This window comes from Ceratotherium simum, chromosome 8 (genome assembly GCF_057802395.1).
Source record: "Ceratotherium simum simum isolate JZ-2026a chromosome 8, ASM5780239v1, whole genome shotgun sequence".
NCBI classification, from domain to species: domain Eukaryota; kingdom Metazoa; phylum Chordata; class Mammalia; order Perissodactyla; family Rhinocerotidae; genus Ceratotherium; species Ceratotherium simum.
In genome coordinates, this window is record NC_141907.1 from 68,066,393 (window position 1) to 68,128,205 (window position 61,813).

The following is a 61,813-nucleotide window of genomic DNA, read 5'->3' on the forward strand; positions in this document are numbered from 1 at the left end:
GAGTAATGTATTGTGACACATGAAAATAATAAGAAATTCAAATTTCAGTGTCCATAAATAAAGTTTTATTGAAATAGAGCCATATCCATTTGTCTACATATTGTGTATGGCTGCTTTCATGCTCCAACAGAGTGGAGTAGTTGCAACAAAGATGGTATGGCCCACAAAGCCTAAAATATTAACTATCTGGTCCTTTACAGAAAAATTTTGCTGACCCAATTTATAGCACACTTCACTGTGCAATGAAAAGATCTGTCAAAACTGTAATGACTCATCTTGGTTAGAGTGACAGAAATGGACCTTTTATCCCTGATTTGGTTCCTGTAGTTTCAACTAGAAAACATATTTATGTTCTTATATTTATTTTAGGATATTGTGATTATCCTAGTTAGAATTTGCATGTTTCCAACGTGCCACTACTCTAAGAGCTATATAGGCGTCACATCACTGAATCCTCATAACAACCCTCACAACTTCTTGCCATTTCTAAGTTTTAGGAAACTGAGACAGAGAGGCGAAGTAACTTTCCAAGGTCACAGATGCTAGGCAGCACAGTCACTCCAGTCCCATTGACCACACTACTAACCACAAGATTACACTGCCCCTTCAGCACAGTGCAAAGTAACTAGCTAAATTTGAAAGCTGAAACTAAACAAACACTCCATCAAAAGACTAAAAATGATGTCACATGGTGATCAAAACATATTCTATGTGGTTTTTATGAAATCACAATGCTCACAGCTTACAAAACCAAATCAATAATACCTGTGCATTGAGATTATTTCAATGTTTGTGGATCTAATGTTTATCACATGACTGGTAGATTATATACAACATCAACAAAACACGCTTAACTGGTACATCCTAATGGCAACTCACATATCATTTAACGTATTAGCAATTTACTTACCATCTAAGGTATTAAGCACAACCCTGAGCCATAAATATATCCTTAATAATATACAGCCTTTGAGAAACCGTGAGGGAAGCATTATAATTTGGCCAAGCTTTTTAACTCATCCTTTAAAAGAGATGCACATAACATTTTAAAATTCACATTAGCAAAACCACCTCAACAGCTATAAAACATTCATTTAAGTGCTTTGTTGTATGTCACTATAGAATCTGGACTCTTCTAACCAGAGAAAAATGGCCTGGGGGAGATGTAAAATATCTACTTAGTTCCCTTTTATCTGAGGAGAAAAAAAATCACTTAAGGGGGAACTAAAATAGTCAAATTTTGTTAATTAAAAAAGTGGAAAAAGTTGGTTTGAATATATTCTTTTTAATTATACTTTTTCTTTTGAGATAACTGTGCATTTACATGCAATTTAAAAAAAAATCTCTGTATTTTAAGAAATATAGAGATCCCATGTACCCTTTATCCAGTTTCCCCCAGGGATAACATCTTGTAAAACCTTATAGTACAACATCAACAGTACAATATCACAACCAGGATTTTGACATTAGCTGCTCTACATATGTTCAAGAATTATTTTGAAGTGATACATGCCAGAAGCCTCATTCATATGGTCATGCAGAATGAAAACGTGACCAGGATGTGTGAACCCCCAGATCAAGACAGTGTGCATCTCCTGGCATGGATCAAAGCATCCCAATGCGTGAGCAGTGCAGAGATGACTTTACCATGCAGTTCTTGACACTCTGCCACTGCCCTATCCTCCAGCCACACATAAACCCCACAGTCACAACTGTCAAGCATAATATACTTTATCTCACAGCCATGCCTCTGAATCTGTTCCCTCTGCCTAGACTGACCTTCACCCTCCAGCCCACCCTTTTTTGCCACCTCATTCTGACACACAGTTCAAAAGTCACCCTCTCAAAAGTTCACTCATGCAATCTTAGAACCTGTTAACTATGTCTCACACACAGCAAGTATTCAATAAATGTTTTCTGAATTAAAAAATATATTAACTACAAAGCACTATAGGTATGCCCTGCTTAAAGAGAATTCAGGCTGGCCCTGTGGCTTGGTGGTTAAGTGCGCACGCTCCGATGCTGGTGGCCTGGGTTCGGATCCCGGGCGCGCACCGAGGCACCACTTCTCCGTCCATCCTGGGGCCGACTCCCACATACAGCAACTAGAAGGATGTGCAGCTATGACATACAACTATCTACTGGGGCTTTGGGGGGAAAAAATAAATAAAATCTTTAAAAAAAAAAAAAGAGAATTCAGATTTATATGAAAGGCAAACTAGGGATGATTATTCACTTCATATAAGTGCATGTAAGATTATTCACTTCACAAAATTCACCATGGATTTCTTTTAAATTGTAAGTTTACTTGATTATTTACTCAAGCATTTAATCGTCTTGTACTTGTTAGGCACAGCTGCTAGGATAAAAGGCAAATAAGATGGACCCTTCCCTTGAGAAAATAACAGTTTGTTGAGGAACAAAAAAATAGTTACACACTGCATTAGAATATGTACAGAAAATAATCCAAAGGAATATGATGTAGCAAACTGTTAACTCAAGTTTTCTCTGGGGTTTGGGGAGGAGATAAGGAAGACTTGCACACTGTACCCTTTCTATTTCTCTACTGTCTGAATTTTTCAGAATAAACATATTATTTTTCTAAGGAGAAAAAAATAAAATTATGTTTTTTAAAGAAATAACTATAGAAATGCTAATAGGGGCTGCCTCAGTTCATTTAAACTAAGATTTGATTTACATAAGAATAGTTAGGGCTCCAATATACATCTCAAAGGAAAAGGATGACAGTTCTGTTGGACACCTAAAGGTTCAGGATGGATTTTTCACCTTCGCTCCTAACATCCTTACCCCTGGCCTTTTAAATTCGAATTCATTTTGTACAAATGGAGTATATACTGTGCCCCCACAGCCGCTCTTGTGTTGCAAAACAAAGTACACAGAGCTTTGCAATACCAGCTATTCACCTGATACTGCACTTCTTATGCTGGATTTCAGTGAGGACACTAAATGATCACGTTGCTTTATGTGGCATTCAAATATGATGCCACCGTGTTACTCTGCAGAACTGAGAGAAGCCACTCTGTTCTTTCCATGATGAAACTACCTTTTTATCGTAGTCCCGGTCCCACATGTCATTAATAGTACAGCCTGCTCCACGCATCAGAACAGCTCCAGTGCCAAAGAGGGATAACATGTACCAATCCGGAAAACAACCTGGCTCAGCTGCCAAACCAATGCTCCAGGTACATGGCAGATACAGCAGCCAGGTTCCTGAGCAAAAATAAAAGATGAAAAAGGTACAAATTCAAGTTAGTTAACTGTCTTCATTTGTTTTAACACCACATCCCCAAGAAGTAACAAAAAGTCAAAAACACATGACAAAACTCGAAAAATAAATTTCAATTCATATCACAAAGGACTATTCTCCCTAACATGCAGGGTTGCTAGAAACTGAAAAGAGATCAACAGTCCAATTGAAAAATGGACAAAAAACATAATAGAAGTTCACAGAAAAAGAAATACAAATGGCTCTTATACACATCAAAAGATACCCAACTTTGAGAAATAGGCATTAAAATTACATTGAGATAACATTTTTCACCTATCAGATTGGCAAAACCCAAAGTCTGACAACACAACCCAGGGAGTCAGAAGTCTAGTGTATTTCTGATGACGTTATAGAACAGTCCAACCCTAACGGAGGACAACCTGAAAATTTTAACCATATTTATATGTTTGGGTGTGTATATATTTATACATATATATAAAACAAATACACACATCTGAATGCTGGCATGTTCACTGACCATGCCAGGAAGGATACACTGGAAACTGGTAATAGTTGCCTCTGGGGAAGGGAACTGGGCGGGTGGGAGATTTAGTTTTCACTCTACACCTTTGCACTCTCTGAATTTTGTATCATATGTATGTATTACTTACTCAAAAAAGCTAATACAACTTTTTTTTACTGTTGTTAATGGTCTTGGGAGAGGGAGGTTATTGACCTATATTAATATGTTGCAGCTACATGCACAAACGGGATTAGTTTTTGGTACTTAGCCCATAAACTAGATGAAATTAAGCTAAAATTAAATGGATTGTACGAATAGGAGACTTCATACATGAACTTTAATAGATGTTCCACTTTCAAAAGAAAGTCTTTCAACAAATGTTTGGATATGGAGTCTATTAGGTAAATTCTTAGCTTTCCTTCCCTATTTAGTGACATAAAAGTAAGAGAGAAAGGATATGGCTAAAGAGAGATCAGATCCAGTATAAAAACAGTCAAATGACAAAGTCCTTATAATCATGTTTAAGGTTTATTAAGTTTAAACCTTATTAATTTACAAATATTTATAGAGCACGTACTTTGTCCTAGGGCTGTGCTAGGAACTGGGAACACAACGGTGACTAAGCAAGGCTGGTTTCTGCCTTCAGACAGCTTAAAAGTGAACAGGAAGAAACACAGTTAAACAAATAACAATAAAATAGATCAATTCAACAACAGGGCAAGTACAGGGTCCTACAAAGGCATAAAGCAGTGCCACCCAGCTTAACTGGAAGGGGAGTGGGAAGGACTCATGGAAGCTTTTCCAAAAGGGGCTTAACCCACACAGCAGAAAAGGCAAGGAGAGGCTGAAAACGAGAAATGGGCAGCCCAGCCCTGAATACAGGTTGTCCTGGACAGACTCATATTCACCGTGTCCCATCTAAAAACAGTAATGACAATGGCTAATATTTACTGAATGCTCATGACATGTCAGGCAGTGTTCCAAATGCTTCTTATGTATAAACTTATTTAATCCTCAACAACGCACTATTATTATTCCTATTCTACACATGAGGAAACAGATGCACGGAGAGGCTAAGTAAAACATGATGGGTTTACTACTTCATTTTCCCTGAACTTACAAGCATAGCTCAGAGGGACAGAGAAGTAGCTGGTCCCGCCCTGAAAGTAAACACCACTTCACAGGCATTATTTTCCTGGTGCAATTAGAACTGAAGACTCCATTTAAAAAAGAATTCTAGAGAGAAAGACGTCGTTAACAGAATTTCCTTGGCCATAAGTCTATATTATAGGTACCGCACTCACTTACAGATAGGAATCTGTAGGGCGCCTCTACAGATGGAGAGGGTTCCTGTAGTGAAGGGGAAAGTCAGACTTCCGGTTTGATGTCTGCCACTCGTGGAGTGGTGCTAGACACTAAAGAATATTAAACTTTAACACCCAGTCTTCTTCATCTCTAAATGGAGAGACATCTACCTCTCAGAGTTGTTATGATTAAAGATGACGGTGATAATGAAAACAATAACAATAATAACGAATACACAGTGCTTGCTAAGTGTTTTTGATTCTCACAACAAATCTACGAGATAGGCACTATTTTTAGTATACCCATTTAGCAAATACAGAAAGTGAAGCACAGAGAAGTAATTTGCCCAAGGCCACATAGGCAAAAAGCCGCAGAGCTGCAATTCAAACCCAGGCAGTCTGGTGCAGTCCTGTCCTAAGGCTTACGCTATCACTCGGCATACCTAAATCTCTACAGACGCTTAAGTTCTGATGGTTCTTTCGCCCTCCCGATTCTCAGCAACTTTTTTTCTCCATCTTCCCTATGACACTTTCATTATGTTATCTTCTGTGAAGAAAGACACAGAGGTGGTAAGAACGCAAATCGGTTTCAGAAAGAAATGTTGGGGGCCGGCCCGTGGCTTAGCGGTTAAGTGCATGTGCTCCGCTACTGGCTGCCAGGTTCGGATGTGGGCGCGCACCCACGCACCTCTTCTCCGTCCATGCTGAGGCCGTGTCCCACATACAGCAACTGGAAGGATGTGCAACTATGACATACAACTATCTACTGGGGCTTTGGGGGGGTAAAAAAAAAAGGAGGAGGATTGGGAATAGATGTTAGCTCAGAGCCAGTCTTCCTCTGCAAAAAGAGGAGGATTAGCATGCATGTTAGCTCAGGGCTGATCTTTCTCACAAAGAAAGAAAGAAAGAAAGAAAGAAATGTTTATTGTAGAACAAGGAAGAACTTTCTGGGAGATGAAATAAAATGAGCAAGTTCTGAGAGGTGATGGGCAGACCAAAGAGACTGTGTAAACTGAGTCTAAGAGTCACTCACTAATTACACGCTATTTTTAAGACAACAGAATCACCCGTCAATGCAGTAAAACAAAAATTACACCACCGGGCCGACCGGGTGGCGCAGCGGTTACGTGCTTGCGATCCGCTTCCGTGGCCCGGGCTTCCCAGGTTCGGATCCCGGTCACACCCACGAACTGCTTGTCAAGCCATGCTGTGGCGGTGTCCCATATAAAGTGGAGGAAGATGGGCACAGATGTTAGTCCAGGGCCAATCTTCCTAAGCAAAAAGATGAGGATTGGCATTGGATGTTAGCTCAGGACTCGTCTTCCTCACACACACACACACAAAAAATTATACCACCAATTTAGTGGAAAGAGTGCCACCTGCTGAAACTTCCTGAAATAATGCAGTAGTTTGACAATGACCTGGTTGAAGGAACTTGTAATCCATTCTGAAAAACAACGAAACCCATGTTGGTTTATGAAGGTAACTAGATCAAATTTCAACAAAATAAAACTATGAACATAAAACTACCCCACAAAAGAAGAATTTAAATAAACAAATCTCAAACCTGGAATTCTACTACTGTCAATTTATTGTTCCTGGCATACAGTAGGGGCTCAAAAAAATGTTTGTTGAGGGGCCGGCCCCGTGGCGTAGTGGTTGGGTGCGCGCGCTGTGCTGCTGGCGGCCTGGGTTCGGATCCCGGGCGCACACTGATGCACTGCTTGTCAGGCCATGCTGTGGCGGTGTCCCGTATAAAGTGGAGGAAGATGGGCACAGATGTTGGCCCAGGGCCAGTCTTTCTCAGCAAAAAGAGGATTGGCATGGATGTTAGCTCAGGTGATCTTCCTCACACACACAAAAAAAATGTTTGTTGTTGAATGAACTATAACACAGTGCTATTTATAAGTTGTCTGAAAAATCCTGCAATCATCACCTATTCAGAACCAAAGCTTTCGGGCTGGTATCTTCTTAACATACATAACTATTAACCCCATCTTCTCCAATTCCCACTTCTGAAGTAATAATAGCTAACATTCTTGAGCACTTACTATGTCAGGCACTGTTCTAAGGACTTGACATATATTAATGAATTCTCATGACAACCTTCTAAAGTCAGTATTATTAGTATCTTCATTTTATAGATGAGAAATGAAGGCCCAGAGAAGTCAAGTAACTTAGCCAAGGTCCCTCAAATGGGCAGAGTAAGTATTCAACTCAAGAGGTCTGGCCCCAGAGCTTTACTCATAACCCCTTAGTAGCCTCTTAGTAAGTAGTGGGGTGGTCTAGCCACTAAGGTAGAAGCCAGAGGTTTATGGAAACGGGAATAACAGCAGCTACTGATCTGTCTTAGATGCCTGTAAGCCTACGCTGCAGCTCCATGACACAGACCCCAAGAACAGAATTACAGTTAGCCTTCAGCCTAGAACTGGGCTTGGAAACTTATGCCTATCAACTTGTATCCGGCCCCAAAATGCAAGGGGTCATGATGGCAGGACTGTGCCTATCATTTAATTTGCTTTTATACCTTAATTGCTGTTTGTTATATCTCTTAGTGCTCTGATCCCGAATAGGTAGTGCATAAACCTAGAATACCAAAAACAAGGCCTAATTTGGGGTCTCGCTGGGCAAAGACGGAGGGAACGTATCTCGGCATTTGAATGTACCGCCATGCACTGCCATGGCAAATGTCATTACCTGGAGTTCAGTCTCCACTCCTCCCTCCCCATTGTCTGCTCTTCTTCAGTCCAGCTCTTATCCAGCCTTGACTATTTTCTACACCCACCTAGAGTTCCAGACCAGCTTATATCCTTAATGTTCCAACACTCCACCCTTTGGTCTTTGCAAAACTATTTCCCCGGGGCCAGCCCGGTGGCGCAAGGGGTTAAGTGTGCGTGCTCTGCTGTGGCGGCCCAGGGTTCGCAGGTTCAGATGCTGGGTGCACACTGACGCACCGCTTGGCAAGCCATGCTGTGGCGGCGTCCCATATAAAGTGGAGGAAGATGGGCACGGATGTTAGCCCAGGGCCAGTCTTCCTCAGCAAAAAAAGAGGAGGACTGGCAGATGTTAGCACAGGGCTGATCTCTTCACACACACACACACAAAAACTATTTCCCCCACCAATCAAGATCTCTTCCCTCCTCTCCAAAATCTACTTGTCCTCTGAGGTCCAACTTGTTCTTGAAATTTTCTAGCAATGTAGATCCACAGCAATTACTCTTTTTCCTGCAGCACTTGCCATCTGAAGCACTTATATTTGGCCCCATACTTTCCCAGCTTACCCAATAGTCTGTCTTTTTCAACTAGACAGGGAGTACCTTGAAAGCAGGGAGTTTCCATAGTTCTGTCTATCCCTAAGGCTAGGCGATGTTATAGGAATTAATGAATTCATTCACTACTACTGCTAGGCTCTGTTATAGGCACTAGATAGAAAGTCCCATATATGTGGCGCTTGTATTGGAGAAGTAGTCAGTCAACCAATAAACGCATAAGGTCAGTTAGTGGGGAGTGCAATGGAAAAAAATTGAACATAAAGAGACAGTGAAGTGATTGGTATTATTTTAAACGAGGAAGGTCAGGGAACTCGCCCTCAGGAGGCGATCGTGAGCAGAGAGGCAGTCCATACGTGCTGCATCATACATTCAACCGAATTAAATCTTCGTGGTAGGGGTGGTGCAGGGCAAAGAGCTAGAACTCACCATCAAAACGCTAGGTTCATCTGGTCTGGCTCCGCCGAGGAACCTTAGTGTCCTCGGCGTCTTTATTTATGGTCTTAATTACTTGCTTTGGGAGCTTTGCAGAATTATGGGAAGGATCAAACATAATGAATGTGGAAGTGCTTCAATACTGTAAATCTGTGCCAGCGCAGGGACAGGAGCACGGAATTTCCGCTCGATTCACTATCTAAACCGGGACTGTGGAATGAGGGAATGTGGGGCCCGCCGCGGGCGCTCAGGATTCAGAGGGGTATGAAAAACGCAGGGTCACTTCGGAGATGCCCCGTCCAGCGTCTCGAGGGTCCCGGGGCCTCGCAGCCGAGCCCTGGCTTTCGTCTCCAGCCCGCCCGCAGCCCCGGACCGCCCGCGCCGCGCGCCCCGCACTCACCAATGGGCTTGTCCAGCCGCATGAGGCGCAGGTAGGGCTGCACAGGGCGGGGCGCCGAGTTCACGATGGCCGCGGCCGACAGGCTGAGCGCACGCCCGCGCGGCCCAGGCACCACCGAGGGCCGCCAGTCCCCAGCGCGGGGCGGCCCCGCTGCGCGCGCCAGGGCCAGGGAGTGGCCGCGCCAGCCCCGCAGCCACGCCTGCGACGCGGCCCGCACGCCCCGCGCGAGCCCCGCACCACCCGCGCCCAGCATGGCGCCCGCAGGGCGTGTCCCCGCGCGGGCCTGACGTCATTCCCCGGGCGTCGGTCCTGGGGGCGTGTGCAGTGACGTCAGCAGGATGGCTGTTCCCGCCCACCAGGTCCGGCGGAGGTGTGGTCAAAGCCTTTCAGGAGCTTGAAGTAGGGGTTGTCGTGGTCGCTTTACCCTGTAACGGCGTCCTCGAGATACTTAGCGTGAAGTGAATTCCTGTTATCAGCTTTCTCCATAAATGCAGTTGTACAAAGAAAAAAGTGAAAAACCTGCTCAACCCCAGAATATTGATTTGCAGGCAGCTGTTTGCTTTTTAAAGCTAAAAGGGCACCAAGCAGCCAAATCCAAGAATGTAAATTAAAACCGTACTTAGAGTTAAGGGACGTTCATTACCCAAGTGAAAACCTTAAATTTGACAGACAGTTAAAGGAGTTCGAATAATTGAGAGGCGGCGAGCGTGTGGGATGCTGAGAGCCTGCAGCTAGGACAGGTGGTCGGCGCTCTATCATAGCCAACTCTTGGGTAGCACTGTGTGCCAGGCACTTTACATGTACTATCCCATTTAACCACTTACTGAGTGACCAGGAGCAAGTCACTCATCTGGTTTGTAGTATTCTGGGGGAATTGGGTTAGTCTTTATGCTCCTTTCCTTTACAAAATCGCTTAGAACAGTGATGCTGTGATATATTGAGTCTCCAGTGTTGGTGGTGAGGGGGCGGTCCTTCATAATTCTACAAGACTAGCTCATAACTTGTTCACCAATTATAGACAGAGAGATCAAGGCACTAGGAATTTTATGTGTTTATAAAGGAAAGAACACAGTTCCTCCTGTATGCATTTTCTCTACTCTCAATACTCTACTACAGCCCTACTTCACTTCTGACACCAGATGTGAGGGTTTTCCACACATCAAGCAATTCTGCAACACCACCTGGGTGTCCTATAATTGAACTCAATTCTGGCAGCATTTATCTGGAGGCAGTGTCAGATCCCACTGGTTAAATGCTCAGTCCCACAAGACTGCCCCTCCCTCACTTCAAAAACCTATTGCTAAATCCAGGTTGTTACATGAGCTTCTGACTGAAACTGAGGATGAAGGAGTTAAATTTCCCTGTATTAGGGTGAAACTGGGTCTTGTACTCACAAGGTTAATGTGGGAAACAAAATAACCAAAGTTTCTGAGCTTGCCTTGCAGGACAGCAGGAGGACGGCTGAGAAACTTCCTGACAGCCCCTGCCTGACTAAGCATCTTGCAGGAAGATTGAGAAACTAAAATGACTGACTGTAAACTTTAGACTTCGAAGATTAAAAATCCACCATGTGCAACACATAAAACAGTCACACCTGTGCAGAGGACTCAGAACTTCAGCCCGAAGGCCACATGATCCCCCTCCCCTACCTAAAACCCCAAATAAAAACCCTTGCTTGTAGCTTTTCCGGGAGTTCGGGATTACAGCGTGAGCTGCCAGTTCTTGCTCAGCGATGTGCGATAAAATCCCTACTTTCTTCCACTACCCCCCCCCACCCGGTGTCAGAGATTTGCTTGCTGCATGAGTGAGCGAACTCACTTCAGGTTTAATATCATGACCTGCCAGCTAGAGATCAGCTATAGATGGGAGGTTCCCAAGACCCCTTCCTTGGTTCGATTAATTTGCTAGAGCAGCTCACAGAATTTAGGAAAACATTTTACTTACTAGATTACTGGTTTATTATAAAAGGACATAACTGAAGAACAGCCCAGTGGAAGAGACAAATTGGTGGGAAGGTGTGTGGGAAGGGGCCTGGAGCTTCCATGCCCTCTCTAGGCATGCACCACTCTCCCTGCACCTCCAAATGTTCACCAACCCTGAAGCTTGCTGAACCCTGTCCTTCTGGGTTTTCATGGAGGCTTCATTACAGAGGCACGATTGATTAACTCATGGGCCATTGGTGATTGAACTCAATCTCCAGCCTCCTCTCCGCTCCCCTGAGGTCTCCGGGTGGGGGGAGGGGAGCTGAAAGTGCCAACCCTCTAATCACATGATTGATACCTCTGGCAACCAATCCCCATCCTTCAAGACTTTCCAAAAGTTCCCTCATTAACATAAACTCAGGTGTGCTTGAAAGGGGCTCCTTATGAATGACAAAAGACACTCTTATCAATCAGGAAATTCCAAGGCTTTTAGGAACTTTGTGCCAGGAGCTGGAGTCGAAGACCAAATGTATTTCTTGTACCACAATATTATATCAATATATGAATACTCAATATATTCTATATATATAAATATTATATTTCATATACATATATCTTCAATATATATATCGAAGTCAGAAAAGGACTTAAAGGTATAGCAATTCTAGTCCTAACAGAAACTTTACCTGCAAAAACTCTCTTCTTCCTTCCTTAAAGTACCAGACAGACTAAAAGGCAAAAACATTTGCAATCAAGTCACTAGAATTGAAAGAAAAGACATGCTCCAGGGATGTGGCATCTTGAAGTTTACTTGTTCTAGCTGGCTTTGCTACTTACTCTTTCAGAAGTTGGAAACAGATGAGCTCACTTGTAAGGACGGATAACTGGAGGGCATTAATAAGCAGTAACCCAGAGACTGCCACTCTTCTGCAACCAAAATAAATAGACTGATGTCTATGTAGATAGATAGAGCACTTCGATTAATGACATGTAGGCCTGCCTTTGGGGATGAGGAAGTTATAAAATGACAGCTTTTGCTGACTCAGCCATCTGGCCTGGACTTATCCTACCTATCCTCCCCCAGTTATAAAAGTTCCAGTATTTTGCTGGATGGGATTTGCTATGGAGGAACAGGAGTTCTCACAACCCTGTTTTATTGAAGGAAAATGGAGAGCTTCTGAGGCTGCACTGGCCCTGGGATAAGGGTACTCTTGGAGGTCTGGGTCTTCATAAGGTGTCTTGTGTGGATGGGGTGAAACTGGCAAACAGTTAGCCATTGATGATTAAGCAGCTAGTAGCTATGGGGGATCGGAATTGGCCACCTCAAAATATTTCTCTGCCTGAAAGACACTTTGGCCCCCACCCCCACTAACTAACCAAAGGAGTTTGGGAGGGGAGGCCCACCCCCAGAACAGGCTATTATCATAGACATCTCTGGGTATCTGGGAGGGTCCTTGCTAAACCCATTTTCAGTTCTGGTTACCCTTTATAAGAGACATTTACATTTGTAAAGGAAATCTCCATTTGTAAAGGTATCTTATTCCCTGTATCAGGAAGAAGGGGGGGATAGCCTTACCTAGAAACTTATCAGGACAGAAGGCGAGGACTAAATCTGTATGATAAATTTGCCCATTGTTAATTGTGCTGTTTAGGCAATATGCTATCTGATTGCTACTAGGTTCCTATAGATAACATCTCCCTGGAACCTGGGTCCCCATGGTAATGGATGTTGGAGCCATTTTTTTTTCAGGAATTGAACCCCTTGTCCGCTTCAGGCTGGATTGAGACCACAAACCCATCAACTGGGCTCACGCAGACACGTGTCCGATAAGTGACCTTTGGACGTCAAGAGGTTGGAACTCTCTTAGTTAGCATTAGCACCTTCAGGGCATGCTAATGCCATTCTGTGAACATGCGTCCTATGAAGAGGCACGAAGCCTGACTATGCTTGCGCAGATCATCAATTACCTCATCCCTCCTCACCTCTAATCATTTCAGATCACCTTGCCCCCTACCCCATAAATATCCCTGAGTCCCTATTTTCAGGGAAGCAGATTTGAGATTCATTCTCCCGTTTCCCCACTTGGCTGCCTTGCGATTAATAACCACTCTCTCTCTCTGCAATCTCGTCATCTCGGTGTTTGGCTTTCTGGGCGATGGGCAAAAACGGACCTGGTACCGTAATAGCGTAACAGGTAAGATGTTTAGGCCAAGGGCCAGCATTCCTGGAGGGGGCCTCTTGGCCATCCAGCCATCCTCATCCGTGTTTTGTTAAGTTAATTAAACAAACAGGCCATTAGACTGGTGTGGCTGTTATGCTGTGGTGGCCTACATAAGTAAGCAAACCAAAATCTAAGCCAGTAAATGCCTTGAGGTTACAAAATCAAAATGCTAATGACCACCAATCACAAACAGCCAACTAGGCTTTAAGCTATAGCCAATCAAATGATTTCCTTTCTTTGCTTCTGCACTTTATATAAATCTTTCTCCCAGCTCCTGTCAGTGGAGTGCTCCTAACCACTTCCATTTTGGTGCCGCTCAATTCAATCTGATAAATGCTCAAATAACCTCTTAAAAGTTTTAATATGCCTCAGTTCATTTTTTAACAGTTTCAATATCTTTTTCTTCTGGATTCTCAAACTCAACAAAGACATTGCCTTGGCCTATGGAAACATAAATAGGCATATCAAGCGCTTAGAATGTCCCCAAAGTAGAAAATATCTATGTGATGTAATTCTTAGTTCTACTTCTTAGAAGCCTCTCAGTGTGTAGGTTTGAGGGAAAGACTTCACCTTTGATGGAAAGATCCCATCTTTTTCTTTCCTTTTCATCATTTTTAGGAGATTTAAATTTGGAGTGAGAATGATACTGCTCAACATAAGATTGACATAAGGGAAGCCATATTGTAGAAAAGAAACTGTATTGTAACTTTGAGTGACCTCTGATGAACTAACCCAGGAACCCTCTAGGAAATATACACGCTCTGTAGATTTTATGGCCTCTGCGTGTGTAAATACCTCCTAGCTGCAATAGGTCGATAACATTGTACTTCTGAATTCCTTAGGAATGTGATGACCCCAGACAGAGAGTCTTTGCTGATAACCATCATCAATGACAACTGAAAGATCTGGTGTGGCGACTTCTAGTCTATAACATCAGAGAACCAACATTCTTAACCCCTTGCTCTATAACCCACTAGCCTATATAACTGCTTCAAGATTCTGTGCCCCTCTTAAGATGGTTCTTTAGGATACTAGTCCTCCCATCTTCCAATTTGCTAGCTTATCGGTTAATAAATGCCTTATCTCTGTCACTGTCTTGCCTCTTGATGTTTGGCTTTTGTCTTGCAGCAAGCAGACTGTGCCCTTTGCGCAGTAATAAGAATGCTGTATGTTGTGCTCTCTCTCATAAAAAGAATTCAGGGGAGATACAGAGAAAATTGGAACTTCTAGAGTGGCCAGACCTTTCCTTGGAGCTTGATACAAGAGTGCTAGCTCCAAACCTGCTCCTGCAATTTTCACCATTGATAGGAGTTCCTTATCTGGAGATAGGTCTCCTCTAGCTTCCTTGGTGGGCTCATTACTTTAGAGCGATCATTAGATTTGTCATCAGAGCAATGTCTGTGTTTGGTAGGAGAAAGAGCCTTAGAGCTGGATTTTTGGGGGGCTGAAGGTGAAAGCTGTGTTCCTGAATTTGCTATTTTATTTGACCACACTCTCCACCACTGAAACTTAAATGAGAGAGTAGCTCTTCCTATCACTACTGCCATGGCATTTGAAATTGTGGACATAGTCCTTCAACTGTATAAGATTTTTCTTCTCCTTAAACACAAATAGAACTTTGCTTTATCTCTTTTATGAAGTTTAAGTAATTTTCCTTTGTGTTACAAAAATTTGTATGTTTTTCTCATTTGATTGTAAACTCTTTGAAGTCAGAGAGTGAAAATAATTTAACACAGTATTTATTGAATTCTTATTTTATGAAAGCACTGTGCTTAGCACAGGGTATATCAAGGAGAAAAAAGTCTTGTTCCCAAGGACCACACAGACTAGAAAGGAAAACAGACAGTATTTGATGCCAGGTGACAGTGCTGTGCCCTAGGCCCAGTGTACTGTGGGAGCACTCAGGAGGAGCATCTTGGCGAGCATGGAGTGGGGGTGCAGAAAGCCTTCAAAAGTGATATGCAGTCTGAGATCTGAAGTGAAGGTCCGAATTAACCAAGCCAAGGTGGGATAGGAGGAGGACAGGGGATGGAGGCAGGAAGTGCTAGTTTAAGAACACATCCAAAGTTCTGAGGTGCAGGGAAATAAATCTTCCCAGATTTCTCAATGCTTCTATAAAAAGCCCTGGCCTCCTGGGATACAGAGATATATATGGTACAAAGATAGAGAATGTTTGCTTCACTTCTCCTAGAAATATTTTACTTTTCACATACCATGAGGGTCAGATCTGTAGCCATTTGTCAATGAATTGCTCTGACCCAAAAGGATAATAAAATTTCTCTTATCTCCCTGAGAGAGACAGATGGTTACAGCCCAAACTAGGCTCCTAGGTTAAACTCTGTGTTGTTTTTCCAACAGCAATTCCCAATTTTCCGATTCTCTGATACCAGCTGGGTATCCTACAATTCAATTCAATTCTGACACTAACTGGCCAGAGTTAGTGCAGACCTCATAAGTTAAGGACTCAGTTCCACAAGACTGCCCCTACTTCAGACGCTAGCCACAAATGAAGTCTTCAGGTTAACTGCACGTCTGCCTGACTGATTACAAAATTAGGGGTTCCCATGACCCTCCTTTAGGTTTGATAATTCTCTAGAATGATTCACAGAACTCAAGAAAGCACTACAATTATGATCACAGTTTATTATAAAAGATACAAATGAACAACCAGGTGAAGAGCTACATAGGGCAAGGTTCAGAAGGGTCCCAAGCACAGGAACTTCTGTCCCCATGGAGTCACAGTGTACCCCATCCTGGCACATCAACATGTTCCACAGCCAGGAAGCTCTCTCAATCTTGTTGTTCAAGTGTTTTTATTGAGGCTTCATTATACAGGCATGATTGATTAAATCATTGGCCGTTGGTGATTGAACTCAATCTCCAGCATCCCTCCTCTCTCCTGAGATTAGGAGGTGGGACTAAAAGTTCTCATGGGTGGCCAGCCCCTTCCTTGAAACTATCTGAGGGCCCACCTTGAGTCATCTCATTAGGGTAAACTCAGGTATGGTAGAAAGGGCCTCCTCGTGAATAACAAAAGACACTCATCACTCAGGAAATTCCAAGGGCTTCTGAGGCTTCATGCCAGGAACCAGGGGCAAAGACCAAATATATATTTTTTAATTATACCACAGGTTCCCAAGGTGCCAGAAAGACTGGAACATTGTCTTTCTGGGTGTTGACATTTCAAAGAAAAATGAGACCTGGAAGCTCGGAGATACCTCTAGATCATAAAAGCTGCAGAAACATGAGGGCTATCTGGCCCTGGCAAGATTTTATTTACATTCCAAAAAGTTAGCCTGAGAGCCCAGAATCTTTTCCATTCTATCCCCAATGAGCAAAAACTTTTCTTCCGCTTTTCATGAGCAGTGGGGGAGGCAGCTGCTTCTTTCTCCTGTATTTAAGCAGAGAAAATCCATTTTCCCCTATTCCTCACTTGTGATACAGACTGAGGTTTGTATGCTCAGGACGTTTGACCTGGCTTTGATTGTGTCACTCTGGGAGTAAGAACTGGGGTGTGGGGAACCACAAAATCAGCATTTTCTTTTTAAATGAATAATGATAATTTGTCTCTGATCTAAACACCATGGGTTCACACTCAGGATAAAATTAATAAGGATGAATATTAAAAATTCAACAAAGAGCAAAAGAGACCGTGACCCATTCCTGTAACTGTGGTATGATTGTACTTGATTTCACCCAGGAAGAATGTGTTGAGAAACAAGACAAGAGGGTGTTACCAAACCCAAACACAGGTTCATTTACCCGCCGCATAGTAGGGCCAATAAGGAAAAAACTGAAACACCAGGTTTGTGGTAAGGAAAGAGGTTTACTATTATCAAAAGACAGCCAGTCGAGGAGATACGAGTTAGACCTCAGATCCACCACCTCAAAGGGAAAAAGGTAGGGGTTTTTAAATGGGGTTTTAGGTAAGGGATGGGAAGCATGTGGCTGTGCTGGTTGGCGTTTTCCCACCAGCCTGTGTTTGGCCTTGAAGACAATGTCTTTTCCCTTGACTGTCTGGACTTTTCTAGTTAGTTTGCATCTTCAGCCTGTGTTTGGCCTTGTGAGGCTGAATCTTGATGTCTGGACCTTGACTTCCAGGGAAAGACAGCTCACTCATATCCTGAGGAGGTACAGAAAGACCTGGTTAGTTTTAAGCAACAGTTGATTATGCTGAATATGCAGAGCTGCAGTTAGCAAAGCTTATGTCCAAGTTTTTGCTCTCTTCTTCCAGCTCAGGGAAGACTTTTTTAACCTCTTCATCCTCAGTTTCAACCCCCACTGTCTTAGATCATTCCTCAATCCTGGGGAATGGGCCTGAAGACCGCTCTAGCTACTTCTTGCTGTGAAAGGGTGAAGATTAGGATCAGAGGAATGAAACTGTTTTACCTTTATTTTAAAATATTTTTGTGTACCTGGTGGGGAGAGCAAGATATGCTTTGCATGAATAATATTTTAGTACTCTGATCAATGGCTTTGGAACAACACTTAAATTCACATTTTATAATTACGTAGATGACCACACATATTAGCAAAGTAGACAGCCCAAATTTTAGTATCCCCTCCATAATGGACCTAAATCCTTGGGGAATCCGGGAAAAGAGGCCTGTAAACCAATCAAGATTAGTGCCTAGAACCCCAAGTGAAATCTGGTGTTGCCAAGTAGTCTGCCATCTAATAGTTCAACAAGTAAGATAAGAGCCTGGGAGTTATTTATTATTTATCTTTAGGAGACTGTTTTCTGAATAGCAACTTGCAGTCTGTCAGGGGTTCACTTAACCATTCAGAGAAGTCATTGTCTAGAATATGAAGCCATCCAAGGTTTGGGTGATCCCAGTTGTGATGTACTTTTATGGCATGGTTCCCGTGCCCTGTGGTGTTTCACGTATGGTCCCACCCAGCAGGGATGAAGCCCAGGATTTCAATAGGACCCAGTCTCTACAACAAAGATGGTGCATGCAAGGAAACATCTGGCACTGTTTAGCTCCTTAATTTGAGTTCCCTCCACGTCTTTTGGATCATCTCTAGAACATAGAAAGCATCTCCCAAAGTTAGGCCTACATTGTGTAAGCAAGTAACCAGATATTTAATAAGAATTTCTAGAGAAACAAAGAGAAAAACAAGGTTAATGGTTGGAGCAAATTATAAACCAGTTTCTGAGGCCAGGTGATTGTCAGTCAAGAAGATCTCTAGATGTCAGAGTTGAACCATCCCATGCAGTTTGAAATGTCTCCAGTGATCTTATCAGGCATTCAGGTAAACATTTTGAGTGGCTTACACAGCAACATGTATGAAGATTGTCCAAACATGGGCTATTATGATGCTCTCTCTTAGGTTTACATCAAGTTGTCCAGCTTTAGTTTGCAGGGCTTCAGGAAAAAGAATGGTTTTAGTTCTCAATGATTCCAAATGAAAAGAACAGAAAAAAAAAATGAAAATGTTAGTTTGGAGATTTGTAGCCAGATATTTCAGGAGACTAGAAGAATTCAGGATCTAGTCCAGTTTATAGATAGAAAACGAAAGCCTCAAATATAATTAACAGAACCAGAATCTAATATCCACAAATGTATATTATAGTCTCTATTGAAACATAATTTTTCTCTCTAAAATCACACTCATTTTTACCAAAGATAGTCAAATTAAGACTCATTGGTATGCAAAATAAATCTAGTTTTAATAAACTTGGCCAAATTATTTACATAAGCTCAGTAAGAATAGCAATCGATCATATAGGGTCTTTTAAATCTGCTTTGCTGGAACTTTTTATAAGGAATCTCAGACTGAACTTTATAGGCCTTTTGTGGCCAGGAAAGCCAAGCCAAGGACTTATTATTAGACTCTGTCTGCAATACCTACAGATTTGCAGTGAATTCCTCTTTTCTTGAGGTCCCCAAAATATCCTGGAGTTCTCTGCACCTGCCAGAGCAGTGACCTTCCTTACTCATCTGGTAAGGTTGCTAGGAACCCTGTAAGCAAGACACCAGGCCAATATTTTCTTTTTTTTTTTTAATTTTTTTTGTGAGGAAGATCGGCCCTGAGCTAACATCCATGCTAATCCTCCTCTTTTTGCTGAGGAAGACCGACTCTGGGCTAACATCTATTACCAATCCTCCACCTTTTTTCCCCCCCAAAGCCCCAGTAGATAGTTGTATGTCATAGTTGCACATCCTTGTAGTTGCTGTATGTGGGACACGGCCTCAGCATGGCCGGAGAAGTGGTGCGTCGGTGTGTGCCCAGGATCCGAACCCGGGCCGCCAGTAGCAGAGCGCGTGCACTTAACTGCTAAGCCATGGGGCTGGCCCATATTTTTCCCCCTTTTAATATTTGTCTTATTTGCCTTATTTTCTTTCTTTGTTTTTTAAAAAAAACCCTTTACAAAAATTTCTACCTTGTTGAGAAGAGTCCCTTTATTTTTTTCTTCTCAGCTTCTATTTATTCTTTTGTTAACTTGTTTTCATTAGCATCTGTAAGACCATGAGAGGAAGCTGACCCCAAATTTGATTGTTTCATCTTTTTCTTTTTCATAGGTTGATAACTGAAAACATCCCAATTTTGCAATACATAACGCAGAGGGCTGCCACTGGGAATAGAATCTGAGTTTCCCGTTACAGCAAAACTCACACACACACATTATACACACTCACACATATCCACACAAGAATCAAAACAGATGGAACCAAGAATTAGTCCTTTCAACAAATCGGAGTTCCCCCAAACAAACTCCAGTAACTAAGAACAAAACCCCTGAAATAGAGGCAAACAAACTACACATTCACGTACACACCCAAACACACACACACAAGCATCAAAACAAACGAGGCTCAGAGTTAGTCCTCTCTGAGTGAGATCTCTCGTCCTTTCAACAAAGTCAGAGCCCCCTGACCAAACTCCAGCAACCTGGAACAAAACCCCTGAAGGAGAGGCAAACAAATGAAAGGAAAAATAAGACTGAGTCAGTTTAATGAGGCAACTCAACCAAAACAAATGGGGCCCAGAGTTTTCTCCTGAGTGAGCTTCCTAGTCCTTTCAACAAAATCAGAGGCCCTTGAACGAACTCCAGTAACCTGGAACAAAAGCTCTGAAACAGAGGCAAACAAAGAAAGGAAAAGTAGGACTCCATCAATTTTAACAAAGAAACTCACCAAAAGGGCATCCGTTCCAAACCAGAAGCCAAAACAAACAGACAAACAAACAAATCCAGAGCCTGTTTCCTTGCCACAAGAAAAATGTGCCTAGGGTCAGTGGTGCTGGGTCAGACGGAAAGTACTGGGGACAGTTCCTGGGGAAAATCACCTAGGCGGCTGCTGGACTGCTTCCCTGGAAATCCCAGCTGGCCCAGGGCCGTGGAGCCACGGGCAAAGAGCCTCCTGGCTGGCCCACCAAATTGTTACCAAACCCAAACACAGGTTGGTTTACCCACCACATAGTAGGGCCCATAAAGAAAAAACTGAAACACCAGGCTTGTGGCAAGGAAAGAGGTTTACTATTATGGAAAGGCAGTCAGTTGAGGAGATGGGAGTTAGAACTCAGATCTACCTCTTGGAAGGGAAAAGGGTAGGGGTTTTTATCTGGGGTTTTAGGTAGGGGAGGGAGCGCATGTGCTGGGGTTTTAGGTAGGGGAGGGGGAGCATGTGGCCATGCTCGTTGGCACCTTCCCACCAGCCTGTGTTTAGCCTTAAAGACAATTTCTTTTCCCTTGACTGTCTGGACTTTTCTAGTTAGTTTTCATCTTCAGCCTGTGTTTGGCGTGTGAGGCTGACTCTTGATGCCTGGACCCTGACTTCCTGGAAAAGACAGCTCACTCATATCCTGAGGAGGTACAGAAAGACCTGGTTAGTTTTAAACAACAGTTGATTTGCTGAATATGCACAGCTGCAGTTAGCAAAGCTTAGCTCAAAGTTTTTGCTCTCTTCTTCCAGCTCAGGGAAGATTTTTTAACCTCGTCATCCTTGCTTTCAAGGGTTGGGATGACTCACAAGAAACTTCATCATATGAGGACAGGGAGAAGAACAGAAACCCAAGAAAGATACAGAGAAGGGACAGCCAGAGACATAAGTGGAAAGCAGGAGAAATGGTGTCGTGGAAGCCAAAAGAGATTATTTCAAGAAGGGAAAGTGGTCAACAGGGTCAATTGCTTCTGAGAAGATAAGAACTGAAAAGTATCCATGGGACATATTGACATTTGAATCTCTGACGGAAGCCGGCACAGTGTCTTTTATATGGTAGAAATTGATACATTTGTTGAACTGAAGTATACAGAACAAGACTGGAAGTATGAAGATCTGAATTTTAATGGTTACTGACACTATTGTTAAACACATAATATATTTCATATTTTAGGAATTTAAATCTTTTCCATGACTTCTGAGTGTAGCCTTTATATAGAAATCCTTCTCAGCTTTCCTCACTCGAAGTATTATGAGCATCTTCCCTGTCATTACATATTGTTCCACAAAGGGCTGTTAAGGACTGCAAAATAATCCGTCATTTCAATGTGCTATGATTAATTTAGCCATTCTCTTGCTTAACCATTCTCTTGGGCATTTAGGTGGTTTTTAGTTTTTCACTGCTGTAATAACTTTCCCCCCAATTATTCTTGCAGGTAACTTTTCAGCTGCACTATTTCCTTGGGCTATTTTAGGAATAGCATTCTGTATTTCTGTTTTTATTCAGTTATATAGCTGATTTTCATAAAAACCATAAGAATGCTATAAGCCACAGTGCTTTGGCAGAAGAGTTCAAAATGGCATGAGAAAGACATGAAGATAAGTGTTTTAAAAATTTGTTGAGAGTGAGATCAGAAGTAAATCTTGCAGAGAATTTAGATGCTGGTGAAGCCAGGTACCCGAGGATTACTGTAAATATTCAACAAGATTATCTTTTGACTTTGTTATGAAAAGAAGTTAATCCTGTCAATTTGCTGTTTTCTTGTTTAACCTGAGGGGTGACCCAATGGTCACAAGGAATTATGAGCTTGTTTTACAGAAGAAAGGGAATGCCTTCAAGGATCACCAGATAACCAGCCCCCAGCCACTGTTGAAGCCCAGAAGTCAGATTGCCCAGGGGCTTATCAGGAGTGAAAGAAACACAGATTGTCCCTTTGTTTCTCCAAAACTCCTCCTGCCCAGCCCCTTAGCTCTCTAAAACCCCCTGGTTTCTTCTCTTATTAAGGTGGATTTGAGAGAACCTTTCCTCCCACCTTCTCATTTTGGCCAATTTCAATCAACATTTCTCCATCCCAAGCACCAATGTCTCAGTGATTGGCTTAGTGTGCATCAGGCACAGGAACTTGAGATGAAGAGGTTCAGCATCACTGGGAGGACTGGATGGATATGAACTTCAGATTTGAATGTTCAGTGACATCCTTGATCCAGTACCCAGAGACTGGACTAGCTCCATTACTTGTGGGGCCCAATGCAAAAGGAGAATATGGAGCACCTTATTCAAAAATTATTAAGAATTTCCAAATGACAATAGCAAGACATTAAACCAAGTATGAGGTCCTTCTGAGCATGGGGTCCTGAGTGACGGCACATGTCACACCCGTGATGTCGGCCCTGCCCAGAGGCAATGTGATCCCAAGAAATGTGGGCCAATTAAAATGTGCAGGAGACTGAGAGGAGTACTCAAATGTCACTCTGTTAATTTATAGTACAATAGAACAGTCATATAGTGAAGCCCCAACTTTCAGGTGTCCCCTCTAGACTCTATTGCCAGGCACTGTATGCTCTTGGGCAAGGTGCTCATCTGTTGTAAACTCTTTAGAAAAAGCAGAGACTGGATTATCTCTAAAAGGACCTTCAAGGCTCTGATTCCTCGCTCTGGATCATGAGACCCTGGGAGAAGGGCCTCTGTTCGCTTTTTTAACCTTATTATCCATACGAACTGAGAGGGTTAATTTTATGTGTCACATTGGCTGGGCTATGATGCCCAGATATTTGGTCAATCATTGCTCTGGGTGTTTCTGTGAAGATGTTTTTGGATGAGATTAACACTTAAATTGGTGGACTTTGAGTAAAGCAAATTGCCCTCTATAATGTAGGTGGGCCTCATCCAATCAGTTGAAGTCCTGAATAGAACAGAAGACTGAACTCCCTCAAGCAAGAAGGAATTCTGCCAGCAAATGGCCTTAAGACTTGAACTGCAACATTGGCTCTTTCCTAGGTCTCCAGCCTGCTGGCCTACTCTGCAGATTTTGGACTTGCCAGCCCGCATAACCACATGAGCCAATTCCTTAATAGAAGTCATATATATAAAAGAAATGGGGATCCATTTATGAATTTTAAACAAAGTCAGGGAGAACAATTAGGAGATTATTATTATTATACAAGTTAGAAATTAGGCCTTGAATTTATTAAGTGCCAGAGGGGACACGGAAAAGAAAAATAGACAGGACAGGACTTTGATCTTGATTGAATCTACATGATGAGGTAAGAAATCATATTTGTGCCTGATGATCTCTTTTCTTCAGAGTCAACTCTTCTGGTATTGGAGAGACTAAAAGAACAAATAAAGGCAGGAGGTATAAACAAAGCAGTGAAGGAAAGCAAGGCTTGCAAATGTAGGGATCTGCAGGTTTAAGCTTTATTAAAAAAATCATGCTGTACTGAAGTTATAAAAACTGCTTTATTTTAAGTGTGAAAATACAAAAGCCACTTACATATAAAATTTAAGGGTATTGAAGCATCCAAACTTTAAGTTCCAGCTTTAGCTCCTTATAAATGGACTTAAATTTAATTGAGACAATATTCATAGTGGGCATAAATATAAAGAGGATTATATTTCTAAAAATTAAGATATGGGAGAAAATAATATATTCTGTCATTGATAAAAAGCACAGAACTGTAGTGGTCAGCGCCATGGACTTCCCAACACCCTCTCTGTTCCAAAAGATTGGTAGGAGACCATTAGAGGAATCTTACTGTTGTTGGCAGTAGTTGGGGAGAATGGCCACATGACCCATTCCTGACCATAAGACATGAGGAGACATGAGGACAGGTTTGCTGAGAGAACCTCTGAGAAAGGGTTCTTCAAGTCTATGAAGAAAAAGTTACTCAGCTTCTTTCTTTGGCTGCTGCCAGGTCTGAATGGGTCCATGGAATACCTACAGCCATCGTGGCACCAGGTTAAGAATGAAGCCAACACTAAAGGTGACAGAGCAGAGAGATGGAAAGAACCTGGTTCCTTGGTGACATACTGAGTTGTGGACCCCGCCGACTTTACCTTGTTGTCATGTGAGATTATAAATGTTCTTATTGTTTAAGCCATTTGAATCAAGGTTTTCTCTTACTTGCAGCCAAAAGCTTCCCAACTAAAACAAGAGCTAAAGGTAGATTAAAAGAAAACGTTTACAGATGGCTATAATGTATTGAATTAAACTTTCTCCTCTTGGTAAATCAATTTTACTTACTGTCATTTTATTATTTCATTTAAAGTTTACGTAATCCCTTCCCTCTGAATTGTCATTAATCTTTTTTTATACTTTCACATCTAACCATCTGTCCTCTACACAGTATTGCTGACAAAGACAAACAGAACAGATAGAACAGAAGCAGCAGCTGAATCTAGCTCTCTGCTAAGGTGCAAAGGGATCGTCTCTCTTTCACAGACAATTTGAAGGTGGTGGCAGTAAACTTTTTCTGATGGGAGCCCGTAGAAATAGCATATAGAGTAAGAATCCAACAATCTTCTAATAACCGCTTTTAAAAATAAAAACAACCAAGTACCTTTTTACAACTAATAATATATCCTTCACTTACTTGCCTCCTGGCTGCATCAGAAGCATTCATATACCTTTTTCATAACCTTAAATAAAACCAGTACATGCAAAGAACTAAGCACAGTGTTTGGCACAAGGTATTGTTATCAGCAGTGCTCTACTCTCCCGTGCTGAATCTGGCACTGAGTGTCCCAGGGTTTCTAAAGCTCCCACTGGTTGACCCGTAATGTATCTGCTTGGTTTCCTATAGCTTGAGTTTTGCTTTCCTCTTGTCGGTACACTTGAAAAATGCAATCTCAGGGCTAGTGTATGCTTTTCATTTTCAGATGCAAGCAGTAACTTTGGCATTTCTGATCACAAAAAACCCGTATGAGAAAGCTGGCAAGCCCAGTGAACTTCCTGGGCGGAGAGGCTTCTCTGTCAAAGCTGGCAGGGTTTGGTCATCCACCATTTTCAGAGTTTGACCGTTGAGTTGGACAGATCTGCAAAGAGGAAAGATACATCCAAGTTAGCCAAGTTTTGCATGCTCCATCCACTCTACAAAAGTTGGGAGACCTTTTTAAGACCAAAAAAATTTTTTGTGGCAGCTTATACTATATAACTTGTATTTCAACACTATAATCAGTTAGGTATTTGACATAGATGATTTTTGACCTACACCGGCAGAGTTGAGTAGTTGTGACAGAGACCACATGGCCTGCAAAACCTGAAATATTTACTATAGGTCCCTTCACAGAAAATGGAACACATGTATCCTATACTAGGCAATATGACGGAGGGATAAAAAGGGTAAACATGACATATCTTCTGGAATTTTATTTGATGGTAAATAGTTAAAAATATTTTTATATAAAGCAAATAGATATATAGAATGGAATGTAAATTTCACAAATTTAACATAAAAAATGACAGTCAGTGAAATTTCCCACTTGTAACTGTGCCCATAAACCCTCTAATGCCCATTCCCCCAGGAGGGGGGATGATGCACTCATTTTCCTATATCGTTAAGATATTTTGGTAGAATGTATACTGCTGTGGTGAAATAGAAATGATTTTGTTTGGCTAAACCACAGATTCTAAAAAATTTATATTTTCTTTGCATTTTACTGTTGGAATTCTAATTCAAATCTGAATCAAAAAATGGAAAAAAAAATTTAAGGACAAGTATTATTTCATATGCATATTTATTATTATTTAAGTCACATTAATACATGCTCACAGCAACAAATCCAAAATAAACAAGAGCTTATAAAGAAAAGCTTTAGTCTGCTTTTAGTTCTACTGATAGTTACTTTCATAATTCCAAACGATGCTTATATCTCTACTGTTTTTTCTCAAATGCTTTTTATATTATGAACAAGTATTTTATTGTTGGAAATTTAGATTAGTTAATATCAGTTATATGTATGTCATATATGTAGAACACTTAAAACAGTGCCTTGCATATAGTAAGCATGTAAAAGTATTATCTCATCATCATTATTATTCAGATAAATAAATATAACAAAAGTAATGTAACTCATCATAACGATTTTTAACATTTTGATGTATATTCATCTCTTTTCTATGTATGTATATATACACCTATTTTCATTTAAACAAAAGTGAGCATACAGTACACAGTCTCTTAAAACTTAATTTTTGTCCCGTAACACAGCCTAACCTTTGCTCACACCATTAAACATTCATCCACTACATCATTTTAATGGCCGCAAAGAATTCCATTGTGAGAGCATATTAGTTTATTTACTTAATTGTCCAATGTTAGACATTTGGTTGTTTCCAATTTAGCATTATTATAAAGTTTTCATTTTTAAAGATCTCTCCCACTCTGTCCTCGCTAAGAATCAGTCAACATAAAAACTGGTTTCCATTTAACCTTGGTTAGATGCCCAACTCTGGGCTCTGTACCTAAAGACTTAATGAGATAACCCTAATGGAGCTGCAGGCTAACAAGCCCACACTGCAGTTACACACAGTCCACACGCACTCGAGGTTTGTGTTAGCGCCTACATCACATCAGTTTTTAGGTGGGGTGGGGAGGAAATGCCATGACCATCACCAGGAAACCACAGACAAAGAGAAGCCTTGAAAACATCTCTAAATGACAGCGGTAAGAGCTGTTCTGCATGAAATTGAGAACCATCTACAAGGGCACACACAAAAAATTCAGAAACGCTTTAGGAAATGCCACACAGTTTAAAAGTTAATGTGATCATTATAAATTAATGCTGCTGTGAGTTAAGATGACGAACATGGGCAAGATAATACCTACTATCATCTGGCTATATGGTTTAATCAGCTATAAATATAGCTAAAGGATGCTGTCAATGCATTAAGTGTAAGCTTAGAGCATGCTGATTATTTCCGCAGCAGGCTGGGCAAGGGGGATAGTGCTTTATGTGAGGGTAGTATCTTGTTTCACATTTTGAAGTCAGTAACATCATGACAGGAAATAGAAGACACGCTTGTCAAGTTTCAGATGAAATGGAGCCAGAAGGAATGAGCAAGCAACAGATTGGGCAGAATTGGGGATGCTGGGCAAAATTTATCTGGCATAAATATAAAATACTGCTTTCATATTAAAGATATTCCCTCAAATATTTATTAAGTACTTACTATGCAGGACCTTCTACAGGCACTACACAAGTTGTTCAAGTAAAAAATAATTTTCACAAGGGGATCATTGTTTAACCAAGAGGTCATTAACATGAGCAAGTGTGCAGACTGTGTACTCATCAAACTTACCTGGGATACTTTGCAACATTTTAAAGAGAGAAAAGTATAATTAATATATACTCATCAAAGAGAAATTAGGGTAATAAAACATTATCTATAGTTTCACCACTTTTCCAATTAGAAAGCATGAAATGTGTGATCAGAATGTAACAGCTGATAAATACAACTAAGAGAAGATTGTTGAAGAAATTGGGTGTATTTAGCCTGGAAAGAAGACAATCCAATTGTCCTTTAAGTATTTGAGTGTCTTTCCGGAGAAGTGAGGTATTCAGCATTGCTCCAGACTAAGGGAGCAAATAAATGCCCACGAAGGCCAAGAAAGATACATATGTAAGTGCAGGGAGACAGGCATAGGACAACAGGGTCTCATGGGGACTAAGGTGTTCTAAAAAGCTGATGACCCGTCTAAAGTAAACAACCCCAGTTCAACTCCATCTAATTGGGAAAACAAGCCTGGGTATCCATTTTTAAAGAAAAGCTAGAAATGCAGATATTTTAGTAGTTGTCAATTTTTAAGTGTTAACAAATAATTAAAACAAAAAATTAACCCAGAGTGCATGCCAACCTCGCCTACCAGAAAAAGAGAAAAAAAATCCTCTAAACCCACATGTCAACAGGCGTGAGCTGTAATTTCTAGCCTCTGCTCTAGAGAACAGATCTAAGAGCAGCCGATGAAAGGCACAGAGAAGCTCACTCTATCCTGCCAGAGAGAACAGTCGCCAGCAGAGGCTGCAAGTTCTAGCAGAGGAGGAGTCAAACAGCCGAATGGCCTTAGATACCCATCTAAGGTTGGACTAAAATGATCTCTTAAGGCATGTCCAACTCTACAACTATTATTCAATTACTTCAGAAAAGCTTTTCTCTTATCAGCATCAGATACAAACATGCTAAAAATATCCACTTCAAAAAGGGTCAGAACACAGATAAAGTATCTGTTACCCAAATATACATTATTTACAGCAGGAAAAAAAGGTTTAAACAGTAGGAAAATGGGTAAGTAAACCGAGGTATTCTATAAAACATACAGCTCATTAAAAATATCTACAAAGGCGGTGTATTGAAAGATACTGGGAAAACTTGTGGATTCCCCCTCCCTTTTTCCCATCAGAGGTTGTATGATTATAGTCATAGTAAAATAAAGCAGAGGGTAAAAATAAAGGCATGGTGCCTAGCGTTAATAATGCTGTCAATGGGGGATAGGACTTTTGAGAAAGCATACTTACTGTGCTTTTTCAGGTTCTGATGCTAATTGTTACTGAAAACACCACTCATATAGCATTTGCCAAGATGGCAACAAATGGTGAGAATTTTGTAAACTCCTCATTTTTTATCCTCCAATGTAAGAATGGTCATGATGAAAAGAGCTCCTTCCAACACACATTGGACAGAAATCGTACAATATTTGTGTGTCTAACTCTGCAAGGCTCGTAGGCATTCTTGGGTATTTTGTGGAATATGGTCTTTCATAAGACACATTCAATGACTGGCTTTTAAATCAAAATGTATTAGAACCAACTTCAGATAATTCACCTAAAAGGTACATTTCTGGCTAGTTTTTTTCCTTACTCTAACCAATAAAAAAAAGTAATGCTGTAAGAGGATCACACCCAGCTCACGTGGTATGAGATTTTACACCAACTGCTATGCCTTTATATGGCAATCATATATGCTTTGCTTTAGTGACTGTGTTACCAAGAATTATGTATTTTTAGAACAAATAATCTGAATGCATTGAGTAGATCTGGATATATTAGGCTGTTTGTTTTGAAATGTAAACTCTTCCCTCAGATAATTGCTACTTTCTGTTCCTATCCTTCTGCTTTGGACTCTCAGAGCATTATACTTGTATTAACGTGTATTCATATATAAACTTCCTGAATATTAAGAATAGTTAGAACTTGAAATAGTTGACTTTTTTTTGCTCCCTATCAACACTCTCTATTCTAATAAACACCAATAAATTTGGTGAAAGTTTGAAACGAACAAGAAAAATTACTCACTTGGAAAGTAACCCCTCAGGTCCTGAAGGTTTTATGAGGTATTTGTCCACTTGCTTGCGAAATAAATGATGTGGTAACTGCAAGTACTTGGTGACATTATGGAGGTTTAAGGCATACAGAGTTAAGTCTCCTTCTTTATACCTTGGGCTAAAGGCAAATAGATTAAATCAATAAAAATATCTATCCAATTTAAGCAATTAAAAACTTGATTACAAATATACTCATGGATACTAAGTATTAGCGTCTAGAATGACGACAGGCCCTCTTTGTACCCTTCCTTTTGTGAAAATGTTAGACCACTGATGTGGTCCTATTTTGAAAACAATTAAAAATATTGCTCTTCACGCTACCATTTTCTACGCTGGAGCATTCTGAGATCTTTGCTGCTTTGCCAGCTGAGTTGTTAGGAAGCCAGTTGGCCCATCCATATTTAAACACAGGAAGGCTAAATGGTAACACGTAAATGTTGTGGGTTCATGTGAACTAAAATTATAAACCATATAAACAGGGGCTTTTTCTAGCCTTATGAAAGACTGAGATAAAGAAGAAAATTAAATCTATTGACACTTTTCAGAATTTATGCATCCAAACCAGGCCCCCACTTCTTCCCAGTGAGGATCCATAGGATCCATAGGATCCCACTCACTAGAAATTGGAAGTGATGGGTGGCTTTTCTGGCTAAAATTAGTATTTTAGTATCATCCTATGAGGAAGGACACATTGAAACTGAGAAGAAGAGAAAAATCTCCGAGATTTAGGAACATTTTTTGCCACCTAAGGCCAGAGTACTGGACTACAAAAATCTCTATGACCTCTCAACTCCAGAAATTGGGTTGAAACTTTTGAAAAGAAGATTGTTGTTGTTATTGCTATCCTTCTTTTAATTCTTTTTCTTCCTTATTAAATTTATCAGATATGATACAAGGGGATAGGTATACTCAAATAATTATTCATTAATCTGAATTTATATTCATTTTTATATTTACTCATAGTCATTCAATGAATTAACCATTCATTTAAAAATAGTTATGTTCTTACATTTATACTATTCTTTATTTATTTAAGTTTGCATATTTTTCCATTATGGATTATGACAAGTAAAATCATTGTACAAATCTTTGCTGGACTGCAAATGCCTATATTTAAGCTATTTTTTTAGCTAGACTCTGGTACCATATCACTATGAATACAAAAAAAATATAGAACAATGCCACACCTTAGACCCACCATAGAGAGAGGACAACAGGGTGTTAGAATAGGATGTTATGTGCTTACTAAGTAAAAGTTGTTGATTGGTAAAGGGTGTGTTACACACTTACTGGTTGATGTTTGTGCAATGAAGGTATACTCGAAGTTTGTTTCTCTCTGGACTTTTCACTCTTGCCATTAAAACATTGGTGCCCACCAGTTTCTTGAACAGAAGAGAGAGCCAATAATCCTAGTTGTGGTGGTTGAGGAAAGAAGGGACAAAAATAGATCTTTACTTGTTTTTTTATTTAACAAAAACTATGTCAAGCAAACAGCTATCCTACAAAGAGTGTGACTGTTATCCTAGTGGTATTTAAAGAGGATTCATCTTTTGGTCTGTGTCACCACCATGAATCTGAAGGTAATATCTCATTTGCTGCTTTTTATCATTGGAGGACTTAGTTTCCATAATTCAGAGGGCCATGCCTGCTGGGAGATATGTCTCAAGAATGTAACTCATTGCTCAGAGAGAGTGTAAATATTTGTTGTCTATCTCCAAGAATTCAAAGTGAAGCTCAAAGCAAAACTTTTAGATACACACACACAGACAAGTTTTAAAAATAAAACTTTTGGGGCTGGCATGATGGTGTAGTGGTTAAGTTTGCACATTCCACTTTGGCGGCCCGGGGTTCACTGGTTCAGATCCTGGGTGCGGACCTCCTCACCGCTCATCAAGCCCTGCTGAGGTGGTATCCCATATAGAAAAGCTACAACTCTACAACTATGATACACAACTACATACTGGGGCTTTGGGGAGAAAAAAAAGAAAGAAGAGGAAGATTGGCAATAGATGTTTGCACAGGGCCAATCTTCCTCAAAAAAAAAATTGCAAAAAAAAAAAAACCTTTTGTTTGTTTAAGAGACTAAAACAATTTCCTTTAAAACCTTACCCCCCCCCCACCCTCCACCTCGGTAAAGTAACAGATTAGGCAGCCATCATTGCTAGCTGTCAAGGTCAGAAAAAGAGAGACGACCAGTCATTATGTGTCTCTTGATGGAAGCACACAACATCATCTATAAAGAATTCCTGCGAAACAAAACAAAAACCAAAAGTCTAAATAAGCTCAAGCCTCTAAGTCTAACTATCAGTTTACAGAAAATACAGGGACAGAGGAACATGCTAAATGATACCACAGGAATGAATTTAGCAACATCCAGAAGGTGGGAAACACTATGGAACAAATTACTTGGATTCTTTAATTAATAAATTTCAAAAGACAAAAAAAGAGAGGGAGGGGGAACTTAAAGATGAACAGCCTTAAGAGATATATCAAATGCAATATATGGGCCTTGTTTGGATTCTGATGTGAATATACCAACTATTAAATAAGGAAAATGTGAAACACTGACTAAATATTTGATGATATTGAGGAATTATTATTATTATTTTTGCTGAGGAAGATTTGCCCTGAGCTAAGATCTGCTGCCAATCTTCCTCTTTTTGTATGTGAGCTGCTGCCACAGCATGGCCACTGACAGACGAGTGGTGTAGGTCTGCGCCTGAGAACTGAACCTGGGCTGCCGAAGCAGAGCACACTGAACTTAACCACTAGGCCACCGAGGCTGGCCCTGTTAATATTTTAAAGTATGATAATCATATTTTGTTATGTTTTTACAAAGGAGATACATACTAAAGTACTTACAGATAAAGTGATATATCTGAGATTTGCTTCAAAGTAATCCAGTAGTGGGGAGGTGAGGAGTGGGTAGGATTATGGATTAAACAAGATTGGAGATTCATATACTTTTCTCTCTACTTTGAAATTTTCCATAATAAAAAGTTGTTTGTTTTTTTTTAAACCCCCCTCAATACCTACTCTAACTCTTCCTTTTTGAGCAGAGGTAAGGTAGACTTCACAGGCAAACAGCTTTTGCTTCTCTGCTTAAATTCAACTTTTTCACTGGACACAAGAGCAGAACCAATTAAATGTTTTCAGAGGAGAAGTGACTTTATCATGGTTCAGTAACTGGGAGGGTTACTGAAAGCATGCAGGCCTCAGAGCCGGGATTTGTGTGGGATTCTTTAGAGTAATGTGGGACAAATGTGTAACCTCCAGCAAATCATGCAACCTCATCTCAATTTGAACTTTCTCATCTGAAAAATGGATCTAAGATACCTGCCTTGCCACCTTCCAGGATTGTTATGCAAATCAAATAAGAAAACAGACATGTAGATGGGTTTAAGGCCTGTTCCCCTGGATCCTGCAGGCTTCAAGGGTACCATTCACTCTTTCAAGTTTTTCTAGCTGACTGTGACCTTCAGGAAAAAGTATACTCAGTGTGTATACAAAGGGTTCTTAAGTCAAAGGTTTATGTTTGGGCATTGAGAAGATTTAGATAACATAATAAATAGCTGGTACTATTTATGGAGAGTGACAGGATAAGCTGGCTAATTTCTAGACATTGTACTCAAAGTGAATTTTGTAGAAGCTATTTATTTACCTTCCTTGCTCGAGGTCCATTTAAGAAAGGGCCAGCAGTAGATTTTGGCTATTTGTTTAGTGAAATTATCATGTTTGGTTTAACTCTATAGATGACTCATAACATACTTGAAGAAGATAGATTCCATTTTGTGCAAAGTCATTTTTCTAAGAATTTTCTAGAAGTTATGAGCAGTGTACTCCATGAGCTTGGACCACTCACTATAGATTAAAAGCAATTTTGTTGGGAAATCTATCTTCAGACCACAAAAGCCTAGCATATTTTGGCATGTGCTTTTTGCAAACTTTCTTAGCTTTCCTACAATATTCAAATAATTCCCTTAGGACTTATTCTTAGAAAATGGATATCCTCAAATGCCATTTTAGACCATAAAAATCAAGGTCATACTTGTCAGGGCTATAACAATACTATCCCAATTTTTAGACATATATAGCTTCCAGGTAGCTTTTTGGATAGAAAGGTTAAATTTCCTGACTTGGCACCAGATGCAGTTGGAGGTAGGGTGGAAATAAGATTTTATTCATAAACATCTTATAGAGTATTAACAAAATAGCAAATTCTTAGAGTGAGATTTTTTTTCTTTTTTTGGCTGAGGAAGATTGGTCCTGAGCTAACATCTGTGCCCATCCTCCTCTATTTTGTATGTGGGATGCCACCACAGCATGGCTTGATGAGAAGTGCATAAGTCCTCGCCCAGGATTCAAACCTGCGAACTTTAGGCAGCCGAAGCGGAGCACTTGAACTTAATCACTATGCCACCAGGCCAGCCCTAGAGTGAGATTTTTCAACAAATATACAGTACTGGCTTATCTTCAAGTTAAATAAAGTATGATTTCATGACATAAAAAAGTTTTGAAGCTTTGGATACTGTAGGCAATTTTAACTTTGATTTACTTTGCGAAACATTTTTTTTTTTGCTGAGGAAGAGTCACCCTGAGCTAACATCTGTGCCAGTCTTCCTCTATTTTGTATGTAGGTCTCTGCCACAGCGTGGCCGCCAGCAAAGGGTGTAGGTCCGCGCCAGGAACTGAACCTGTTGTGGAAGTGGAGTGCGCCAAACTTAACCACTAGGCTGTGGGGCCAGCCCACAAAACACTTTTTGATCCAAGTTTATCTTGTAAACTTGAATCATAAAATTTCAAATTACCCCTTTTAAAAAAAATCCCACATCATGCCCCAAATGGCACCAAAAAAGTTATTCCTGGGTCTCAATTTCTTTTCTTGAGACACAAAAATGTTAGAATGGATGATCTCTAAGGTGTCTTCCAATTCACCATTCCGTGGTTTGGCTATTTACTGAGAGCATTGAATTTATTGAGAGGAGTGACTGTTCATAGGAGGTTAATACAGGGGCCCTCAGTACATTCTAATCTACTCACAGAAATAGGAAAATAATGGTCACTTACAGGTAAAGGTTCGAAGTTTTCATCCACCAAGTGGTAGTTCCCGGCTCCGAATAACACTTGCCTCATCACCACTTCTATGCCCATTCTAGCCGACAGGCCCAATTTATCCAGCCACCTGGAACACAGTGAGGCCCAGCTTCCTTCAGCTTCGGAAAACAAAATACCTCAACTCTAATTATACAATTTTCTGATTTATTCATCTATGTGGGAGGAATTGACAGGAAACCAGAAAAGTGGTATTAAGTATAAATAAGTCATTCAAATGGAATGGAGAGTATCCTTCCCTTCACCTTTTCCCATACTTCAGCATGATAACAAATTCTAGAAGACTATTAATATGCTATAGGAGTCCCTTTCAGGCTAAGACAACTTCTACAAAGGAGAGCAGACAAATGCCCACTCCTATAGACAATTATTCTCCATCCTGTAAGATACTACCCCCCCCACCAGCCCCAGCCCCATGTAAGATCTGAAGAAAACATTGCTTGTAGTCAGCAGTAGTAAATTGTGAACAAGTAGAATCACACCTAACACCTCCCCCTTCCTATCTTTAGTGAATTGCAGAACAAATATCTCCATTCTTTTTCTACTCCTCATGCCCCCATGAGCATAAAGGACTTGTGTTTTATTCTGGACTTATAAGAATGAGGGTAGGAGAGGAAAGAGAATAAGTCTTGATCTGAGGATACCTAACTATAGATTAAAAGTGTTAATGGAGCTACGGAATGTAAGTAAATCAGTTGTTTAGAGTAATCAAGTTTGTGGTGGTTGAATAATGAGGTAATTTAGTAAATCTTCAAATTCATTGGAGGCCCTCTGGTGTGACCTCATACTTCAGGCTCTACACGTCTTGGGAATATAAATAGAGCTCCATATACTAAGTGTCCTTCTCAGAGTCAAGGCTCTAGATGCACTCTTTTACAATGTACTTCTTTATAGGAAGGGATCCTTGGCATATTTATGGGTTGTTATCAAGGAACAAAACTTCTAAAGCAACTCCTTCACACAATGATTAATTTGGAACACGCGTTAAAGATGTGCAACAAGCTCTAGTAAACCATTTTCTTGCAAAATCTGGCACGAATTTTGGGGCTCAGCCACAGAAACTATCTTTGATCAAAGTTTTGGCTGACGAGCTATTTCAACTGAATGGAAGGATAGGAGAATGCTGCCATCCGGTCCCTGAGGCGAGTGCTACTTCACTCACATAAAGCCAGCCGCAAAGGAGTTGGACAGCAAGGGTGCTCCACCCCCGTACGCAGAGCTTGTTTCTCCTAACCAAACCTTCTTGTGGGGTCTGGTCTCCTCAACAACCTACGGAACAGGAAAGTCTCCATGGTAATGGCAAACAAGCTGACCAATTATGGTGCTGAAGATTAACAACATTCAAAACCTTGTATTTCCAGACCCATCCATCCAATATAATTACAAAATATGTTTACAGTCATTTAGGTGTTGGGCAATTTACTTTTATTGGAATACTAGGTGTGGAAGGAATATAAATAACCCCATTCTTATGGACTATCAGAGTTAATGCTAACAAAAGGCTATTGAAAGTAGTTTTAATTTTTTTTTTTTTTTGAGGAAGATCAGCCCTAACATCTGCCAATCCTCCTCTTTTTTTGCTGAGGAAGACTGGCCTTGGGCTAACATCCATGCCCATCTTCCTCCACTTTATATGGGACGCCGCCACAGCACGGCTTTCCAAGCAGTGCAGCAGTGCGCGTGCCCGGGATCCGAACCTGCGAAACCCGGGCCGCCGCAGCGGAGCGCGCGCAGTGAACTGCTTGCGCCACTGGGCCAGCCCGAAAGTATTTTTAATTTTTAACCAACATACGTGACCCAACACTAAACGGGGAATGAAAGTGAATAAGACCTAGTGGCTGTTCTCTAAAAGTAGAAAAACACATAAATCTGTGTATATACATACACACACTAGCTAGACTACAAAATAAGGACTCTGGTTTTACATTAAGAAGAGAAAAAGACCATTACCTGGAAAATTTTTTGCACGGACAAAATGAAAGTGTCCAACACATCAGGGTTTAGAAAATCTTCTTTGGTAGCAATTCGTCCATTCAAGTAGTAGCTAAATTATTCAGAAAATATTCAGAAAAAAATATGAACCTTTACTTTCTGCTTTTAAGTTAATTGGCCAAACTTGTTCTCCTTTCTACCTCTTCCCACTCCCCTATTATTAAAAAAGGCAGCAGTCCTACTAAGGAGAGACCAGGATGGAAGGGGATCAGTTACTCTGTCTTGAGAAGACATAGTCACAAGTGCAGGTACTGTGGGTTACTCATTCTTTGGCAAGCATGTGGGTTTTAGCTACTCGTCTGTTCCATGGGTTAAATGATAGTGTGCCTTGATCTTGTAGGAACCACCACATTATTTAAAATAAGTTTAAATCTTTGTTTTATTAATATTAAAATTCTAGAACAGTGCTGCTTGAGACATTATTTGTTTCTTATTCAAACTATGAAGTCAATTAGCAGTTAAATGGAAATAATGTTTTGAAAAGTAAGTAATAAGCAAAGCTAGCATTATTTTCTTAGTATTAAGAGCAGGAAACATACTTACTGATGCCATGTAACTGAATCAATCACTTCTCCCCCAGCCTTCAGGAAGCTGGAAAAAAAGTCTATTATGTTATCATAATCCTCATATGTACAATATATTCCCTAGAAATGGGCTGGTTACTACGTTAGGATCAGGCAAACACAAAACTTTCTAATTCTGATACAAGTTTATCATAGGTGCCATTTGTCCCAAAATCCTTGGTATTCTGAGCCAGTCAATGTTTCCTCTTTTGGTAAACCATCCGGTCAGGCAGCAAATTGTTTTAATAACATGTGGACTGTTGAGGATTCTCCCCTAGAGAGAAATTTATTTTTAAGAAGAGTGGTTCTGCTTCTTCCAGCTCTTACCTCCTCAGCATCTTAACTGTCTTTCCTCGAGGCTGGCCAACATCAGGACCATAGAGTTTTGCATTTTTGAAAGTGAATTTTCCTAGAAGTTTATGCAACTCAATAAAATCTTCTCCTAACTGTAATCCATCGATGAAAATACCAGCCTTCTTCCAGAAACTGTTAGGTTCTGCAAAACAGCAATTCTCAAAATAATCATTTGCCTGGAAATTTTTTATTTAAAGGTAAACATAACAGCAGCATATAAAAGCCACAAAACATTTCCAAATTATAAAAACCCAGAATCTAAAGTCAAGAAAAATAAAACTCCTAGTTATAAAGAATATATTCCAGAGAAACAAAAATTTAAATTATATAACTGAGGTATGAGGGGGTATTAAAACAATTTGAAGTTCATAAGAGGGATATTAAATGAATGGATTTGGGAAATAGTCTATATCCAGTATTTGATAACCTAATTTGCTTTTAAAAAAAAGAAAAAAGTTGGATGGAGGGAAGACTTTTAAAAACTAATTTCTACAACACCATGAAAAGCTTTATTTAGAATGTTTACTCACAAATGATCTGAGCAGATGAGCCTGGAAGTAGCAAAGCTGAAGAGATGGGAGGGAGGCACAGAAAGCGTCCAATCTACCTCCCAAATACACCTCGCACAGGCTCTTCCCTGCTCCCTTCCCCTTCACCCTGGAAACCAGACCTCTTTGCAAATTGGGGCCCAAGGAAGAAGGAAACATGCTGACATCACTGGTTTATCTTACTCTGAGGAGTGGAAGGAGCTGGGGAGGGGTAAGGCAGAGAAATAGGGAAGGAGGGATGTATAGAAATGGGTAAGGATGGGTTCAGATGACCTATTATTCACAGGGTTGCTGTAGAAAGTTGTTCAGCATCCAGCTATGCGTAAATGTGAGTGAGAATGTGAGTGTGAATGTGAGTGAATGTGGCTAATCATTAGTACTTTAGTTAGAATTTATAAATTCCTTGCAAAAAAAGAGTAAAGAAGGAGACAATCAGGAAATTGACCTCAGTAGGATTCTATAGCAGGGACTTCCAGCTTGAGCGTATCATGGGGGTTGGGATGGGGGTACTGAGATTAACAGACAAGTTGAGAAATAGAGAAAGGAATGGAAGGGTAAAAGCAAACTGCCCGCTTTACAGTTTTGCTGAGTGGAGCCTGCCAACCATAATAGGTTTAAGTGACCCTGAAAATCTCAAGGGAACCTGCCTGGGAGCTGTGGAAGTCGCTGGTTCCAACTAGTTGTTCTCAGCTCAAATGTAACATAATCCAGGATTAGCAATAGGTTCTGGGATATATAAAGGAGTTTTCTGCCATAAGCAATTCCAAAAGTTGCATTGTTGAGCACTGGCACAAACGTGCAGAGACAGAAGTCTATTTGCTAATACTAAAAAGAATGTCATAAATAGGAACAAACTATGCCAAAGGGGAATCTCCTTATTAATGAAATGTTCCCAGGCGCACTTACCATTGCCTAGTTCCCAAGAAATGTTATAACTCTTGGAAGAGCAGTAGTCCAGGAGCAGCTGAGCGTTAGAACTGTTCCACCGCAAATCTGCTGTTCGCAGTAATGCATTTAGACCAAAGATCAAGTCCAGTCCGGAGCAATTTGCAAAGGTATAGAGCATATCTACTGAGCTTCCTAAAGGAAAAATGTTGCAATTTAAGGGTTAGGTTGGCACCATGGTGATGGAAGCCTCCAGATTTGCTCTTCATAATGAATTACTATTTCTGTTATTAAATAAAAGGAATTCCTAATGAGTGGCTATAATTATGAATGAGACAAAAAATTGTACTGACAAATTAAAAACAAATCAATGTGACTTCATTTGCTTCAGCTGTTGAATCAAGTCCCGTGGAAGGTACCAGAAGTTTGGTCTGGCACTCAGATTTTGTCCAAGTGACTTCAGGTGAATTGGGGAAACTACACTGTATGGTTCAGTGCTCAACATGTACAGGCCAGACCGTCATTAGTCAGCATAACCCACATTCTTCATAATCTAAATGTCTCTACTCACAAACTCAGGTACAAAATATTTTGGTAAATTAATTATATTTAAAACAAATTTTTGAAAAATTCATGTATGTGATTTATTAATTTAAAATAAGTAGAATTTTATGTTAAAAAATTGGCCTAGGGCTACAGGGTTGTGGTTTTGAAATTATGGGCCAAGACACCCCGGAGAGACACAGTGAATTCACTGACACGGTTGTCACATTCAGTAAATAAAAATACATGACATCTAGTTAAATTTGAACTTCAGATAAATAATGAATAATTTTTAGTGTATGTCCTATGCAATATTATAAACAAAAAAAGTCATTTATCTGAAATTCAAATTTAACTGGGCAGCCCTGCTCACAGTGGCAGTGCAGGATCTTTTAAATTTGCAAGGGAAACACATCAATATCTGTTGGACACGACGAGACTATTACTCTCAGGTTGTTTGGACCTAATAACCTAATAACAACTTAGTAATTGAAACTCTTAGGTATTTTTTTGGGCTAGGTATGCTGTGAAAAAAACTACTGAGTCTACTAAAGTGCCATAAAAGTTTGGGAACTTCTGAACTAAGCTCTTTAAACCATTAGCTAGTCTATAATCACTTTTTGAGAGTGGCAACGATATAATATTGAGTGTCATCTTTTTTTTGGTTTTTTTTTTTTGTAAGGAAGATCAGCCCTGAGCTAACATCCATGCCAATCCTCTTCTTTTTGCTGAGGAAGACTGGCCCTGGGCTAACATCTGTGCCCATTTTCCTCTACTTTATATGGGACACCGCCACAGCATGGCCTGACAAGCGGTGCATTGGTGCGCGCCAGGGATCCGAACCCGGGCCACCAGCAGCGGAGCACGAGCACTTAACCGCTACGCCACGGGGCTGGCCCCTGAGTGTCATCTTTAAATCAGTTATCATATGCATAAGTCTTTTTGATTTTCATGTATATTTTGAGTCTTTTGTTAAACAGAAATTCACTCTGGAACTCTCCTAGTGTAAAATAAACCTCTATCTATCTATCTGGCAAACTTATACCCTTTCTCCTTCAAAGTGGCTTTGTTTTTGTTTTGTTCCCAAGTCTTCACCCTGAATTGCCTGGATCACTACAGCAGTGAAACCCCAGATTTAATACTGCCGACCAAGGCTGGGGGCCAGAAACCACTCTAGCAAGCTGTTGTAGTGTCACCCACGTCCACAAAACTACTGCCGATCATCAAGAAGCTACAGGCATTAGGGTTTGAAAAGCTCCGGAGTCCTCGGCCCAGCATTCCACTGGGTCTTGAGCCACAGTGGGGACAGCGCAGAGCCTTTGAGATTACTGAGTCCTCCCCAAACCTCCACCCTCATTTTTCTAGGAAGAAACTGACACCCAAAGAAATGAAGTGCTCTGCCCAACATCACATACTCATCGGGTGGCAGTGGCATTACTAGGGCCTGTTATAAAGGGGTGACTTGACTGCCTTAGTCACAACTATATTTTAGGCTTACATATTGCAAAATTGTATTGTACAAAGTGTGCTGGATCAGGAATCATGAGACCTGAGCTCCAGATCCCACTCTCCCACTTACAGATCAAGGTGACCCCTGTACCCCTCATGAGCCTCAGCTGCAGATCTTCAATCCTGGAACCAGCACCATCATGCTCCTACCTCACAAGATAGAGGTTGAAACGACACATGAAAACCCTTTATAAACCATGAAAAACCCTTACAGATATAAAGCACCGTTATTGCCCAGCCCCTTTACAAAGGCATTTCAAAAAACATGGAATGTTTGCATTCAAGTATTTATTCAACTCTTCCTCTGTTTCTTCATTTTTCCAAATGCACTTGGAATTTATGTAGCTTGAAATTCTATTATACACCCCCTATAATATAATCAGTAACACCTCCTAGAATAAGGGCTGTATATTTCTGAGTTCAAATCCACTTTTTAAAAAAAACCTATCCAGCCTACTCGCTTCTCAAAATAAGAACAACAAGAAAACTCACAGCTAATTATCCAATTCCCAATCATTATCCAATTTCTTATCTCTTACTGTATGGGAGAGTAGAAAGATCCCTGGGATAAAGATAAACTAAATGACATTAAAAGCTGGCGCTGACTCTTCCTGGCATTAAACTGTGTATGTTTTTTTTGTTTTTTTTTTTTTTTTAAGATTTTATTTATTTATTTTTCCCCCAAAGCCCCAGTACATAGTTGTCTGTCATAGCTGCACATCCTTCTAGTTGCTGTATGTGGGACGCGGCCTCAGCATGGCTGGAGGAGTGGTGCCTCAGTGCGCACCCGGGATCCGAACCCGGGCCGCCGGCAGCGGAGCGCACGCACTTAACCGCTAAGCCACGGGGCCGGCCCTAAACTGTGTATGTTTATGTTAGTGTGTTCAGCATCCAGCGTGGGAGTGGGTGTTGGCAGTGGAGGACCAGGGTGACGAGGAAGAAAGGTGGGGAAGGAGAGCAAAGAGTTAGCTCATTAAATATGATTATGCTAATAAGGGAGTCCTTTCTGCAGTCACACCCAGAATTACACCTGTAACATTGCTTCCTCTTCCTGCCCAAACAGGTTTACAGTGTGAGTTTATAGTCTCATGACAAATGGTTTTGTCATCTTCTACTGAAGTGAAACACACCATTCCATGGGTTCTGTCCTTAGAAAACTTAACTCTATCTTCTAGGACATCTGTTTTAAGGGTGCAGGTCACTAACTAAGCAATTAATGTGTCCTTGCTATAACAGATTTTTGCTATCTCTTCCATCATATAATGCCACCACAAGTTACTCTGACATTCCTAACCTCAGCCATGGATGTAGAACAATGTGCGGAAACACCTCTCTGCTTCTGAGATGCTGGTTACTATAATGAGTAGGTGCCCAGACTAAACACAGCAGATTCCTTTATTCCTTAAAGGACATTTCCTTTAAAAACATAGACAGGGGCCGGCCCCGTGGCTTAGTGGTTAAGTGTGCGCGCTCTGCTACTGGTGGCCCAGGTTCAGATCCCGGGCGCGCACCAACGCACCGCTTCTCCGGCCATGCTGAGGCCGTGTCCCACATACAGCAACTAGAAGGATGTGCAACTATGCCATACAACTATCTACTGGGGCTTTGGGGAGAAAAAGGGAAAAAAAAGGAGGAGGATGAGCAATAGATGTTAGCTCAGAGCTGGTCTTCCTCAGCAAAAAGAGGAGGATTAGCATGGATGTTAGCTCAGGGCTGATCTTCCTCACCAAAAAAAAAAAAAAAAATAGACAAACCCAAATTAACTGCAAGATAATTTATTTTTCAAAAGTCAAAAGAAGACAGTCGTAGACTGTCTGAGCAGGTTATTTCCTTAACTGGGATCTGGAGCAACATCATCCCTTAGCTGAGTATAAAATGCCCAAGTTTCAGATAAAAATATATTTCTTAGTTAAATAAAGATTGCTTGTTTCAGTTGTTTTAAAGACATGCATGACAGCATCATCCCATTTTGAAGGCTGAAAAAGTGTTTCAGTGAATGCAAATAAATTCCTGGTTAGCTGAGCTAGTCCTATGTTTACAAAGCCACAAAGGAAAGAAAAAGAGAAAGTTGCTTGATGGCCCAGACTGTCTGGTACGACCCAGGATTCCCCTGCCTAATGATCCACCGACTCAGAATAGGGCTTATTTCTGGGAGGAGAAACTGAATGGACAACGAGGTGTGGATGGTTTTCACATTTTACTCTCTATACTTTTGCATTTTACTTTTACACCAGGCATGTATCCATGTCTTCCTTGACTTCCCAGTACTTCAGAGCAGTAAAGGTCATTATTAGCTCATGAATGAATGATTTCTGTATTTCACTCCATGGCTAGTAGGCAAAGTCAGGTGAAAAAAAGAAAAAACAGAAGTTTTGGATTCAAGATTTCCCATTAACTCTTGATAACATTTGAGTATTATGCAGCTTTATACAACTGTTGAAGGGCTTATTAGACTCAAGCCCAAGTTCAAGGCTATCCAGATATTCTGGGGCCGGGACACCTGCATGGTGCCGTTCATTTCTTACTTGAGTAGGTGCTGTCCTTCCACTTTTTCTGATACTGGTTTCTGAGGAGCAATTGCTCCTGGAAGGGCCATTCCAACCGTAAGCTCTTCTCCACATCAGAAGGGATGGATCCAGACTTGCAAACATCTGCAAATGGAAGAAATAACTTAGAGAATCTCTTTTCATACATTTATTTAGTTAGCTATTTATGGGACTAAAGCAGAATAACTAAGTTTCTGGTTATTAGGTATGACATCAGAGAAAGATATATTCTGCTACACATGTCATATTTGCTGGCTAACCATTCACCACAAAAAAACAACCGAAGGGCAGGTTTCCTAAGAAACATTGGACATTCACTGGATACAGACACACTGGACATAGCTTCAAGTTATTTAACATTTCAGAAGGTTTCTCAGAAACCTGAAATTACTAGAGAACCTCACTGAAGAAAACATAGCTCAATTCTCTTACAGTTCACTTTCAAAATACATAAAAATTTGTTTTACATGGTCTATATCTGCTTTGTGGTGATTTCCTCTTGTCATAATGGTAGGACAGGAAACGTTGACTTTTTTCCCTCCAAATTTGGTATCATCAAAGCTTCTGAGACCATAGCATGTGCACTTGGAAAAATCCACTATCCTGTCAGGCAGACTGTGCTTCTTTATCACAAGGCAGCAGGGCTGCTGGGCGCTTGTTGCCAGGGCTGGCTGACCCGCCCGTGACTTCCTTTCTGGCAAGCTGTACATTCTGGCTTTCTGGCAGCTGGAGCCTCATCCATCTCTGTGCTCACACAGGATGTTTGAGAGGCACTTGGATAATCCCAGTGGCCTTCCCCCTTCCCCAACAGGATGAAACAAATTAATGAGCAAAGGAAAGTTTCCTGCCTAAACTTTTGAGACCTTTTGAACACATATGGCTGGTGGGGAAGGGCCAAGTCTAAACATAAACTATTCCAATGTGTTCTTGCAAGAGAACTCTCCTGTTTTTTTTCCATTTTTCCCAATTATTATTCTATCAATTTTGGCCCAATTACTGATTAATTCTTCTAAACACTTCCTAACTGAAGAAAATAAACAGAAGGAAAATATGTAATATATGAAATATTATTCATTAATATATACATTATACATATATTTTTATAATTCAATGATGTATCCGATATTTTTAATAATTGTTAAGGTAATGATTTAACTTCCATTTGATGTCTGTATAGTGCTTATGAAAGACAGGGCAAATCTTCGTGGCTCCTAGGGCAGGTCTCTCAGGGGAAGCCCACAGATTTCCAATATCAGAATCACCTGATGAGCTTGCTAAACTCATAAATGAAAGTTGGAGCCCAGGAATCCAAATATTCAAACTCACCCTAGGTGACTATGTATATAGTCAATAAAGCTTGAGAACCACTGCCCGATAAATTGTCTTAAAATCCATTCTTAAAAGCGGAGCACATCTCCATGTCCCCTTGTTATACCTTTTATCCACATTCTATTTCTGGAATAAATGGTCTTCAATCCATTGTTGTGTCTTCAGCTGGAAATACTCTCTTCAGTTTGATGCATTTCTACCCACATGCTCCCTCTAACAGCTCTGTTTTTCAGCTACAATCATTGTTCTAGTTACAGCACAATTAACTCTCAGTTATGCCCAGCACACCTTTTGTTGTGACGTCTCAGATTTATGAAAACGTCATGGGGAGGAAACCTGCCCACTGCATCCTCCTTTTGTGTAGGTGTCTCCACGGATCAGTTGGGAGCCCTTAATCTCTTATTAATTGTTAGATGTGAGCAATAACACTTCTTGGAGAAGGCTTGTGACTGACTCAAGTTAATTAAAATATACGGTTAATCTTTAAAAATTTCACCCTGGTTGACTTGGGATTGCCAGTAACTTCTCTCCTCAAATGTTGGTTCCTTCTTGGGATCAAAAATTAGAAAGTCCGTCTTGGTGCCGCCAAATCTCAGGTACGCAGGAGACAGGCCCCTGGCCAAAGTACGAAGCTTTGGAGAACTGTTAGGAAGACAAGCAAGAAATTAAAATTATTTTTTCCAAGAAAATCCAGCCAAACATGTTTACTCCCTTCTCTCCTGGTGGACCTATTTCTTACTATCTAGCTGTACAGGCCTTGGAGGGATCAGTCATAGTGCTATAATGGGGGGAATTGTCTCAATCTTAATCTTTCTATAATTGTAAGGTTGCTCTTCTAGGCACCTGAAGGCAACTTGGAGCTCTAACTCAGGCAAAAGCTGATATTTCAGTTTGACAAGTAGGATAGTATTGAGTACTTTTTAAAAAACTCATAACCTTTTATGATTGATGGAGGAAAACAGATAGGAGAGTGGAAACTACAGGAAAGATGACTTTGTGTTTCTTTAAAAAATAGATTGTCTTCAAAAATTTATGTTCCCAGAGAAGTTCAAAATGACTTAGGATTCCTCCTCTTCTCCCTAACCTCCTCTCGCAATGAAAACTATCCTTTCATATTTAAGTCAAATGACTTAGAATTATCTAAGATTCTAATTTCTATCACTGACACTTCCAATGTGAGCAATTCTAAATGTATATATCCTTAAGCCAGAAATGCTCCTCATTGGGGCCTATTATGTGCTCAGAATGGTACCAAATAGTATAGGATGGAATTAAAATGATTTACAATCCCTTCTCTCTGAAACATGAAGACGCCATGAGTATTTAAGTAAATAAAACTAAGAAAACAGAAGACCCCGGTGAAGGGACACCTGTCACACATTTCTGAAGCCTCACACATGTGACCCTGGCCACACGGCTCCCTGGAATGCTTTTAAAGATTTTTTTTTTTATTTATTTATTTTTCCCCCCAAAGCCCCAGTAGATAGTTGTATGTCATAGCTGCACATCCTTCTAGTTGCTGTATGTGGGACACGGCCTCAGCATGGCCAGAGAAGCGGTGTATCAGTGCGCACCCGGGATCTGAACCCGGGCCGCCAGCAGCAGAGCGCGCGCACTTAGCTGCTAAGCCACGGGGCCGGCCCTGGAATGCTTTTAAAACACAAAACCAATGCCGTATCATTCTTGGAATGGCTCAATTAATTAGTTGACATGTGGTTTATTTCAAATAGGAAAATCATTCCAGGAGGACTATTGCCAATAGTTCTAAACATCTATTGCCAATACTTCTTAACCTCTCAGGAATTAAAGGCCTGACCTAAAATTTAAAATTTTAAGATGTGCTCCTGCTTAACTCTGTATAGTGCTGTGTAAAATTTTTGAAAGATTTCTTTATTTCTGCGTAGGAGAGAGAAATTAAAAGATGGAAATTGACCAAAGGACAAGTCTCCTGCATTAAAAACTTCAGCAATTCCTCCTCACCATTTTTTTTCTTTTTTTTTAATAATTTTTATTTATTTATTTATTTTCCCCCAAAGCCCCAGTAGGTAGTTGTACATCATCGTTTCACATCCTTCTAGTTGCTGGACGTGGGACGCGGCCTCAGCACGGCCGGAGAAGTGGTGCGTCGGCGCGCGCCTGGGATCCAAACCTGGGCCGCCAGCAGCGGAGCGCGCGCACCCAACCGCTAAGCCACGGGCCGGCCCTCTCCTCACCATTTTTTGTTTGTTTGTTTGTAACTTGAGAGTTTTTTACTGTAGTTCCTAGGCACTTTTGGCTTCATGAACCTCTTCCTTTATAAAAAAAAATTTTTAAATTATATTTTATGATGAAATTTATACAGACAAATATGTTAATATTATATATTAAAACATTTTGACCTAAAAGTTCATTTTCTTTGGATCTTAAAAGAACTTAAAATATTTTTGTGGGGCCCTAAATGTATTGTGGGTCCTGGCACGAGGAAATGCAGCACAAAGTGAGACCTCAGAAAGGTACCAATCTGGAGCCCACCCTGACTGAGATACCTGAGCACCAAGGGACCCTAGGAAGGATGGCATCTGCTGTGGGATCCTCAAAACCACTGGAAAACAAATGGAAATACTAACTTGGACTAAGTAAGGATTCAGAAGAAAGCCATTTCTACTTTGCTACAAACCCAAATAAAAATAAACTGCTGGGAGGGGGATAGAGTGTTATTGTTTAATGGGTACAGAGTTTTGGTTTGGGAAGACGAAAAAGTTCTAAGATGGATGGTGGTGATGGTTGAACAACAATGTGAATGTCCTTAATGCCAGTGAACGACACACTTTAAAATGGTCAAAATGGTAAATATTATGTTTGGTATATTTTGTCACAATAAAATGAACAAACTGTAGACATCATAGTGTGATTTCAACAATGAAAATAATATATATAGAAGCAGATAACAGTGGTCATTATTATGTGCTAAGGTGCATGGTAGACTCTTTTCTATTGCTTTTCTGTATTTTACAAGTTTTCCATAAATAAACACATGATATTTTAATTTGTACAAGGTGGTTTTGTATGTGTGTGTTTCTGTTTTTTAAGAATAGGTGAAGAAACCAAGATTTACTTAAAGGAGACATAGCCATTCATTAATTTATTCAATAAATATTCAGTGCAGGCCCACTCATGCCAGGCAGTATGCTGGTTGCTGGGGATATAACGGCAAGCAGACAGAGACAGCTGCTGTTCCCATATAATTAATAGTTAGTGATATATACGAACAAGTAAACAGGCAATTCCAAAACAATGCTATGAGAACACACAAAGGGAGTCCTAACTCAGACTCTGGGCTGGGGGTTGGGAGTGGTTAGAGGTTTTCCAGGGGAAGCGGCTTCACCATTAGACATTCAAAAGGAAGAAATCTGGGCCGGCCCCGTGGCTTAGCGGTTAAGTGCGCGCGCTCCACTGCTGGCGGCCCAGGTTTGGATCCCTGGCGCGCACTGATGCGCCGTTTCTCTGGCCATGCTGAGGCCGCGTCCCACATACAGCAACTAGAAGGATGTGCAACTATGATGTACAACTATCTACTGGGACTTTGGGGAAAAAAATAAATAAATAAAATTTAAAAAAAAATTATAATAAAAAAATAATTATAAAAAAAAAAAAGGAATAAATCTTATCCAGACCAAAGATAGTGAGGTGGGATTGAAGGGAGTGTTCCAGGTGTAGGGAAAAGTCTGGGCAAAGACTAGAGGTAGATGAGAATATGGCACCACTGAAGAGCTGACGAGTGTGGCTAGAGCCTAGAGACTGAGGGCAGATAGTTGCTGGGAGAGGACAGACTGGAGAGGTAAGCAGAACAATATCATGGAGGGCCTGTAAGCCATCATGTCCAGGAGTTCCAACTTTATATGAGGGCAACGAGGAGCCATGGAATGATTCAAAGCAGTGGAGTGACCTCACCAGACTTTCACTTTAGAAAAGAATCTCAGGCTGCAGTGTAAATAACTGACTAGAAGGACTAATACTGTGGTCATGTTAATGTAGACAGAAAGTGATGGGCTGAGGTAAGGTAACAGCAGTGGGGGTGAACAGAGATGGATAAATTCAAGACACATGTGGAGGTAGAAATGCTAGATTTGGTGTTTAACTGAATGTTGGAAAAGAGTCAAGGATTATTCCTGGGAAGCATCTTGGAAGATGGTAATATCATTTGCTGAGATGAAGAACAGGTGATAGATTGGAGATGGGGATGAAGGTGGAGGAAAGGCTCAGTTCTGTAGAATTTAAGATGCCAATGGAACACCAAGAAACATGTTTCCATCAGGCCATTGGCCATGTGTGTTTGAAGCTCAGGAGACACATCCAGGCAAGGTATAGAGTGGAGAGTCTAAAAGTCAGTGACTAGGAACTCCTAGCCCATGGTTTGGAGACACAGCCCCAAAACTGATAGAAGGAACTTCCTCAGACTCACTCCAGACTGGCCCTGTTCCACTGCCTTTGGCCAGGCACTGACTCTGGTCCTTGGCATTTTGATTGTTTGATGATAGAAGAAGCTCATTTAGATTTGTGTAGCTGGTATTTGTAAGCAACTGCAAAGGGTGAGAAATGGGTGCTCTCCAGGAAATGAAGGGAAAACTAGTACCAGGCAGAAGGAGCTGTGGTATCGTGAGATGTGCATCTGCGCACGGTCTAGGTCAGATGCCTGAGAACAAGAGCCTGGTTCCCAGAGGTAGTGACTATACCACCTTGGGTCACTCTCGCTCACATTACCCTGCCTGTTTTTTCTTCATGGCGTTCACCACTCTGAAATTAGTTTCCTCATTTGTTTCCTTGGTTTCCTGTCTATCCCAGTCCCGGCTCCTGATGTAAGCACTGTGAGAGCAGGGACCTCATCTGTCCGGCTCATCAGAATCGCCTCAGTGCCTAGATAAGCATCTAGGTAAGTACCCCCCATAGCTGGTGCTTAATAAATATCTGTTAAGTGAAGGAAAAGTCGAGTCCGGCCTGATGAAACGGCAAGTGGGGCCAAACAAAGACTGTTTTCTGAACAAAATTAAAACCCAATGCGGGGGCCGGCCCAGTGGTGTAGTGGGTAAGGTCACCCGCCCCGCTTCCCATTGGGGTCCCTGGGTTTGGATCCCAGGCTCGGACCTATGCACCGCTTATCAGGCCATGCTGTGGAGGCGTCCTACATACAAAATGGAGGAAAGGGGCCGGCCAGTGGCTTAGCCGTTAAGTGTGCGTGCTCAGCTACTGGCGGCCCGGTTCAGATCCCGGGCACGCACGACGCACTGCTTCTCCGGCCATGCTGAGGCCGCGTCCCACATACAGCAACTAGAAGGATGTGCAGCTATGACATACAACTATCTACTGGGGCTTTGGGGGAAAAATAAATAAATAAATAAAATTATTTAAAAAAAAAATGGAGGAAGATGGGCACAGATGTTAGCTCAGGGCTAATCTTACTCAGCAAAAAGAGAGAGACTGGCAACGGAGGTTAGCTCAGGGCCAATCTCCACCCCACCCCCCAAAAAAATTAAAACCCAATGCTATGGCTCCTGCCAAGTAGAAGGAATCACATGCTTCAAAGTATTGGTATTAAGGACCTTTTTGTTTGTCTCCTTTGCAACGGAATAGTTTCTTGTTTTGAGAGTACAATATTGCTGACTTCCGACAAAAGCCAGATTTAAAACAGCTGCAAAACATGTCATAAACAAAAATTGATCAAAGATACAGGCTCTGTATCAAATGCAGGAAAGAGAAAGGGAAAAAAATCTACCATACCACCACGGCGACACGGAAATAGCAAAAGCCACAGAAGAGCAGTCGCAGATATTCCATTTCCGGAGCAGTTTGTTAGGAGGAAGAAAAGTCCGCAGGTATTTTTATTTTACCTTATGTGTAAAAATAAGCTGCTTATCTCTGACACAAAAGCAGAGGTGTGTGGGGGCCAGCTTGTCCCGGCTCGTGCCAGCTCGTGAGAGCCAGCTGTTAAATCTTGAGAACCAGTTGTTAAACTTTGGCAGTTTGAAATCAGCCGTGGTGGGGTTATTTATACCACAGAAATCAGAAAGAAAACATAAATCAGCCTCCCCTCCTCCCAGAGAGCCAGTTGTGAAACATTTCCCAGCACACCACTGCATGAGCAAGCCACGGAAGTGGGTGAGACCGCTCAGGAGATTATGTGAAGCGAAAAGAAGGCCTGGCTCGGAAGTCTGAGGAACATCAACATTTAAGACAAGCTAGAGAAAGAGATGAAGAAGAACTGTCAGAGAGGTAGAATAAACCCCCAGAAACAGAGGTGATGCAGAACTGAAGAAATGAGAAAGTATTTCGATTGTCAACCTTGCCAAATGCTTCCAGAAGACTGTATTAGTTTCCCAGGGCTGCAGTCACAAAGTACCACAAACTGGTTGGCTTAACCAACAGAAATTTATTGTCTGACAGTTCTGGAGGCTAGAAATCTGAAATCAGGTGTTGGCAAGCCCGTGCTCCCTCTGAAGGTACTAGTGAAGGATCTGTTCCAGGCCTCTCTCCTAACTTCTAGTGGTTCCTTGTAGCAGCATAACTTTAATTTTCACATGGCATCCTCTCTGTGTCATGTCTGTCTCCAAATTTCCCCTTTTTACAAGAACATCAGTCATATTGGATTAGAGCCCTTTCCATTCCGGGGTGATCTAATCTTTACTAATTACATCTACAATGACCCTATTTCCAAATAAGCTCCTACTCTGAGGTATTAGGGATTAGGACTTCAAAATATGGATTTTATGGGCACACTCAGAGATTCAACCCATAACAGAGAACAAATAAGGATGGAATGGTGTTCATAGGATTTTGCAATACAAGAAGGTCATTGATGACGTTGGAGAGATTGATTTTAGTGACACGAGGAAGGAATGGGCAGTAAGGAAGGCTGCAAAGGGGAGGAAAGAAACAGGGCAGTGTTTCTCACACGTGCAGGGAGGTGTTTGAGGTGGGAAAGACTAGAGGATGTGTATATGCCAGGAGGAAGGAGCCAATAAAAAGGGAGAGGTTACAGATACAGGAAAGAGAAGAGATGGTTATTAGAGCAAAGTCCTTGAGGAGGCAGGAGGGGCAGGCTCCAGAGCAGAGCTAGAAGAACTGGCCTGAGAAGAGAGAAAGGAAGAAAGGTGGACATAGTCATGGTGTGTCTGCAGGTCTGACGCAGGAAGAAAAGCAAGTTCCTGTCTAGTGACTGCATTTTCTTTAGGGAACAGAAACGCGGTCATAGGCTAACAGTGATGAGGTGGAGAATCAGAGTTTTGAAGGGAGTGGAGGATGAGAGAGGCAGGGAGGTGAAGAGTTAAGTGGTAGCACTAAGGTCCAAGTCTGGAGGCCAAGAATTTATAGGGCAACACCAATCCATGTGGCTGGAAGATTCCTCTCCGCCTCTGAGAACTTAATAGCCCAGCTATACAGGGTGGCCACTAAGACTAGAAGCAGAGGCAAATACATAAAAGTGGTTTATTAATATGCATTACAACTCAGGATTAGATACAATATTTCTGGACTTTATGGCCACTATACAGATTTGGAAGAGGGAAAATATAGGACTAAGCTAGGTTTGGGTTTTAGCAGGAAGAACAATGGAGCAGGAGTTTGGGGATATTATCACAAGAATGATTCATGTGATGAATCGAGAAGCCCAAATCTGAAAAGGAAGAAGTAAAGAGAGGAGGACACTGCTCAGTGGAGGTACTTAAAATGGTTGTGGTGGGATCCACAGAATGAAAGAGCTAAGAGGGTAAGGAGTGTCGTCCAAGAATGGGAGGTTTTAATTTAAGATTTCAGATGTTGAAAGGTTCTTAGTGATGACAAGAGTCAAGCCATGGCAAAGGCATTAGGGGGCTGAAATGCAGTGAAGCAGTGTGTGCTAGTAAGCTGGCTCCCTAAAAAAAAGTGCCCTGTTTTTAGTGTTTACTAGTTTCCATGGTGTAAATATTCCCATCAAGACTGATTTCAAGATACCAGTGTTGATGTCACTGAATGCAGAGTTGGGGTGAGAGGCACATTTCCAAGTTGGTGCAAGCTAGTTTCAGTAAAGCACTGAGTGAAGATTATTTAAAAATGTGGGTGTGAAGAAATTGGGAGACAGTTTATTCAAGTGGACTTGAAGTCATCTAGGATGATGGTGGGACGTGGGAGTGTAGAGGAAACGGTGAGATCAGTGCCAGTCTTCTTTTTTTTTTTTGTTTCCTTTTTTCTCCCCAAAGCCCCAGTAGATAGTTGTATGTCACAGTTGCCCATCCTTCTACTTGCTGTATGTGGGACACGGCCTCAGCATGGCCGGAGAAGTGGTACGCCAGTGCGCGCCTAGGATCCGAACCCGGGCCACCAGTAGCGGAGCGCGTGCACCCAACTGCTAAGCCATGGGGCCGGCCCCTTTTCTTCCTTTTTTTTTTTTTTTCCCAGTGTCAGTCTTCAATCAGTAAGGAGGAGTAAGAGGGGAGCAGAGCGCAGCAACAAGGAGCATAGGGTGAGAGCCAGATGTGGAGGCAGTGAACACCACAGTGGAGTCGTGACCATCGCCTCTAACATGCATCAGGCTAGTCCAAATTGAGTGTTTCAGGCCCTTTGCAGAGATTATTTCATTTAATCCCAAAACAACCCAGTGAGGTAGGTGTCATTATTATCCTCATTTTACAGACAAGGAACATGAACAAAAGGAGGCTAAGTAATTCTCCCAAGGTAACAAGCCAAAAGGAATTCGAACTACAGCAGTCCAGAGTTCAAACTAGTGGGCAAACTAGTGGGCAATGGTCCAGAAGCTGCACTGGGACCAGGGAAAGGGCTGCAGTGTGGGATAATGCGCAGCTTCTCCCTCTCTCCTTGGGTCTTCAGAGAAGAACCAAGTTTTAGCTAGGGCAAGGAGGTGTCAGGAATATTCTATGAGGAGGATGGGCCAGGGTTACCATCAAAGGGCTCCAAGGAGCACAGTGGAAGGTTTGGGAGGGGAGGGAACAATGAGCTCTCAGTCAGGGGGAGGGCACTTCTCAGGAGTCAGAAAATGCGAGTCTACAGCTTGTGATCGTTCTGCTCTCTGCTTCTCTTGGGCCGTGGTTACTGCTGTCAGCAACAGGCACACAGGGGGCCTGTGGTTCTTTCCAACATTGGCGGACTTGGCATTGATAATGAGTGCTTTTCCAAGTATGAAAAGCAACTTTCTCAATGAAGATGCAGGAATCTAACTATTCAAAGTTCTTATTAATAAATATTTATCGAATTGGTAAAAAGATATGAACTTTGCTGAAGACAAGCAAATCCTGATGAAAAGCAAGCACAACCGCATTATTACTGCTATTGCTGTTGGGCGCCACGTTTCTGCTCTGTAGTACTGACAACCTCTGCCCCTGACTCAGCGCTCCGCTCTTTTCCCCTGTGTTAGTGAACCGTGCTGGACGGGAACGTGGACTACAATGTCCAAGATGGCAACCAGTAGCCACGTGTGGCTGTTGAGCACTCGAAACGTAGCTAATCCGAGTTGAGATGTGCTGCGAGTATAAAATATACACCAGATTTTGAAGACTTGTTCGAAAAGGAATGTAAAATATCTCATTAATATTTTTATTTGATTACATGTTGAAATGATAACACTTTGGATATTCTGTGTTAAAATATATTATTAAAATTAATTTCACCTGTTTCTTTTTACCTTTTTTAACATGCTACTAGAAAATTTAAAATTACATATGTAGCTTGCCCTTGAGGCTCACATATTTCTGTTGAGCAGCGCTGGCCTCAACCCTCCCATCTTTGAGGGCCCGCGTACTTGGGCTTAGAAAGTTTTTGACTGGGTGGTTGCTTAGTTACCTCTGGGAAGAGGACAAACTAAAAAGACCTTCTTTTCCAATTCTAGATTGTTCTATCATTGGCTTCTGGGTAGTCTATGTTCCCTAACTGCAAATGTGAAAACACACGTGTTTGCCATCCTGGGAAACCAGCCCCATGCCATCTGACTGAATTTGCTCAGGCGTCTTCTGAAGGACCTGAAGTACCTGATTCTTCCCCTCTTACATCACTGCTTATTTCATTAGGATATCAATCTTCTCAATTTGTTTCCAGACAATCTACTTCTACCACACCCTACCCTGTTTCCTTTAAAAAATGTGAACTGCTTTGCTTCCTTTTTGTGTACTGTTGTCTCTGCAATTAGCGTCTGGGTTCAGACTCTGCTCCTTCATGTAATAGCCGGCTGACCATGGGCAAGTGACTGAATCTCCCTGAGCCTCAATTTCTTCATTTTTAAAATGAGGATAATAATAGTACTCACCTCATCGTTTTGTAGCAAGGACTAAATGAATTAATACCTAGGAGGTGCTTACAACAGGGCCTGGCATATGACAAGGGCTCAATAGTGTCAGCTATTTTTATTGTCCTCTCCTCCTTACTACTTCAGCTGTCACCTGCTCAGCTCTTGCCATCTTCGCCCAAGCGTCCTCACTTTTTTTTTTGGTGAGGAAGATCAGCCCTGAGCTAACATCCATGCTAATCCTCCTCTTTTTGCTGAAGAAGAGCGGCTCTGAGCTAACATCTATTGCCAATACTCCTCCTTCCCCCCACCCCAAAGCCCCAGTAGATAGTTGTATGTCATAGTTGCACATCCTTCTAGTTGCTGTATGTGGGACGCGGCCTCAGCATGGCCGGGGAGGTGGTGCTTCGGTGCGCGCCCGGGATCCGAACCCAGGCCACCAGTAGTGGAGCGCGTGCACTTAACCGCTAAGCCATGGGCCGGCCCAGCATCCTCACTTTTGAGGAACTGTAATAAAGCAATGCCCATCTCACCCTCTGCTTTTGTGGACAGATATTAAGCTAAGTGTTGTCTTCTGATACAGAAGCTAAATGTTTTGTCTCCTGAGATGGCCAGGCCGCTCTGGGCACCGTGCTAACCATCCTGGGGAGATGGACCCTCAGACCCTAATTCAGAAGCCAGGTCTTAGATGAGACGGAGAGGGAGCTCCTGCCTCTTTGAGCTGCAGTCTTTGAGGACACAGCTGGGGCTAGTGTGGATGTGCTTGCAGGTGCTTCTCCGGAGTAGGCAAGGAAGACAGCCTCTGCTCAGGGAAGGGCCCTGGAGTGGTCAGGAGCTAGCCCTGGAGAGAAAACTGCATGAATGGGAATACCCTGTGTTTTGTAAACAACAACAAAAAACCAGTTTTATCTATGGCATGCTGTGCTCTTTTGGTTTTCATAATCCTCCAGCCTTTAATAAAAAGGTAGGGGCCAGAGGAGAAGAAAGAGCGCTATGGGGAATAGAGACGTGTTTAAGAAGAGGCAAAGGGATACCCTCACTGAACTGCAGACTGGGAAGTCTGTGTGTGTTTTGGGGGGGTGGTGCTAGTCAATTAATTAGCTTGACTGCAGGGTGATCAGGCCTGGAGCCCAAAAGTCATGCTGTAGGTTTGTTCTTTTGGTACTGTTTCTCCAAGGAATCCCCGAATGCCCTTCCTTGACACATATGCTAGCTGCAGCAGCAGCAGCAGACTTGAGTTCCTGCATTTCAGTAAGTGGTCATTTCCTTAATCCCTTGGTTTTCAGTAAGTCACCTCCCACCCTCTCTTCCCCTATCATCCTCCCTGCCCCGCCTCCCAAGCTGGGCCTGGGGTCCTCAGATATGAAGCCCTGTAGTTCAGCATTTCTCCAGAGTAATCTTTCTGTCTCCCAACCAGCTGCTGCCTAGTATCAGCTTCCTACCCCTAAGGGAAAGAAGGAAAAGTGGGGCCTCCCCGCCATCAGGAAATTCTCCCTCTCCTGCCACAGGGGGAAAGATGGAGGTTAATTATGATCAAAAGAGACACACAGAGAATTGGTGAATGGTTAGCAAATACTCACCATTTTCCAGGAAGAAGCAATTAGCTTAAATTTTGAACACTCTAAGTCAAACACTGTGCTAAGTACTTACTTAATTATCTTATCAAATCCTTGTAACAATCCTACAGGGAGGTTTTAGAAGTTCCATTCTACTGGTGAGGAAATTGAGGCTTGGAGTTGCCAAGCAACCTGTAAAAACCAAGCCACCCAGCTTTGGCAGGGTTGAGGATCAAGCCAGGGCGGTCTGACTGCCAATCTCGTAACCATTAGGCTGCCTGCTCTTATTTGCAGAATAAATGACTGAAATGAGCAATGGCTGCTGACGGTGTGGGTGGAGGAAGGACAGCTTGGAGGTGTTGGGCAATGGGAGATTCCCAGCTGTCCGGGCTGGTTGAGGTGTGGCCTCTCTGGAGGCTCTCATGACCTGGATGAGTGGCCTAGATGACCTGGGACTGTCCCTGCAGCTCTCTGTCTTGAGATCAGCCTGCACCCAAGGGGCAGGCCGTCGGGAACCAGCACCAGGTTCAGTCTTTCTCAGGTGAGAAAAAAATTCCAGCTGATAAAGCAGTGCCACATTTTGCAGCCTCATTTTGGAGAGGTGTCTCTTTATTAAGGCTCTGTAAGTCACTGCAATAGTCTTCCAGGTTTCATTTAGTAAACATTTATAGATTTTTTAATAAAAAGAATGTAACATGGGAAATCTCTGTACTTTGTGCTCATCTTTGCTGTGAACCTAAAACTGCTCTTTAAAAGTTTATTTAAAAGTATCTATAAATTATATAAATATATGAGCTTCAGAGACAGAAGCCTGGTCCACGATCTTACTTGTCCTACACTATGGAGCAAATTCAAGTTTCTTTTCCAAATTTCCCCCTAAAACCCGGCCCTTAGTTGGCGCTCAGGCAACACTTGGTGAATGAATGACGGCGGGAAAGAGTGGTTTGGGGGTGGCTGCTTAGAAAGGCAAAAGAGAAGAGAGTGGTGGCGGGGCGGACGTGGGTGTCAGGAGGCCAGGAGACGGGAGAGGGACCCGGACACCGGCGCTTACCCCAGGAAGGTGAGGAACCGCGGGTCCGTGGCCAGGTTGGCGTCGATGGTGAAGGACAGGAAGGCGGGGCTCACCAGGTGCACCGGCCGCTCGGTGGAGAAGTCCAGCTCCACGGGGTCAGCCTGCGCGGGTCCCGCCAGGGCGCGCGGGGAGAAGGGAGCGAGCGGCCCCAGCAGCAGCAGCAGGGGCGGCGGCAGCGGCAGCCCTGGCTTCAAGCGCAGCGGCATCTCGGGCTCACCTGGCTGCCCCCGCCGCGAGCGGCGGCGCGGCGACCTCGCGCGCTTCCTCCCGCCGCACCGCAGCGCCCTTTTCTCCTCTCCTCCCCGCTGTCGCTCCTCCTCACCCCTCCCACTCCTGCCTTGCATCCCTCCCACTGCTCCCTCTTCTCCCCGCCCCGCCACCCCCCTGCACTCCTCCTTCCTTGGGCGCTTAGCTTTGGTGGCGGTCATGTCCACTTACGAAATCACCCACACCCATTTGAAGGGTGCGGACATGGCCAGGATCCAAGCGCCCAGGAAGCCTAGGGAAGGAGCGCCCGCGGAGGAGCGCTGGGCGTCCCGGACCCGGCTTCCCGAAGCACAAGGTCCTGTGCGCACTGGCGGGAACATCAGCGTTTCCCTCTTCCAGGTCCCATCCGGGGGGCGCCAGGTCTTTTGACCCTCAACTAAAGCCTCCAGCTGAGCATTCGTCGCTTCCCTCCCCCCCACCCCCCATCTGTTTTATAAACACCTACTTGTCGCTTGAGCCTGCCAAAATTTGATTAACGGTGTGTCCTCTGGCCAAAGACCTGTTTCCCAGGCATGTTACTTTCGCCTGAAAAATCTGACCTGGGCATTGGCTAACCTACAGCTAGAAAGAGATCAACCTCCAAAAATTCCTTATTAACTTCTCGGGAAAACAGAACTTAGCAGGGCCTTAAAGTATTAGGTGGTCCAACATCCGAAACTCAGACAGGAAGCCTCCATACAAGTGTGGGGTAGTGACTAACCTTTGAATTTGGAGCCTTTGCCAAATTTCCCCTCTGTACGTTTATCTTTAGCTGTTGACCAAACTCTTCTCCAGTTTTCCTTTGATGCCTACATTGATATATAATTATAACAAGCACCATGCACTTAGGGCTTACCATATGCCTCATACCATAAGAGGTGCTTTATCTGTATTCTCTTATTCACAACTCTGCCAAGTGCGTATTATCCTCATTTTGCACATGAGGACCCACGCTCTGAGAAGTTATGTCCAGGTGTCAGAATTGGGATGTGAAGGCAGTTACACAACCCCGAGCAGATGGCAGCCTGTCTCAGCTGAAATGTGACTTCCTCAAAGAAGGTTTGCCTGACTCTCCAGGCAACTGAAGTCTCCCATGACACACTCTCACAGCATCCTGAACTTGCTAGAACTTACCACGATTGTTAGTATTGTGAATGTTGCTCCACACTGGCCTCTTCCGCTGGATTATAAACTCTGTGAAAGCAGAGATGGGGTTTATCTTGTCCACTGCACTCACTGAGGCTTGCGGCACCGTGATTGGCACTTCGTAGGCATCCAATAAATATTTGTTGAGTAAGCAAATGACACAAAAACTCTTAGAGTTTTCCCCTTCGATTGCACCACTGATAAAACAATAAATAAAAATGGATTGTTTTGAAATTTATATCCAATTTGCATAGATCTGTCTATTCTTAAGCAACTTAAAAGTTAAATATATAGTTAGTTGAGTTACAGTTTGGAGATTTTGTGTGTATCAGTTACTATTTTGCAACCTGAATCAGGTTTATGTCCTACAATTATGCATCAGAAAAAATATTCATGTATAAAAACCAAGCCCCCAGGAGATCACAGGGAGGCAGACACCGAGGTGGAAAAGCAGAAGCCTCGGCTCTTCTCCTACCTTCGTCTTGACATCGTCTTGACATCGATGCTACACCCCGCCCCGTGCCCCTGCCGTCGTGGGGCAAAAGTCACACCAGTTTCTTTGGAGTATTTGGGTGATTTGAAAAATGGATCACTGCGAGTTTTCTAAACAGTGTATCCTCGTGACACCCTGAGATGCTGGCCCGTGTGGTCTACATGTGAGTTACTAATATAGAAATTGGGAAAACACAAATGAGGAAGTGAAGAAAAGCGATTTGCACACATGATGATCTGCTGGTTGAGAGCAATGAGTTTCTGGCTCCTGGATTTAAGCTGGTTTGATCCATTGAGCCGGATAGGAGGAACATATGGCACATAGGAGAGAGGAACATGTGGTAAAATTGATAGAAATTGTCATTTCAGAGACACTTTATGGGATCTTGGGCCAGTTTTTCAACCTCCCAGAGCCTCAATGTCCTCATCTGTAAAGTGGGGGTAATAATGCATGTTGCACAGTGCTTTTTTTGAGAATTAATTGATTTAATATATATAACACATCTAGCTCCATATGGAATATGAAGTAGGTGTTCAACAGATGAATTTTTATTACGGTTATTGCTTCATTTAATCTTCACAATAACTTGTAAAGTAGATTTAGACTGAGCTTCTGATTCCAAGTCCAGAGATTTTTCTACTACATCACCCAGATGTGGCGACTCACAAAGTATGTGACGATAATGATTTAGAAATAAAAATCTTCAAATGCACCAGGACAGTTCACGTGAATCATTTAATAACTATAAAGTGGTATCATTTCCACATGGCCTTTGGATTGATTTCAGTGGTGGCATTGGGCTTTTAGGGACTCACACAAGGTTTACTTGGTCAACAGCTACAAACAGTTGTAAGACAACAGGCTGATTTCAGGGTGTCTTCAGAAAATAAGAATCTTTCACTTGTCTATCTAGAAAATTAAGATTTTCCTAATGTACAGGGAAGTCTGTTAGGCATTTGGGTTCCCTCCAGGCTGTGTAAATAGTATACATACACTATGTTGTTTTGAGTTATTGGGTTAACACTTAAAGTTAAGTTTTAGTTTTAATTTTTCAGTGATCAAACTATACTTTAAAACAAGGAGAAAGTAAAAGCAAAAATGTGGTAGGGGCTGGAAAGAAGGAAGTTAATACGTTTCAAGTGCATGCTGTTCTTCAAGGTGCTTTTCCATATTCGTTTATTCATCTAGTCATTCAAATATTTACTGGGTGCCTGCCATGTGCCAAGCGATGAGCTAGGCAGCAGTAAGCAGCAAGCAGGAATGGTTCCTGCCCTCTGGAGCTTCCAGGCTTACTGGGGAGGCAGATAGTATTAAAAAAGGGGCGGGGAGGAATCATTCAAGGCTAAGAAGATGGCATGTGCAAACGTCCTGGGCTGTAGCTGGATTAGGAGAGCAAGGGGCAGCTGGGGACATAGAGACGGACATTGCAGGGCCTTGCGGTATCCTTGGAGCAATGGGAAGCTGTTGAAAAGGCTTCAAGCCTGGGATGGGGCATGTGATATGATCAGATTTATATATATATGTATTGTGTGTGTGTGTGTGTGTGTGTGTGTGTGTGTGTGTGTGAGGAAGATCAGCTCTGAGCTAACATCTGCCAATCCTCCTCTTTTTGCTGAGGAAGACTGGCCCTGGGTGAACATCCATGCCCATCTTCCTCCACTTTATAGGGGATGCTGCCACAGCGTGGCCTGACAAGTGGTGCGTTGGTGCGCGCCCGGGATTCGAACCAGCGAACCCCAGGCCGCCACAGCGGAGCGCGTGCACTTAACCACTTGCGCCACCAGGCTGGCTCTTAGATTTATATTTTTAAAGGGCAAACTGTAGATGTTCTGTTTCCTCTCTTGTGTAGATGTCTGTTTATGGAACATGGATATGCATTTATCTA

The 61,813-nt window shown here is 41.9% G+C and overlaps 2 protein-coding genes across 3 annotated transcripts in view; both read right to left on the reverse strand.

Moving 5' to 3' along the window:
* Nucleotides 1–9,422, reverse strand: part of COQ2 (coenzyme Q2, polyprenyltransferase) — a 19,121-nt gene extending 9,699 nt beyond the window's left edge. Inside the window, exons 1-2 of the mRNA XM_004430904.3 lie at nt 9,161–9,422; nt 3,065–3,231 (exon numbers count right to left, since the gene is read on the reverse strand). Of these exons, the coding sequence (XP_004430961.1) occupies nt 3,065–3,231; nt 9,161–9,413 (420 nt within the window). The 5' untranslated portion in view covers nt 9,414–9,422. The remainder of the gene's footprint in view (nt 1–3,064; nt 3,232–9,160) is intronic.
* Nucleotides 9,423–23,911: 14,489 nt separating this feature from the next.
* Nucleotides 23,912–58,293, reverse strand: HPSE (heparanase). 2 transcript variants are annotated; one of them, XM_004430901.3, is made up of 12 exons: nt 58,023–58,268; nt 45,669–45,814; nt 43,823–43,948; nt 39,267–39,440; nt 37,786–37,954; nt 37,439–37,486; nt 36,854–36,947; nt 36,066–36,172; nt 34,859–34,973; nt 31,082–31,200; nt 29,763–29,909; nt 23,912–25,505 (listed from the first exon to the last, which is right to left on the reverse strand). In XM_004430901.3, the coding sequence occupies exons 1-12, from the start codon at nt 58,247–58,249 to the stop codon at nt 25,346–25,348; spliced, it is 1,632 nt and encodes a 543-aa protein (XP_004430958.2). In that variant the 5' UTR covers nt 58,250–58,268; the 3' UTR covers nt 23,912–25,345. The 2 variants fall into 2 exon arrangements, with proteins under 2 accessions (XP_004430958.2, XP_087290649.1); XM_087434523.1 differs by lacking the exon at nt 37,439–37,486 and having other exon boundaries at nt 58,023–58,293.
* Nucleotides 58,294–61,813: the final 3,520 nt, after the last annotated feature.

Excerpts from the sequence above, each read along its gene's own strand:
- HPSE (XM_004430901.3), bottom strand. The coding sequence starts at position 58,249 with ATGCCGCTGCGCTTGAAGCCAGGGCTGCCGCTGCCGCCGCCCCTGCTG. Across the intron at positions 36,948-37,438 it reads GATTCAGTTACATGGCATCA|CTACTACTTGAATGGACGAA; the intron begins GTAAGTATGTTT and ends TGAATAATTTAG. Across the intron at positions 36,173-36,853 it reads CCGTGCAAAAAATTTTCCAG|GTTGTTGAGGAGACCAGACC; the intron begins GTAATGGTCTTT and ends CCTGTTCCGTAG.